Below are 72,089 nucleotides of genomic sequence, written 5' to 3'. Positions count from 1 at the left end.
TCGGAAAATCGGGAAAATTTGAGTCAACTCGCCGAGTTGTCTCACCAGCTCGTCAAGTTATATAGTGTCCAGAATATCAAGGAAAATCCTAACTAACTCGTCGAGTTGGCTAACCAACTCTTTGAGTTCCTTCAGCCCTTTCTCTCATTCAAACACTTGTAAGCGAGACTAAGGCCCCAAACTCTAGATATAGCCTTCTAGGGCTGAGATACCACATAAAGCTGCAAGATTTACGTCTATGCATGGCATTTAGGGGATAACTTTTCCAAAACAAGGATCAACAAGGGGTTTAAGGCATGTAGATTGACCAAAGCTTGAGTCCTTAGGCCTAAAAGGCTAGTAGTGTCCAGATCAGAAGTCTTAGATTCATGGCATGCTCAAAACCAATACTGATTCAAGAAGAAGCTAGAAATGGCTATAAAGTCTCTAATGGAGAGATCTAACAAACAAGTGTTCAAGGTAATGGCTTTTTACCTTCAAATGGATGCTACAACTGAATGGATACCGGATCTGTAGACTCATTCTTGTTCCAAGCTCTTTACTCTTCATGGAATGCACCAAAACACACACTCTTAGCCTTTCACACTCTCAAAATGGAAGGAAACTCTATTAGGGTTTGTCTCTGGGTGATAAGCTGATGAGGGAGGCGAGGTAAAAGACTTAAGGTCCTTTAAATAGGGTGTAAACCCGAAAATTTAGAGTTTTCACACTCAGCTCTAACTCGTCGAGTTGAGTCAACCAACTCGTCGAGTTGATTCTAAAATCACGCGGCCAATCTCAGTCTCTAGTCAACGAGTTGGGGCCTCCAACTCGTCGAGTTGCCCTATCAATATGAATATGAAACAATTTAAATTTATACCTGGGAGTCGGGATGTTACAGTGGTGGTCGTGCATGAAGTGGGAGATATTCAGGTATGTTGAGAGGTGTTTAACCTTTCGGATGGTCAAGACCGAGAACCAGAGATAACTCGACAAGCTTCAACCTTTGGAGGTTCCCATATGGAAATGGGGACAAATCACCATGGATTTTATCACCAAGTTACCTCGGACGGATAAGGGGTTTGATGCGATATGGGTTATTATGGATCGTCTTACCAAGCGTGCCCACTTTGTAGCTATTCGGGAAAGCTCCTCGACCGAGAAATTGGCCGATATGTATGTGCATGAGATTGTCTCTTGACATGGTGTTCTAGTTTCCATTTTGTCTGATCGATATGTTCAATTCACTTCTCGATTTTGGCAGAGGTTCCATGAGGAACTGGGTACGAAGTTGCACTTTAGCACGACCTATCATCTGAAGACTAACGGCCAAAGCATGCAGACCATCCATACGCTCGAGGATATGTTTAGAGCCCGTGTTATCGATTCCGTTGGGAGTTAGGACTCCTACCTTCCTCTGGTTGATTTTCTAACAACAACAGCTATCACTCCAGTATCGGTGCACTGCCTTTTGAGCTTCTTTATGGGAGGAAGTGTCATACCCCAACTTATTTGGGGGAGGTTGGTCACATGTTTATGGGAAGAACTGAGGTGGTCCTTCAGATAATAGAGGTTATCCAACAGATTAGAAAAAGGTTGCAGACAGCTCAGAGTCGGCAACAGAGTTATGCCGACAGACATTGATCCAAGTCGGAGTTCCAGGTCGGCAACATGGTTTTACTGAAGGTATCACCCTGGAAGGGTGTAATACGCTTCAGGAAAAGGGACAAGTTGGGGCCCCGATTCATCTGGTCGTTTCGATTAGTTACCAATGCAGGCAAGGTGGTCTATCGACTAGATCTTCCTGAGGAGCTCAGTCATATTTACAACACCTTCCACATTTCTCAGCTTTGAAAGTGCGTGGATGATGATTCAACAGTGGTTCCTTTGGATGATATTCAAGTTGATGACCGTCTGACTTATGTTGAGAGGCCAATGTCAATTTGGATAGGAAGACGAAGGTCGTACGCAACAAGATGGTATCACTGGTCAAAGTTCAGTAGCAACATTGGAAGGGTTCTGAATGGACTTGGTAACTCGAGGCAGAGATGCGAGAGCACTACCTAGAGTTATTCGCAACATCGGACTACGAGGATGGAGTCTGATTCATGTAGGGGGGATTGTAACACACAGATCCAAGTAATTTCTTCTTTGACCCAATATACAAAATATGTTGCAAATTGGTCCTTACGCTAAGCATACTTGGGGCGTACGCTTAACGTAGCTCATTTAAATCAAGTTGTGTGTTCGGGTCAGTACGTTAGGCGTACTCATGTATATGCTAAGCATACATTACAAAGGAGCAGAACCCTAATTTTGGGATTTGAGCACTATTTAAACATCCTTATCCCCTCAACCCCTACTCGTTCATCTGCCTCCACCTTCCAAAACATCCCTTGCTAAGCCTACTCCTTTGGTGTGCTATTTTGAGCTATAAAAGAGTGTGTTCTTGTGCTTCTAAAGGAGGAAGAAGGTGATAGATCATCTTGGAAGCTTAAAGAAACTTAGATCCAGTGATATCTCACCCTCAAGCATCCTTTGAAGGTATAAAGCTTGCATCTTGATGAATGTTTTCCTTGGATCTTGCTAGTTCTTAAGTTTTTATGCATTTTAGTCTCATAAGCTTGGTGTTCATGAATATGGCTTACTCTACACCATAAGAGTTTTCCTTTCAGACGTTTGAGGTATTAAGAATCATATAAATGTGGTTTTGGTCCCTTTTTTCCCTCCATGCAAGAGTTACGATGCTTGGGTTGTGTTTTCAAGTTAAGGTTTTGATTTTTGGACCATTACTAGTCATGGAAAACCATAAAGTGGGAAACATTATGACTTAATGATATTTGGGGCCGGATCTGAACTTTAGGTGTGGTATCTTAATGGAATAAGCTCTTAATAGATAAAAAGTGAACCAGTTGAGTACTTTAAGCGTACATAGTGGTACGTTGTGTGTACCTGGTTGATGCCTCGTATCTTGGCCAAGGGTTCACTATGATAGGCGTAGTTACTAAGTACGTTGAGCGTACTCAGTCTATGGCGACCTTCTTTGACTTTTTGACTTTTTGAATTTTGACCTTTGACGAAGTTTGACTTTGGGGTATTTTGGGTATTTTGAGTAGTAGATTGAGTTTAAGTCCTTGTTTATTGTGTAGGTGACCGGTATTGACAGCAGTTGGAGCAGTGATATGTTCAGTACATTTCAAACTTTGAGGTGAGTTTTCCTCACTGTACTCGTGGGTCGAAGGCACCAATGTCGACCCACTAAGTTATGTATCCGGGTATATAGGATGTTGCTATGTGGTAGTGATTTTTCAGATTTGCATGATTATATGTTGATGGTTATATGTTATTTGGTACATATGTCGACATGGTGTGGTTGGGTTGAGGCAATACTACTTTTTGTAGAAGCCAACAAAGCAAGGAGCATGCCAGGCATAAGTTGTGGGCCAGAAAGGCAAGCCATACTTATGATGTGGGCTCAGGAGTAATCCAGACATGAGTTGTGGGCCAGGAGGGAAAACCAGACTCATATTATGGGCTTAGTGGTAATCCAACCCAATAGTTGTGGACCCAGTATGCATGTTGTTATATGTTTTATGGTTATACTTTGGAGAAACTCACTAAGCTTTCGCTTATAGTTTAACTGTTATGTTTCAGGTACTTCTGATGATCGGGGCAAGAATAAGGCGTGATCGTACACATCCTTCAGTGATATGTTTTGGAGATTTTATGATACTTTGATTTCAGGATATTTATATTTTTGGATATTTGGTTTTTATGAATCGGGTTTTGATTAAAACAATGATTTTTACTAGATTGAAAAATGAAAATTCTATCTTGCTTTTTGGGACATTACATGAACCTTAGCATTGAAATCGAAATTCAAACTTCTCTTCGTACTCCTGCTTTAGGGGTCGATTCTCATACACTTAGGTTCGACCCATTGTCTGTTGCTGCTCGTCATTCATGGAAGTCTAAGCTATTTCTGCCTATGCTATTTGTAGCTCTTTTGATGTTGAAGAAACTCATGTTTTTCATACTCAATGACCTTCGTTATTCTCATCGTAGTACTACTACTCGTGCTTATCACAAGGGATATTATCACATTACATACCAAAAATGAATAATTTGTATAGGGCGTAATAACACATACATATGAGAAATTGGTACAAGAGGATTTTTATTAATGTATTAGGAATTTCAAGCAACAACAAAGTTGCTAGAATACATACTAATACACTTGAACGTAAATTGGGTTTACTAACATAATTGAAATCCTATATGAAACTTCTATGAGTGTTGTACATTCTTTTCTGATAGTAAGGGAATCAACTACCATTTCGATTATCCTCAAAGTTGTAGGTGCTAGAACCTGCATTGCTCCTATAGGTTTTAGAATATGGCATTCGGACTTGATATGGCCCCTTTGATTATAGTGGAAACAAATGCACATCCCCTGCGTTTCTTGCTTACAGTCTCATTGGAAATGTCCCTTGTCGCTGCACTTATAGTATAACAATGCACGACAAGACCCCTCGTGTGATCTTATACATTTGTTACACCGAGGACCTACATTTGTTACACCGAGGACCTCTCTGTCCTCTGAACCTCGAACTGGTGTACTTAACTCTTTTGGTTTTCATTGGCATAGTTGGGTCTTGAGTCTACTTCCTCTTTCCCAATTGTGTCTCTAAACCAAGCTCTCCTTTTTGACCATTCCTTACAACCTCACCAACAGTTTTATTAGCCATAATATGTTCCCTGATGATCAACCTATTGGTGACTCGTTTAATGATATCGGACAATTCTTTATAGTAAAGGCTTTGAGATCTCAATGATAATCCAATTACGTAGGGATATGTTTTCAGTTCCATTCCTAAAGCTTTGTTCTTCATGATGTGTAGTCGACATTCTGTTAGTATAAATATAATTCGTTACTACTTATTCTGACAACCTTTTGCTGCAAAGCGGTCCTAAAGAACTAAAGTTTTCGCCATGAGACTAACACAGAAGACAACCTTTATCTTTCTTATCCTAACAATTTGATCCTTCTTCCATGATTACTACATTAGGTAGTAACCATATCCATTTGTTTTTTAGCCTCAACGAATATGACAATTATCCCGTCGATCACCTTGATCTTTCCTAAAGTCGGTACTATGTCACACATGCTTAACCAGCTCACCTATGAAAATCTAGTTTATCCATACTCGATCCTTTATGACCACTGGGACCTACACTTTTAGCCGCACTCCTAGACATCACCATACGATCAATAATGAAAGAACCAACACAAGAAAAGTTTATAGTGTTAGCCACACTGTCTAATAAACCACTGGTATCATAGTAACCTTCAAACTCTTCCTGATCCAAGTGTGAGTCCTACGATTTAGGTAGTATAGGAGGCATCTACTACCTTTCACACCTACTCATACTTGTCCTAAAAACTCTCTCGTAGTTTCCAAGTCGCTTTTCAATACTACACATGACGATCACTAAAGATATATACATGCGTCCCGACGAGCACATACAAAAGATCTTCCTAGAATCCACTAGGATTTTTAGCTTTAACGACACCCTACCATATAAATATATGTCGTATTTGTAACATCCCAAAATACAACCCAAAAATTTTTATTTAATCGTTACTAAAATCATTAGATCAATATCATAAAATAAAAACCCATACGTCAATATCTCAAAACCATAACAAAGTATCACGAGAAAACTGTATCAGAACTGTATCAATCATATCTACAAAAAAACTAAATCAACTCCCAGTACAGAAACTGAAGCTGTGGTGTGTGCGATGCCATCATCCCGAGCTCTTCCCTTTACTTGCGGAAGTACCTAAAACCAAAACTGAAACTGTAAGTATGAAGCTTAGTGAGCTCCCCCAAACTACCACATACCATACAATATCATAAAAACACATACTGGGCCTTGCCCACTACATCGGACCGAAGTCTGGAAACTGCATCGGACCGAAGCCCGGAACTAACCAGGGCCTTGCCCTCTGCATCAGACCGAAGCTCGGAAACTGCATCGGACTGAAGTCCGAAACTAACTGGGACCTTGTCCCCTACATCGGACCAATGTCCGGAACTAACTGCATCGGACCGAAATCCAGAACTGATTGGGACCTTGTCCCCTGCATCGAACCGATGTCCAGAAACTGACTGAGCATAACATGGCATAGTATAAACATATCAACTAGCATAAGCACATATACTGTATACTGCATCGGACCGAAGTCCAGAACACATAACACAAAACATGCTTGAATCACAAAGACATCAAGCAAATCTAACTACTACATCGGACCAAGGTCCGGAACTACTACTAACTAAACGGGCCGGCATTGTGGCCGTAGACCCGTTCCTACTCGAAGGAAGACGCACCTCGTAGTCTAGCTGCTGAATGAACTGCTTTGGAATCTGTCTGATGCGGCTCCGGTTTCACCCCGGCTATAATTTTCATAAGTACACTCAATCAAATACTGATAACTATACTGAGGGTAAAATGACTATTTTACCCCTGTTCCAAGTCAACCTCTTGGTCAAAGTCAACATGCAGTTGACCTGACTCGTCGAGTTGGGCCGCCAACTCGTCGAGTCCCTACTCTCATTTCTCATTTCTACGCGCTACTACTCGTCAAGTTTGGCATAGACTCGATGAGTTCCTCATTGATACTAACACTTAGCCAATCTACATCCGACTCGCCGAAGTGTATGAACAACTCATCGAGTTCTCCTTCAACATATGAACACTACGACTGTGACTCGCCGAGTTGTATGAACAACTCTCCGAGTATGTTCTTGGAATATGAAGATTGCCTTGGACTCGCCGAGTCAGGGCATTGACTCGCCGAGTCCCTCCATGCATGATTCCGATCTTTGACTCACTGAGTCTACCTACAACTTATTGGTTCCACTCGGCATAATACACAAAAAGGGAAAAACTTGAGGACTCGCGACCCGACTCGTCGAGTCTGAAGAACGACTCGCTGAGTCGATTGAATGTAATAACCATACAATTGATTCTGCTCAAAACCACTGCATACAACTTATAGATCTGGGTTCTTAAGTCTTGTTTAGCACATAAAGTTTCCAACTTTACATTTACATATGCATGAAAAGGGATTTAAAGGCTCAAAAGACTCTTAAAAGAGTAGATCTAGGGCTTTCATGCAAAATGGCTCCATAAAGGTGTTAGATCTACGTTTTTGGAACTAAAACATGGCCAGATCCGAAGGCTAATCAACCCAATGTGATCTCTCTACTATAAACAAGCTAAGAAATGGATAAAATGGCCTAAATGTGCTCATAATGGCGAATCAATCATAGAAACAGAAGGAATCCGATTATTACCTCAATAAACTCTATAGTGGGTGCAAGATCTTGCCTCCTTCTTTTCTTCAAAACTGCAAGATTCACACAAGAAATGTTCAAATGCTCAATGAATGGCTAGGGTTTTCTAAATGACGTTCTGAGGGTGAAGGAGGCGAGTTTGGGGCTCATAACTGATGGGTTTTAGCCATAAGAACTTTCCTATGTGCGCATGCAAAACCCTAATGCTTGGATCTAGGCTTTCTAATAAACATGCTTTGAATCCAAGACTTCTAATTACTAATTAGGCTAAATAACAACATTGAAACAGATCTAGAATCATACCTTTGAGTTCCTTGTTGATCTTGAGGTCTTGGAGCTTCTAGAGTCACAAATGTCACTCCTCTAATGGCTTACAAACACCAAAGCAAGGAGGATGATTTGGGAGAGAGGAGAGGGGAGGAATTTCGACCAGAGGTTCCTTACTTTAGGTCAAGTGTCGAATTCCATCAGCCATGGGGTCTATTTATACTTGTAGACTCCTTAAGGATTACAGATAAGTCCCTATCAGATAATCTTCTCTTAAGGCTATCCAAATCCATTCCTAGATAACTCTAATGGACGATTTTAGCTATCCTAATCCTCTTAGAATTCGTCCATAGTATATCCAAATGGATTTACAGTCTAAAGCTTAACTATCAAACAATTGACAGTTTATACCCCTTTATTTAATTAATCTTTTTAAGTCACCAAATTAATTCTAATTAATTCTATGACTTATATTAATCAAATAACAAATATATTATTCATTATATTATTCTCATAATATATTAATAATATTTATTCTCTCTTAATAAATCATCCTATCAAATTGCTATGGTGAAGGCAACCCAAAAGGACCATGCACAACCGGATATAGTTACAGCCTTAGACACTATTCCAACAGTCTCCCACTTGGATAAGTCTAGTAACTATACAAGTACAATTCGGTTTGCAATCGTAGCTCTCAAAGACGCTGTCAACTCTGATCTAATCAATCTTGTCCTTTAGATAAGGGAACGTACAGTCCTCTGTTAGATATCATGCTGACAATCCTATGGAATGGTTAGTCAAGCATTTAGGTTTCTCGATCTCTGATTTATTTGACATAGAACTTAATCGAACACATCAATTCAGTTCTGACCGGGCCCGGCACATAAGTCAAATCAAATCATCGAGCGGCCGAGATATCGCTTTTACCTTCTTAGATAAAAGTTACAGATAAACTTCGACTTATATGCATTTACTTATTCATTTACCAACTATACACAACAATACGTTTTATAACATCAAGTTACTGATGCGTTTTCGTATTATCAATGTACAATCAATTAACAAATAATAAACCATATATCTAGGTTTTAAGACTATATGATATTATCGTCTTGCGATCACCTTTTATATCTTATTCCATAAGGTGATTCCAGCAAGCGCGGGTTTATTCCAATGCTCAAAACTAGTTCATAAGCACTCATGAACGTTGCAGCAATCCTTTGCTATGTCTAACACCATTTAGACATTCTACACACCAATTCACGACAATCTTCTTTCATATCTACTTCCAACATATGAACGATTGTGGACCATTTGAACAATTCTATTATATCTAATAATCTCAATTATTCTGGAAGTCAAAACATGCAAAGTGAAACAATAGCTAAACAATTAACATAAGATAGTAACATTACTCATAAATAAAACTTCTTTATTTAATCATCAAATGTCAATTACATTTATCTATTACACGTTTCTAATACTATCTAATCTATGCTAATATCATCCTTCAGCCCAATACTCCTAGCATGCTGCAAGTGCTTAACCCTACTCAGTCCCTTCGTAAGCGGATCTGCTGGGTTATCTTCTGATGATATCCTCTTAACTACGAGTTGTCCTTCTTCTACACGATGTCTAATGAAGTGATACTTTCTGTCGATATGTCTTGATCTACCATGATCCCTCGGTTCCTTGGTTAAAGCAACCGCACCTTCGTTATCACAGAAAATCTCCATTGGCTCCTTTATGGCAGGTACGACTCCAAGATCACCGATGAAGTTCTTTAGCCGTATTGCCTCCTTCGACGCTTCGCTCGCTGCAATGTACTCTGATTCGCACGTTGAATCAGCTACGGTTTCATGCTTGGAACTTTTCCATGTCACTGCTCCTCCATTTAGGGTAAAGACCCAGCCCGACTGCGAACGGTAGTTGTCCCTGTCGGTTTGAAAACTGGCGTCACTATACCCTCGCACCTTCAAGTCATCACTTCCTCCGAGGACTAAGAACCATTCCTTCGTCCTCCGAAGGTACTTAAGGATATTCTTCACCGCAATCCAATGTGCTTTGCCAGGATTCCCTTGATATCTGCTAACCATGCTCAAAGCGAAGGCTACATCAGGTCGAGTACAAGTCATAGCGTACATGATTGAGCCAACTGCGGAAGCGTATGGTACTCGGCTCATTTCTGCTATCTCAGCTTCGGTACTCGGACTTTGAGTCTTACTCAACTTGGCATTACTTTGTATCGGTAGTTCTCCCTTCTTTGAGTTTTCCATACTAAAACGTTTTAGTACCTTCTCTAAGTAAGTATTCTGACTAAGTCCAATTAGTCTCTTACTTCTTTCTCTTACTATCCTTATTCCCAAAATGTAAGAAGCCTCTCCGAGGTCCTTCATAGCGAAACACTTCCCGAGCCAGGACTTTACCTCCTGCAGAGTCGGGATGTCGTTTCCTATGAGTAATATGTCATCGACATATAGAACAAGGAAGCTTACTATACTCCCACTGGCTTTGACATATACACAAGATTCGTCTTCGCTTCGTACAAATCCAAACTCTTTGACTTTCTCATCGAAACAAAGATTCCATCTGCGAGATGCTTGCTTAAGTCCATAAATGGACTTCTCAAGCTTACACACTCTATCCGGATGCTTCGGATCCACAAACCCCTCTGGCTGAGCCATGTAAACATCCTCATCCAACTTTTCGTTAAGGAAAGCGGTCTTGACATCCATTTGCCAAATCTCATAATCATGAAATGCGGAAATTGCTAACATCACTCTAATAGATTTAATCTTCGCAACTGGTGAGAAGGTCTCATCATAGTCAACTCCGGGAGTTTAAGTAAAGCCCTTCGCGACCAATCGCGCTTTATATGTGTGTACGTTCCCATCCACGTCGGTCTTCTTCTTGAAGATCCATTTGCACCCAACGGTCTTACGTCCGGGCACGTAATCAACCAAATTCCAAACTTGGTTATCATACATGGATTGGATCTCGCTATCCATTGCCTCTTTCCACTTTACAGACTCCGGGCCTGCCATGGCTTCCTTGTAGCCATTAGGTTCATCAAGATTTACTAGTGTACCATCACTAATATACGTGTCCCCTTTGGTAGTAATATGAAAGCCATAAAACTGGGGATGAACTCTAACTCTATCGGAACGTCTAAGAGGTAAGGATTCGTCAATTGGTTCAATCGGAGTTTCCTCCTCGGGTTGAGTGCAAGCGGTAGAGGTTCCTTCATCCATCGACTCTTGAATCTCTTCAAGTTCGATTTGCCTCCCACTGTCTCCTTGGCTCATGAGTTCTCGCTCTCAGAAAACTCCTCTTCTCGCAACGAAGACAACATTGTCCTTCGGTCTATAGAAGAGATATCCAAAGGATGTCTGCGGGTAGCCGATGAAAATACATCGCTCACTTCGAGGTTCAAGCTTGTCGTGAGTATCTCGTCTTACGAAAGCCTCGCAACCCCAAACCTTGATATGTGCCAACGAGGGAGCTTTCCCTGTCCACATCTCGTGAGGTGTTTTGGCAACCTTCTTAGTAGGGACTCGGTTAAGGATATGGGCGGCAGTCTCTAAGGCATACCCCCAAAAAGAGATTGGTAGTGAAGCACGACTCATCATAGAGCGAACCATATCCAATAAGGTTCGATTACGCCTTTCTGCCACACCATTCAACTGCGGTGTCCTAGGAGGCGTCAATTGCGAAACTATTCCACACTCCTTGAGATAATCGTGGAATTCAAGACTTAGGTACTCTCCTCCTCGATCGGATCGAAGCATCTTGATTTTCCTGCCCAATTGATTCTCCACTTCATTCTTGAACTCTTTGAACTTTTCAAAGGTGTCTGACTTTTGCTTGATTAAGTAGATATACCCATATCTACTATAGTCATCGGTAAAAGTCACATAGAAGCGGTTCCCATCCTTCGTGGTTGATCTAAACGGTCCACATACATCGGTATGTATTAGGTCCAATAGACCCTCGCCCCTTTCACAAGTACTCGTGAAGGGCGACTTAGTCATCTTTCCAAGCAAACAGGACTCGCATGTGTCATCTTCCCTAAGGTCGAATGACTCCAACACTCCATCCTTTTGGAGTTGGGCTATGCGTTTCTTGTTGACATGTCCAAGACGACAATGCCACAAGGATGCTTTATCCATACTAGTGGAAGAATCAATATTCAAAACATCATTTCCAAAGTCATCAACAATCATAACAGTTTCATATATTCCATTACATGGTATAACTTCAAAGTAAAAGACACCATTTAGATAAGCCAAAATAGAACCATTCTCATTATTAAAAGAAAATCTAAATCCTTGTCTATATAAACCATGAAATGAAATGATGTTTCTTTCCATTTCTGGCGAATAGCAACAATTGTTCAAATCTAAAACTAAACTATTCCTAAGCACTAAGGAATACACTCCAATCTTAATCACAGGCGACGATCTTCTGTTCCCCATGATTAGATTGATCCTTCCTTGCTCCACATCCCTACTTCTTCTTAGTCCCTGCACATTAGAACAAATGTGATAACCACAACCGGTATCAAGAACCCAAGAAATAGCATGATTAGAATCGTTAGATTTGATTGTATATATACCTGCGAAAGATGGCTTGATCTTTCCTTCTTTGATTTCTTGCAGGTAATCCGGGCAGCTTCTCTTCCAATGTCCTATCTTGTGGCAGTGGTGGCACTCTGCCTCTTTCGGGTTAGAGCAGGGCTTGGCAGGATCAACTTTGGTCCCACTAGAAGAGGCACCATCTCGGGCTTTCACCTTGCGATAGTTCTTCGATGAAGCTTTCCTCTTCTTTCCCTTCCCTTGTCCAATAGCCAAGACAGGAGCAGCGGGCGGATTGGGAGTAGGTGCAACAGACTTGTCTTTGAAGTTGCTCTCAGCAACCCTCAAGAGACCTTGGAGCTTGCTTAGGGTGACCTCTTCTTTGTTCATGTGGTAGGTCATCCTAAATTGATTGTACATCGGAGGCAAAGAGTGAAGCACCATGTCGATCGCCAAATCCTCACCGAAGTCAACATTTAACTTGCGAAGGCGGTCGACATACCTTTGCATCTTTTGCAAGTGCACGGTAAGAGATTCTCCATGACCCATCTTCGCGGAAATCATGTTAGTGAAAATCTCGTACCTCTCTTGTCTCGCGTTTTGGTGGTACCTTTCCAATAAGTCTTGGTGCATCTCGTACGGGTACATGTCCTCGTAGGACTTTTGGAATTCGGAGTTCATGGTGGCGATCATGATGCAATGTACCTTCGTTGCATCTCGCTCATGAGTTTCAAAGGCGGTGATTTCGGCTGGAGTAGCGATTTCGGTGTTGATTTTCTCGAGCTTCTCATCGAGGACATACTCCTTATCCTCATAGCGAGCAATGGTGCGAATGTATCTTATCCATTCGCTAAAGTTCGTTCCATCGAAGGTGACCTTTTGGCAAAGGCTCATCAATGTGAAAGAACTAGCAGCAGCGTTGTTTGCGTTCGACATCTACAATTAGAAAAGGACAAAGATAGATTAGAATAAGAATCCCTAATTATCACCCAATAAGAAAATTAGGGCTAGGATCCAACAACAACATTTACATACTAGAAAAGGGATGCCGTAATCTAACATGCAAATAAATTGAAGGTAAGTGAATGACGATTCACTAATTCTCCATTACGAAACTTAAACTATTAGTCCTAAGTGTTTTTTGAGAATTCCTAGGTTCGGATGAGATTCATTGAAACTATTCAATGGCATGTTTAAATCTCGATATGCCCCTCTTGTTTGTGACTGGGATACCGAGGATCACAAAGCGGGTGTGAATTACCATGCAAATTCACATGGCGCCTTCATTGTAACAATCACCTATTCGATGTGCCGGTAAACCACACACGCTCCATCGAACTATGATAAACAACGAATCACCCTTTGCCACCTTCGCTTAGAACCAATTAGTGTGCCGGTAAACCACACGCGCTCCACTAACATCTTAGCAAGGTGCAAAGTGTAATTTCATGGGATTGCATCAATTCACTTTTCCTAAAGTAACTAGGATTGGGAAATTTTTAAAAATGTGTAGTTACTTTATATTTCTTATTATACTTTTAATGAGAGGATGAGGTTGCCCTATCCTACCCGTTCGGCTAACGACCCTCCACCAATCAAGCAAGCGGTAGGTGTGAGTGTACACCTATTAAGCGCCATTTTATAGGCCGCAACCTTATACCCACCTTATAGATCGGCTTCGTGAATGAGGCCTACTAACGGTAAGACTAGCATTTAGTTATACATATATATATTATTCTAGTAATATCATATTAGTATAGGGTTGTATTTTTAAAACTTTTAAAATCTATGGTTTTTGAAATTTAAGTTGTCTAAATTAAAACTTTTAATCACAAAAGTAAATTTCAAAACAAAAGGGTAGGTTTTAAACATTTAAAACATGGAGGATCAAATAACAAATAATTCCAATTAACAATTAATATCCCAATTATCTATATTTGATTTATTCAAGATTTCTTTTTAAGATAATTACCAAAATAATCAAAATAATCAATTAATTATTATATAAGGAAATTAAATATTTAATTAGTTGAGAATTACCTTTAACTAGATCAAGATAATAGTTATATTTATCAGAAAAACGAATTAATATTGATCTAATTAGTTTATGGTAAGTTAAGATAAGATAAACACAAAGAAATCCCGAATCTGGCCATTCCTGACGCCTGGACTCGCCGAGTGCACAAAGGGACTCGCCGAGTCAGGCCCACTCGCCGAGTCCACTTTAAGACTCGCCGAGTCCATGACTCAGAAACCAAAAATTCGAATTTTGCAGGTTCGTTTCAGTTAATCAAGCAACAATTTACAGAAAACCAAGCTAGGCTCTGATACCACTAATGGGTTTTAGCCATAAGAACTTTCCTATGTGCGCATGCAAAACCCTAATGCTTGGATCTAGGCTTTCTAATAAACATGCTTTGAATCCAAGACTTCTAATTACTAATTAGGCTAAATAACAACATTGAAACAGATCTAGAATCATACCTTTGAGTTCCTTGTTGATCTTGAGGTCTTGGAGCTTCTAGAGTCACAAATGTCACTCCTCTAATGGCTTACAAACACCAAAGCAAGGAGGATGATTTGGGAGAGAGGAGAGGGGAGGAATTTCGACCAGAGGTTCCTTACTTTAGGTCAAGTGTCGAATTCCATCAGCCATGGGGTCTATTTATACTTGTAGACTCCTTAAGGATTACAGATAAGTCCCTATCAGATAATCTTCTCTTAAGGTTATCCAAATCCATTCCAAGATAACTCTAATGGACGATTTTAGCTATCCTAATCCTCTTAGAATTCGTCCATAGTATATCCAAATGGATTTACAGTCTAAAGCTTAACTATCAAACAATTGACAGTTTATACCCCTTTATTTAATTAATCTCTTTAAGTCACCAAATTAATTCTAATTAATTCTATGACTTATATTAATCAAATAACAAATATATTATTCATTATATTATTCTCATAATATATTAATAATATTTATTCTCTCTTAATAAATCATCCTATCAAATTGCTATGGTGAAGGCAACCCAAAAGGACCATGCACAACCGGATATAGTTACAGCCTTAGACACTATTCCAACAATAACATGGTTTAAATAGGGTGCAAAACCCGTGGATCTAGGGTTTCTTCCAGACCGGCGGACTCGCCGAGTTGCCAACTTAAACGTGCTCAAAATCTCACCTCTACTCGGCGAGTCGGGCCTACAACTCGCCGAGTCCCAGTTAAAAATGCAAAGATACTTAGATTAAAATACATACCAGGAACCAGGTGTTACAACTCTCCCCCACTTATTTTAGACTTCGTTCTCGAAGTCTGTAGCTGCAACATCAGGAAACAACTTTGGGTAGAGCTCCCTCATCTCCTCCTCAGCCTCCCACTTCCACTCAGACCCCTTCTGGTGCTGCCACTACACCTTTACCAGCTGAACCACCTTGTTCCTCATGGTCTTCGTCTTACGATCCAAAATTGCAACCGGTCTCTCAATATAATTCAGGTTGCTATCAACTTGAATATCATCCAAGGGTACAACTGCTAACTCATCTACCAAACACTTCCTCAACTGGGAAACATGGAAAGTGTTGTGGATCTGGCTAAGCTCTATCGGAAGATCCAACCGATAAGCAACCCGACCCACCCGAGCCAAAACCCTGAATGGACCGATGAACCTGGGGCCCAGCTTGCCCCTCTTCCGGAACCTAATGACACCCTTCCAAGGTAATACCTTCAGGAGGACCATGTCGCCTACCAAAAAATCCAAGTCTGATCGCCTCCTAATGGTGTAACTCTTCTGCCGACTCTGCGCAGTCTGCAATCTACTACGAACCTGCTGGAACAACTCTGTCATCTTGAGCACCACTTCGGTGCTCCCAATGACATGCTGACCGACCTCGCCCCAACAAATCGGGGTCCTGTACTTCCTCCCGTAGAGCATCTCGAAGGGAGGGCGGTCAATACTCGCATGATAACTGTTGTTATACGAAAATTCTGCTAACGGAAGATACATATCCCAACTGCCACCGAAATCTAGGACACATGCCCAGAGCATGTCCTCAAGAGTCTGAATCGTCCTCTCGCTCTGCCCGTCCGTCTAAGGGTGGAAAGCGGTGCTGAAATGGAGACGAATACCCATCTCGTTATGAAACCGCTTCCAGAAACTGGAAGTAAAACGGACATCTCGATCTGACACCACTGAAACAGGCACTCCATGCTGTGCCACAACCTCTTGCACATAAATATCGAATAGCTTCTCAGCCGATATGCTCTCCTGGATTGGTATAAAATGAGCACTCTTCGTCAACTGATCCACTATAACCCAAATCGAATCCACTCCACGTGCGGTCCTGGGGAGCTTAGTGACAAAATCCATGGTGATATCTTCCCATTTCCACATTGGAATGTCTAACGGATGCATCTTGTCGTGAGGCCTCTAGTGTTCTACCTTAACCTTCCTGCAGGTCAGGCACCTCTCCACATACCAGGCGACATCCCGCTTCATGCAGGGCCACCAATAGTCGGGTCAAAGATCCCTATACATCTTCGTTGCCCCTGGGTGGATGGAAAATCGAGACTTATGAGCCTCGTCCATCAACACTTCCCGTACTCCGCCCCAGTACGGTACCCAAACTCTCCCATGAAGGGTCAACAATCCTCGACTATCATAGTCGAAGGAAGCTACTCGGCCCATAATCCTCTCACACTTCTGCCTCTCCTCCTTGAGGCCCTCGACCTGAGCCTCTCTGATCTGCTCTAACAATGGAGTAATTACTATCATCCTCAAACATATGTCCCTGATCGGGGCCGCTGCCACCTTGCGGCTCAAGGCGCTGACCACTACGTTGCCCTTCCCTGGGTGGTAAAGGATCTCATAATCATAATCCTTTACCACGTCTAACCACCGCTGGTGCTTCATGTTAAGATTCGGCTGATCCATGAGATACCTCAGACTCTTATGATCCGTGTAGATGGTACAACGGACCCCATAAAGGTAATGCCTCCAAATCTTGAGAGCAAACACCACTGCCCCCAGCTCTAAATCCTGCGTAGGATAGTTAGCCTCGTGAGGCTTCAACTGTCTAGAGGCGTAAGCTATCACACGGCCTCGTCGCATCAACACTGCTCCCATACCTGTGATCGAAGCATCACAATAGACTACGAAATCCTCCACTCCCTCTGGTAGGGTAAGGATCGGTGCCTCGCATAATATCTGCCTAAGCGTCTCAAATGCTACCTGATGGTCAGGCCCCCAGCGAAACACCACCGACTTCTTAGTCAGTCAGGTGAGCGGTATAGCTATCTTGGAGAAATCCTGGATGAATCTCCTGTAGTACCCTACCAATCCTAGGAAGCTCCGAATCTCAGATGGAGATCTCGGGACCTCCCACTGCATCACGACCTCTATCTTGGCCGGATCAACCAAAATACCCTTCTGATTGACGAGGTGCCCAAGGAACTGCACCTCGCATAACCAGAACTCGCACTTGGAGAACTTTGCGAAAAGTCTCTCCCTCCTCAGAATCTCTAGCACCTCCCTCAGGTGCTCTTCATGCTGCCCTTGAGTCTTGGAATAAACCAATATGTCATCAATGAATACTATCACCGACCGATCCAACAACAGCCGACAAACGCGGTTCATGAGGTCCATGAACGTGGCTGGAGCGTTGGTGAGCCCAAACGGCATCACCACGAACTCATAATGACCATACCGGGTCCTGAAAGCAGTCTTCTACACATCCTCATTCCTAACTCGCATCTGATGATACCCAGAGCGTAGATCGATCTTGGAGAACCAAGACGCTTCCTGCAGCTGATCGAACAAATCATCTATCCTCGGGAGTAGGTAACGGTTCTTCACCGTTACCTTATTCAACTCCCGGTAATCTATACACATACGGTGTGACCCGTCCTTCTTCTTCACAAACAAAATCGGTGCTCCCCAGGGCAAACTGCTCGGCATGATAAAACCCTTGTCTAGTAGCTCATGCAGCTGCGTAGACAACTCCTGCATCTCTGGGGGAGCCAACCGATACAATGCTTTGGCTATCGGAGCCGCACCAGGGACTAGGTCAATCTTGAACTCGACCTGTCTCTCGGGAGGTATTCCAGGCAAATCCTCTGGAAATACATTCGGGTAGTCTTGCACTAACAGAACATCATCAACCATCATCTTGCCCTTCTCCCGGGCATCTAAAACATATGCAATATAACCGGCGCAACCCTGCTGGAAATAGCGCCTCGCTCTCGCTGCTGAACACAGAACTGGTCCGCGATGTGGCCTTTTGCCGTGAATCACTAACTCTCCCCTACTGGGGGTGCGAACCCTCACTAACTGCAGCTCACAATCTATCACCGCCCCATTGGGGCTCAGCCAATCCATGCCTACTATAACCTTATTCCCTCGCAGAGGAATAGGGACCAAGTCCACTGGAAACTGCTCATCGAATAACTATAGAGAACATCCTCTGTGTACTCTCGCCACCCTAACTGTCCTGTCAGCTGCTATCTCAACCTCAAGTGGACAGTCTAGCTCCCCTGGAGCTCTGCTAAACCGTTTGCTAAGCGCAAGAGAGACGAATGATCGGGTAGCCCCCGAATCAAACAATATTGTGGCTGAAATGCCGTTCACTGAGAACTACACTATACAAAACATATAGCCATAAGAAACAACCAATAATAAAAGCAGAGATAAGGGAAAAATACATACCCGTCACCATGTCGGGAGTCGCTCGCGCCTCCTCTGCTGTCAGCTAAAAAGCCCTACTCTTCGCCACCGACACCTCAACTCGGCCCTGACGGCCATTTGAAATCCTCAAAGTAGCAGGAGCAGGTGCAGACACCTTTCCTGCAGCAGCTAAACTCGGACACTGGGACTTTTTATGTCCCCTCTGATTGCACTGGAAGCAAATCAGATCTGTTGCCGCAATGGCGGTAGTAGTGGTTGTACAATCTCTGCTCATATGTCCAGTCCGACCGCACTTGTAGCAGCCGGAACTCCCTGCCTTGCACGCCCCGTCGTGCAATCTCCCACACTTGCCACACCGACCGTGGCTCTGCTGACTCCTGGATCTGTGATTTGAAACCTTGGGCTTTTTTCCCGCACTCCCTGTACCCGAAGCCGCCTCCGGCTTCCTTTTCCTCTCCATCTCCAAGTCAATCTCTCTCTCCCAAGCCCTAGCAATCATATCATCCAACGTTTTATAGCTGGACCGGCTCACAAACTGGCGGATATCACTCCGTAGCATCTCATGATAACGGGCCTTCTTTATTTCCTCATCAGCTGCATACTGCGGAACGAGAAGCGCCCTCTCCCTGAACTTGGCGGTAATTTCCGCCACTATCTCTATAGTCTGGGTGAGATCCTGAAACTCCCTGGCTAACTATTGCACCTCAATAACCGTGCGAACTCAGCTTTGAACCTGGCAGTAAAGTCAGCCCAGGTCATAGCATCCAAAGTTGCGTCATCTCCAATGACATGTCCAACCTCCTCCCACCAATCTCATTCCCTGTCCTTCAGAAGACAGGACACTAATCTGACCTTGTCCCCCTTGGGACACCTGCTAGTGTGGAATGCGTTGGCCACATCCGCCAACCATCTAGTACTCGCTATGGGATCCCACGCCCCGTGATAATCTGGAGCTCCACATGCCCAGAACTCCCTGAAAGTAAGTGTGCGCGACCCCATTATGACCACAACCTCAGCACGAAATGTGCCTAGCTTCTCCCCCATCAACTCTAGTATACCCTCCTTGATCGAACCAAACATCACTGGAGTATGCTCAAGAATGATACGGGTCACCTCTGAAGTGAAAAACTCTCTAGTCTGTTCATCTAGATGCCCGGCTCCCGAGCCTGATCCTGATCCCTCTCCGGCACCTAAACTGCCGACTGCTGGTCTAGGGCGTAAAACCACCATGCTGAAAACACAATACGATAAACGTCAGAGCGATGATATATCTCGAGGGATCAATACAACTGCAGGCTTTCCGGTCTCATCTCAGCCTTCCTCGATTTAAGTACGGATCCTCTGCTTCTAGTAGTATGGGCCCCTACTACCTTCCACATCTATCTGTACCCTCCTCAAGGACCGCCTCGACTCCACCAAGCCACTACTACTACTGTTGATCTCTACTACTCTCATCCTAGGCTTGCCCTAGGGAAATCTCTGACTCAACCAAAACCAGTCCTCAGCCGCTGAAGGCCTCCTTGAAATGACAATTAGTCATCACCTGAATACCATCACATATAATGAGGCTCGTATAATCCTTCGAGTAAAAGACTCGTCCCTACAACGGTTAGGCTCAAGCGAGAGCTGCGCAGTAGGGCCAAATCCAGCACTCTGAGATTATTCAACCTTGATCACATGTGATGTGACGTATTCACCTAATGGCTAACTCCCATTACTCGGAGTCCCACAAAGCACATAGCAAGTAGCATTTGGACATAGGAAACTACTCAAGCAATTCTATCCTCATAACGAGAAACTGCACTAGCATACAATGCTAAGCTCATACTACCAGGCATAACCTAAACAGGCTATCCTACTACTGTCTACTCGATACTAGCTTGCAATTCTCAATAAGATGGAACACATATAGCAGGCACATAAGGCATCCTCCTAGATCCTCAGTCATATACTAGCATGCTGTTCTACTCAAACTGAAACAGATAATCATAATATAAACTTGTATGGGTAATTTGGGAGTACTTACTTGAGCTCGGCTGATCGCATGCACCACACCTTTTTCTTGTTTTCAAAATTCTTTTACTTCTAAGTTCTTTTTCAAAAATCCCTTTTTGAAAATGTTTTTCTTTTGAAATTCTTTTACCGTGTCCTTAGTTTGAGTTCAGACACACCCGAAAGTGTTTCCGAATCCTTCAAACCAAGGCTCTGATACCAACTTGTAACATCCCAAAATACAACCCAAAAAATTTTATTTAATCGTTACTAAAATCATTAGATCAATATCATAAAATAAAAACCCATACGTAAATATCTCAAAACCATAACAAAGTATCATGAGAAAATTGTATCAATCATATCTACAAAAAAAAAAATAAAAAAAAAAAAAATAAACTAAATCAACTCCCAGGACATAAAGTGAAGTTATGGTGTGTGTGATGCCATCATCCCGAGCTCTTCCCTTTACTTGCGGAAGTACCTAAAACCAAAACTGAAACTATAAGCATGAAGCTTAGTGAGCTCCCCCGAACTACCACATACCATACAATATCATAAAAACACATATTGGGCCTTGCCCACTGCATCGGACCGAAGTTCGGAAACTGTATTGGACCGAAGCCCGGAACTAACCAGGGCCTTGCCCTCTGCATCGGACCGAAGCCCGGAAACTACATCGGACCGAAGTCCGAAACTAACTCGGACTTTGTCCCCTGCAGCGGATCGAAGTCCGGAACTAACTGCATCGGACCGAAATCTGGAACTGACTGGGACCTTGTCCCCTGCATCGGACCGAAGTCCGGAAACCGACTGAGCATAACATGGCATAGTATAAACATATCAACTAGCATAAGCACATATATTGTATACTGCATCGGACCGAAGTCCGGAACACATAACACAAAACATGCTTGAATCACAAAGACATCAAGCAAATCTAACTACTGCATCGGACCGAGGTCCGGAACTACTACTAACTAAACGGGCCAACATTGTGGCCGTAGACCCGTTCCTACTGGAAGGAAGACCCACCTCGTAGTCTAGCTGCTGAATGAACTGCTCTGGAATCTGTCTGCTGCGGCTCTGGTTTCACCCCGACTACAATTTCCATAAGTACACACAATCAAATACTGATAACTATACTGAGGGTAAAATGACTATTTTACCCCTGTTCCAAGTCAACCTCTTGGTCAAAGTCAACATGCAGTTGACCTGACTCGTCGAGTTGGGCCGCCAACTCGTCAAGTCCCTACTCTCATTTCTCATTTCTGCACGCTACACCTCGTCGAGTTTGGCATAGACTCGACGAGTTCCTCATTGATACTAACACTTAGCCAATCTACATCCGACTCGCCGAGTTGTATGAACAACTCGTCGAGTTCTCCTTCAACATATGAACACTCCGACTGTAACTTGCCGAGTTATATGAACAACTCGCCGAGTCTGTTCTTGGAATATGAAGATTGCCTTGGACTCGCCAATTCAGGGCATTGACTCGCCGAGTCCCTCCATTAATGAGTCTGATCTTCGACTCACTGAGTCCACCTACAACTCACTGGTTCCACTCAGCATAATACACAGAAGGGGAAAATTTTGAGGACTCGCGACCCGACTCGCCAAGTCTGAAGAACGACTCATCGAGTCGGTTGCATGCAACTTCCATACAATTGATGCTGCTCAAAACCACTGCATACAACTTATAGATCTGGGTTCTTAAGGCTTTTTTACCACATAAAGTTTCCAACTTTACGTGTACATATGCATGAAAATGGATTTAAAGGCTCAAAACACTCTTAAAAGAGTAGATCTAGGGCTTTCATTCAAAATGGCTCCATAAAGTTGTTAGATCTACGTTTTTGGAACTGAAACATGGCTAGATTCGAAGGCTAATCAACCCAATGTGATCTCTTTACTATAAACAAGCTAAGAAATGGATAAAATGGCCTAAATGTGCTCATAATGGTGAATCAATCATAGAAACAGAAGGAATCCGGTTATTACCTCAATAAACTCTATAGTGGGTGCAAGATCTTGGATCTTCTTCTACTCCTTTGTATCTAGCCTCCTTCTTCTCTTCAAAACTTCAAGATTCACACAAGAAATGCTCAAATGCTCAATGAATGGCTAGGGTTTGCTAAATAACGTTCTGAGGGTGAAGGAGGTGTGTTTGGGGCTCATAACATGGTTTAAATAGGGTGCAAAACCTGTGGATCTAGGGTTTCTTCCAGACTGGCGGACTCGCCGAGTCCAGGACATGGACTCGCGGAGTTGCCAACTTGAACGTGCTCAAAATCTCGCCTCTACTTGGCGAGTCGGGCCTACAACTTGCTGAGTCCCAGCTAAAAATGCAAAAATAATTAGATTAAAATGCATACCAGGAACCAGGTGTTACAGTATTAAGCATATAATAAATTCCCTAGACTCTTTTTCTAGGATTACTTATACTTTACCCTACTACTTTTTGATGAAGAACTTCTACTAATACTAACTAACTATTTTGATGAATACAATCACAGTCAAATGATCTGACACTACAAATGCTAGATGCAGAATGAATACAATCATAATCAAACGATCCAACACTACAAATGCTAGATGCAGACGAGAGTTGTGCAATAGCGTCAAATCAGGCAATCTAAAACTATTTAATTCTGAGAGCATGCAACCTAACGTACTTATTAAATAACTAAATAATATCAACAGAGGTTCTAAGTAGGGGTGTGCAAAAAAACCGCAAAACCAAAAAAAAAACTGACCCGGTCCGGTCAATCCGAAACCGAAAAAACTGGAAACGAAATAAACCGAAACCGAATAAAAAACTGAAACCGAAAAAACTGACTATCAAGGGGTCTGTTTCGGTTTGGATATTTCGATATCTAACATGGTAGATATTGATTTTCAGTTCTATTCTACAATATAATTCATAGCATTATGGGATCACTAATAACTTAAGTCAATAGACATGTTTGATCCCATGTATGCCTCATACCTCTATTACTTAGGTGACCTTTATCACAACAGATGTGATAAACTGGATGAGTTGATTGAAATCTGTTGTGATAAAGGTCACCTAAGTAATAGAGGTATCGACCATCAAGAGATAACACTAGTGGTTAGGTGACCTAAATCCTACTAGCTTATGCAAGTGACGTGCGAGTGTTTTCAAAGTGGACGACATTTACGTTTAATAATGGGTCTTTTAATGTTTTTATAAGTCTAGTTTTAAAAAAAAAAAAAAAAAAAAAAAAAAAAAAAAAAAAAAAACAAAAAAAAAACAAACAAACATATGATATCATGGTTATTGAATGCATCCAATAAGCCATGATACCCTTTTATTTAAAGTCACATTTTAGCAATTTTTTTTATAAAGTCCAATTTTATAGTATTGACACGATCAAATTTTAAATTTAATATCTAGTACTAAGGAATGACATTTGAACGCTAAAAAATATTTATAAATCTTTTAATAATACTTTCTTTTATTATATAAGGTTTGAAGTTTGATAAGTCTCTAAAATCTTAATTTTAAATTTATATAATTTTAATCATTGAAATGTGACATTTGCTAGTTTTAAACGATAAAGCCCATTTTATTTGTAAAACCTTTTTACCATCTTATATTAAAAGAACATTTTTATTAAAACCAAACTCTTTGTAATCATTTTATGTTTAAAATATTATCTAGCATTTTAAAATCTAATTTTACAAAATACAAAATATAAGATAAAATCAGGCATTAAAATGCATAAAACATATGTGCATAAATCAACTATAAACTACTGACATTTTGTGAGTCATCAAAAAAATGGCATTCCTAAAGTACTTCAATAAAATTAAGTACATGAACTTTTGATCTTTAAAAATGGTGTTACATTTCATAAAAAGAACTATTCTAACTAATCTATTAGTTACAAAAATAAACAAAATAAAAAAAAACTATTTATTTAATTAGTACATATTATATAAAAAAAATATTACAACCGTTTTAACAAATAACATCACAAATGGTACATGGTTGGTTTATGCACAACATATATATATATATATATATATATATATATATATATATATATATATATATATATATATATATATATATATATATAATTTACTTTGTTTTTTTAAGACAACTTTTATGACTAAAAATATGCATATAAACTTCTAGTTATAAAAAAATTATAAACATTTTAAAGTTGTCATAGAAAATATATATGATATTTTCTTAAAAAAAAAAACAATGTATGTTTTCCAAAACAAAGATTATACCAAAAAAATATAATAATCTAACCAAGCTTGTAAAAATGGCTTTGATATCAATTTTTTGAGTTTAATTCAAAAATAGTCTATAATAAACTACGAGTTAGCAATGGAATGATTTTAAAATGGATAAACGTAAACCCATTTTAACCCACCAATGATTATTTTGCAAAGCATCGAAATATTAAATCAACCATAGAAGGAAAAATAACTATAAGATTTGAATACGTTGATTCTAATGGGAGATTGGAAGTTGATGAAGTGAAGCAAAAACTCCAAAGTAGAAGCTCTCAATAATGTATCAATCAATCAAGAGTAAACCACCCAAAGATACTAGTCTTCACTTGTATAATATATTTATTAAGCCTTAAAAAATTAAACCAAATAATTCTTAAAAGGATAAACATATTAACCACCCAAAACTATACTACACAATGAAAAAGTTGGAGAGGGAAAGAACACTTGTTGTTCTCGTCTTTTAGAGAGGAAAAAGAAAAGAATATCAAGTTCTAACAAGTAGTATATGTCTTATTTATATACTTACACAAGTGTATCTTAAGACCATACTTTCATCAAGTCAAAGCTTGGGTCTTTCGGAAAAAAAAACCGCCACAATTTACTTCAGTTTTTCTGTATCTATCTTAAGTCTCTAATATTTATCTCTCTTCTCTATATTTCTTCTCGTCCAAAAATATAACCTAAGATCCCACCACCACTATCGGACCACACCACCACCTGACCACTACCACCACTAAGACCTCAACATCCTTTATCTCTTCTTTATATCTCTCACTTCTATGTATATGTTGTTTACTAAATGACAAGACTTCACCACCACCATCTAATGCTTATGTACAACAAGAAAGAGGAAGAGTGAAAATGAAACAAGACTCATAATCCTTTCTAATGTCGTTGGAACAACTGGGTCGCTGCCCTGAAATCGCACCTCAACCTCTCTTATTTCGCCAAAAACGCCTCTCCTGAAACCACCACTTTCCCTCTGCCACCGAGACCTATAAAATCAACATATCTAGAGATTTCTTGAAACCCATAGAACTGAAATATCGAAAAGAAGCGACAAATGCATTTTGTGTTTGATTTATGGAATATTTTCAGGAAAGATTTCTGGAACATATTTTGATTTCAAGTTTTATACATGGCTTTTGATTCTGATTCTAGTTTGGTTATGATTTTTTTAAAGAGTGGTAGGGGTGGTGGGTGATGGTAATGACCAAAGATAAACGATGGAGGGTTGAATGAAGGTGTTGTTGGAGGTAGACCGTGGTGGTTGAACGAGGATTGACGGAGGTGATGGTTTTCCAACATTATGGTTTTGTAGGAGTTGATTGTTTTTCGGGTTTGGAAAAGGAAGGAGGTTATCCGACTGTGGGTGGTGGCTATTGAGATATAGAGATGTAGGGTTATTTTTTAGATAAAGAATACAATATACAAAATAGAAATAGGTGTAGGAGAGATTTATAGAAATTAGAAGTAAATTATTGGGTTTTTTTTAATTTACAAATAATTATAAAATAATGAAAAAGGAAATTTATAAGAGCATTATTATCTTTTTATATTTTGTTAGGGACAAAAACCAAAAGAAAATAAAACGTTAGGGACTGTCTGAGTGCAAAAAAATGTTAGGGACCAAACATGAAACTTTTGCAAACCACAGGGACCATTTCAGTAATTTGTTCTAGAAAATATTATTTCTATAAATAATAATTTCCCAATTAAATAAAAGTATTGATTATATTTATTAATAATCAAATTACTTTAATAAATAATCAATAAGTAGTAACTTGCTATAAAATGTAACCATATATGATTATATGTTATTAGCAAATATCACTTCATAATGACTCTTGAGCATAAAGTTCTTTCACTTCTCACCACCATTCATACACTTAATCTTTATTTGGATTTAATAACAAAATCGTGGTTTGGTTGCTCACTGATTCTCGCAACAATAGGTATTAGACTTTGATGACACATTCATTCGTGATGTCAAACATGCCATTCATATTGCTCTTAGCATTGTCATACCTCGACAATGGCTTATCCACTAATTGGAAGTTAAAAAAAGTTTCCTTCATGGTGACCTTTCTAAAGAAGTTTACATGAAAGAATTACCTACCCATTTTCATTCCACATACCCCAATAGTGTGTGTTTCTTGCAAAAGGCACTATATTGTCTTAAACAAGAACCACAAGCATGGTACTGGTATTTTTCTTTCTTCATCACTTACATTTTTTCACCAAGTGCGCACATGTTGACATGTCAAAAAAGTTGATTTTGAATTTTTAGTCATTTTTATGTCTTAAAGGTTAAATTCTTCATATTTCATCTTTATGTTTATTTTTGTTAAAAATTTGTATCGTTCATCTTCATTCATCACACTTTTATCATTTCCCCTATAAAAACTCGAAGATCATCTTCAACCTCCACCATATCTTCTTCATCATTTAGATCAACGTCAACATCCATATAGTCTCCATCCTTCATGTCGTCGTCATCTTTCATACTTTTATCATTTCCCTAAAAAAACACCCACTCTCGAAATGATTTACCATTCAATCCACACACGCCAAACCCTGTTCACCTAAACTATCCTTACAAATTGTATGCAATCCTTAATTCTTCGAAGAACTACCTTAAAAGCTTTAAGAAATTACAAAAGTATTATGATCCATAGAAGACCTAAAATCTAAATACAAACAACTCTTATTCTATGACAAAAACCTTAAACCTCTTGATGCCTGATTCAAAATTGATGATAATAAAGTCAAATTTCGTGTTTCTTAGGTCTGGTTAAGTGCTTATTTTGATGATCATCATAAAAAGAGTGTCATCTTTGAAGACCATTTCATTCTTTAAAATCAACAAATTGTTAACTGCTTTATTGGTTTAAGATCAATATGGTTCCACTATTAAAAAAAATATCATTCGTATTTTTCCAAAATTTATTATGCTTTCGGGTTTGCAACAAAGTTTGTCACTTTGTCTCCTTCAATGGGTTCATAGAGAAGTTTGAGTTAATGCAAAAAGATGTTGTATGTTAAAGTTGAAAAAGGAATTGAATCAAGAACATAGATTGTTGAAAACTCCAAAACGATATATAATTTTACTAAGTTGTTTTCATCGGTTTATTGTAGTTAAAACCATCGATTACATTTTGGTTGGTGTTGGATAAGCAACATGTGGCAGCGGTGGTCAATACTTAATGATTGAATGTTCTTCCAAGACATATAATTTATTTGGACTTCATCTTCGTATTTTTGTTGATGTAAAATAATAATAATAATAATAATAATAATAATAATAATAATAAATTTAGATTTGAAATGACCCACATGGACGTCATGTCAACGCCATGTGAACCACTTCAGTTGACGGAAATGTCATGTCATGACTTTTCTTTTTGGGGATATTCTCATGTTTAATCAACAAAACTTTAAAGTTTAAGAAGCCACACCAAATGAATATTATATTACCAAATGAATATTATATTTATCTATACTAAAAAGGAAAGTCAATGGACTAATTTTGTTGGTCAATAGGACCTTATTCTTTAAATTCCTCCAAAACTCCTCATTTTTTCTTCTCTTCTTAAAAGAAATTTTTTTCTTTAATATTTTTTTACACTTTTGTTTATCATGTTTACCCTTTATCACTACTCCACCCTCTCTTTCTCATGTTTTTCTTGCCTTCACATCTTCCTATTTATATCGTTCATTATTTGGATAAAATTAAATTGTCCAATTTCACAATTTGGTTTGGATATTTGACTTTTTTATTGGTTTTAAACAAAATTGAATTATTATTTCGGATTGGTTTTAGTTTATAAAATAAGAACCGAATAGTAAAAAAATAGAATAACTATTTATTATTTATTTATTTTTAATATATATCGGTAATTATCTATTAATTTATTTTTTCAAATAGATTCAAATAGTTTCACCTAATAAAAAACTTTAATATGTATTTTCTCTTAAAAGATTTTATCTATAAAATATTAAATGATATATATATATATATATATATATATATATATATATATATATATATATATATATATATAGTTTTTTTATAAATTTTAAACCACTACTAAATAATTTGTTTTTTTTTCTTCTATAAAATTGACTAATATTCTAATTATATGTGGATTTAAAATGTTCGATTTTTTAAAAACTGAATTATAAATATTGATCCAACTGAATTGTAATCTGGTTGGATTGGATTTTAATTTAATTTGAACTATTCGAATCTATGTTTCAAAAATTGAAATCAATTTGAATTCATTTGATTGGATCGGATCGGATCGAACCGATCACTTCAAATGAACACCCATATTCCCGCTTGCAAATTTGGTTTAACACTTAATTTTACAGCTTGGCTTAACTAAAATATATAACACAACAACAATTGAAAATCTCTTAAATGCAGCAGCACCAATTGAAAATCACCCACGAATTATCACCCCAAGTATACTTGAGTACTTTAATGTATATGAATCGTGTATTATTTGAACGACTCATATTAAATTTTATTAAAATTCGACGACTAGAATTATATTAACTGCATCATATTGTCTCTAACCTCAATTTAAAATTGTAAATTTATGATTTATACCTTTCTAACGTTAACTTCAAATTTAATGTACACTAGATGCCTAGAAAAGATATAACCTAAGCCCAATGCTAATATTGTTACAATAAATTGTAAAGATCAATAATTCCAAATACGGCCATAGATGCTGTCCTAGAATTTCAGTTGGAATTCGATTAAGTTTATGCAGTTTAATAAATATTAAATTTATTATAAAATATGATATTTCCTATGAAAATATGATTTTTGGCGGACTATGTAAATGAATAGATATAGATATTTGTAATCTATTTATGTAATATTTAATGTGCATGCATTCCACTTGAAGGAAACTTAGGACACGTTCAACATTGCGAGAAAATAACTTACCAATCGTAATCATGATTTACGCATTTTTTTCCCCAACATTTCGATAGATTAATCACATCAAAAGTTTATAAACATACAAACCTATCATTATCTATATTATTTTTATTTATTAATTGTATATGATATGATATTGTTTATTTGTTTTATAAAATAGTTATTTATATAAATTAAAGAATTCATTAATATCATATTCATATTCTACGAAAATGAAAATAAATAATCAATCAAGTGGGTTGGCTGAAGCAGATAATAATAACCATGAAATAAATAAGTTGGATTGTTTCCTTCATTCATTTTATCATGGGCTTTAGGTCCATGGTGGAATAAGATGACAAAAACAGTACCTCTTGGCTTTTTTCTTAAACTTAATAAATTAAGAGTATACTGGTAAAAAGGCTTGCGTTAGATGCGGATTTTAATGATGTTTGGTTCGTTATAAATAATAGCATTGTGTTTTCATTAAGAATTTTAATCAAAACATTTAGGAATAAGAAATGGAAGATATCATAATAGACAAACACAAACAAAAATATATTGCTATTTTTGTAGTTATTTCCTGGTTAGGATAAATGCAAGAAATAGGATTGTAGTTATAGGCAGTTGAACATCAAAGTATGTTGTTATTTTTGGAATACAGACAATTATGTAAACTATTAAATGCACTTTCTTGAAAGCTATTACTTGAAATTTGTGAATAAATTAGAAATATTCTGCCTTAGTTTTTCTATTTCCTCGACTTCGAAAACAACGTGTCTCTTGTCATGTAGTAACCTTTGAAGCTAATTAAGTTGTTTCCCATGTGAGTCTTCATGTTGTTCATACTTCACCATCTCCTTTTTTTCAGATTATATATTCCCTCTTTCTTTCTTTGTATCTCTAATTCAAGAGTTTTGATAACATCTTCATTCTCGACTTCAGATTCTGAATGCTTCCATTGAAAATCTTGATGCATGCTTAACAATACATACTGATTTAAGAAAATGTTAATGATTATGAGCTATAAAAAAATAAAATGGTATACATAAAAATTAAAGCTCCAAAATAAGCCACTCAAATTGTATGCTTTCTGATGATCTATTCGATGATACCAAAAAAATAGCAAACCAATAAAAAATGACAACAAAATTACCTGATGTATTTAACAAAAATACGTTGCTATTAAACCGACAAAAACAACATGATGTTTTAATAACAATCAAAAAATATTTTTTCTAAAGTAAATAATCGAGTAAATTTCCTCCTTTCATGGACCCGTATTGTTCCAAATCAATTGGGCCACAATAGGACACGTCTAACAATCATGTCTTCTCCTTGCAATTTTCCATATAACGTAAGAATGGAAAAGGGAGGTGATATTTACACTTGTTAATTTGATGCTTCCACTTAAATTAAAATTATTTTTACATTTTTACCCTTAATTAAAATTTACAAAAATAAAATGAGATATAAATGAGAGTTTATACGTTTGCCTCTTATCTGTACCAAATTTAAACGTTTTCTTCCAAAAATTAGTGTGTTTTTTAATTTCCCTTTCTTTTTCCCCTTTATTTACTTACAAATAAATTAATTTTTGTTTTTTCTCCTCGTTTATTCCTTGCAAAAAATAGCCTGTTTTCTTATTTATTTTTCAAACTAACCTGGTAAATGATAAGTGATATCTCTTATTAAACTAGTCCACTTAAAATTTTAATAATTTATCTTTTTGTTCATCCACTAAATGATATATATTATGTAATGGAAATTATTTTATTTCAAAGTTATGTACATCACAACAATAAAATGTTCAAATTAATACATAATAAAATGTTCAAATTAATACATATTAAGTCATAGTAAATTGTTACCAACGAAATTGTCAAATCATTATAATGTTAAAAAAAAGTATGACTATAAAAAAACATTCACCCTACATCAATTATATATTATCATTTATATAGTTACATATACATTTTAATCAAATAAGTTGCTCTTAAACATTTTATTATTCTTTTGGAAAGATATGAGTAAATGAAAGATTATGTGTTTATGGTGATTCCACAAACTCAAATCTTGAAGGGTTTCGTACAGTAAAATTTATGTTATTTTTCTTTTTTAATTCAGGAAATATATCCACTGACTAACGAATCATTGGTTAAAAGAACATATCAGGTTTAGTCAAAAGTTTAGTAATATTTCGTTTATTCGTGTCTTCTAAATGAGTTATAAAGTATCTAAGAACAACTTATTTGATTTAAATGCATATTTATTTTTTAAAAGTGATAGTATGTAATTGGAGTACGGTGAATGTTGTTTTTTATCCTCAACTTTTTTTTAAAATTATTGTGATTTATAAATTTTTGTTCGGCAACATTTTAGTGGGTAATATAAATATTTTTATTTGATATGTATTAATTTAAATATTGTGTTGTGATATGTATTGGTATGGAATGAATTATTTTTCACTATATATTATTGTGATATGTATAGATAAAGAAGAAAAAAAATTAACATTTATTAGATTTTATAATTAAATGATAAATAAGAAAAATAAAACTCATGTTTAAGAAAATAAATTAGTGGGTTTGTTTGATTAATAAATAAAGAAAATTTATTTTTTGTTAGATTTTATATTCAAATGGAGAAGTTTAAAGGATTGATCGAGTAACATGGAATCCTTTGATGGGTTTGTTTGATGAATAAATAAAAAAACAAACTAATTTTTTTTGTTAGAAATAAATAAAGAGAAAAACATAAATTAATTAATTTGTGTAAGTGATAAACAGGGACGGGGACGTTTAAATTTGTTATGGTAAGAGGCCAATCGTATAAACCCCTATATATATCATCATAATTTTGTAGATTTTAAATAAGGGTAAAAATGTAAATGCAAATTTATATTAAGTGGAAGAATCAAATTGATAAGTGGAAATATCATTACCCAATGGAAAACTCATGTCCTCATTTATGGTTTGTATCAGACACTTAGGCGTTCTGGTATACCGGCAACGAAGGGGCTCGTGGTCTACGTGGCCACGAGCGTTGTCCGTGCACACCATCCCGGACCATCGTGGTCGTGGTGATTCGTGGTGGGGAAGACGGAGGACCACGGAGTGGCCTCTCTCAGCCGGCCCTCTTCTTCTTCCTCTCTTTCCGTTCGTGCTTGTCACTGGTACACCACCACCAGTTCGGGCTTCGTGTTGGTCTCCGTGGTTGCGTTGCTCGTGACAAGTATTGCAGATGGCCTTATAAGTAAACTCTCTATCACCCTTGGTTTTCTTGATATATTTTATTTTTGTTATGTCTTTTTAAATTATCCCTTTTAACTATTAAAAGTAAAAATATAAAATCAACCACGTGGGTCAATACTGTCTTTTTCTATTATTTCTTTTAAATGAATTGGATTGATACATTTAACATACCCAGTTGCTAGGACATGGACACTTATCTAGATTGGAAGATAGTTTTGTCAAAGCTTGAGATGATTTATTGAAAGATTCATTTATCTCATTTGATAACTCTATGTCCTGAATCAATGAAATCAAGAAAATTATTTTTTTTAACAATAACTGAGTACCAGGGAAAAAAATTTAGTACTACGTCATAATATATTATAGAAAATGAACTTAAACAAATATAATGCTAACCAAAAGATCCCAAGTAGAGTAGATAACAACAACAATAGAAACACCTTATAATTAAAACATGTATGAAATATAAACCCTGTTTAGAAGTACAGATGTCACTGTCATTCTTAAACCTGTAAAATAAACAATAGCAACACAAGTTGATTAAAACATGTAGTGTATAGAAAGTGCAGAAATACTAATAACACCAATAACCTAAGATTAAAGAAATTACATATACACACACCCTTTGACAGTAGGACATTTACAAAAGGCTTGTGGCAATTATCCTTGGCCATAGATGGGGTAAATCAATGGTCTATTCCTTTCCCACTAAAATAGTCTTTTACAGCTACTTAATCTGAAAATCAAAATCAATAATAGACTGTGGAGGAGATAATCGATAGAGTTTTTATGAAAGAAAAACTAAATATTTCAGGGACAGAGGCAAGTGACGTGGAAAGAAGAAGGACGATAGGAAGTGGACCAACCTGAGGAAAAACAAGGAAAGCATAATCCAAATATTTAAAGTTAGGAATAGGAAAAGAAACAGACGACCTCAAACATAGCATTAATGCAAAGATAAAGCCTTCAAAAAGTAGAGAGACTTGCCTGAGACTACTAGCAGTAGTGAGACGGAGAGATTCCACCAGAAGCGGTGCTCAACAGAGAGGTTCAGGAGAGGGAGGCAATAACTGAAATAGAGAAACTGCTTGCCAAACGACATCCTCCGCACACCATAGTCCATACCTCCAATCTCGCAGTCAATCCTTCTCTCTGGCTACGATGTTCGTAAGAGTGATAGTCGACGGTGAGTAGATGTTGTGGAAGAAGGATCCTGAAGGGACACTGCAGAGAAGGATCTGGAAAATAGAAAGAAAAACACAATTTTTGTGTTTAAAAGAAATTGAGGCGGTGGACAACTAGAGGAAAACACGTGTGCTGGGAGGGACTAGAATTGTCAATCTTTAAAAGTTTTGCGGCCAAAATCTGATGTTTAGAAAGTATATTGCTCTTAACTCTTTATATATATATATATATATATATATATATATATATATATATATATATATATATATATATATATATATATATATATCAGGGCCGGCCCCGAGATATTGGTGACCCTGTGCGATTTAACAAAAAATAGGCCCTAAAATTTGAAAGATCTTAAAATTTAAGCAAAAAAAAAATAATTTAATTTTCTATTGCAAATACATAAAATTAAAATTCCATTCAAAATAATACAAAAAAAATAACTTCTACTTGAAAATAGACATCCTCCTAATATTCGATGAAATAAAATTTTCAATAACATCTTCATAAGTAACTTTATCCAACATGTTACGCTCAATCGCCATCAAAGCCAATCCATTAAGTCGTTCTTGAGTCATTGTAGATCTTAAGTAGGACTTCAAAATCTTCAATTTTGAAAAACTCCGTTCTGCAGATGCAACAGTAACAGGAATAGTCAACATAATTCTATATGCAATAGATGTAATAGGAAAACAATCAACGCGTTTTAAAAAATTTAGGATATCAATTGCTGTCAATTTTTCCTTAGGCAAGAGATGTAAAAGTAATTTTAATTCAACATATAAGTCATTCCCATCAATATCCGATTGTTCATCTTTCTTGAGTGAAGTTTCAAGAGACATACAACAAGACTTTAAGGTTATATCATCTAATGAAAGTAATTTTTCTGAATTAAACAAAAAGCCAAATATTTTATCATATTGTTGATATTGTTCAAACCTTGTAGTTAAAGAAGTAATTGCTTGATCAACAATATAAATAAAATATTTAACCCTAAATTTCTCTTGGGCGGATTGTGAAAAACTATAAGAAGTATCGTTTGAAATCTCATCAAAATGTTTTTTTATTTTAGGTTCACGTTTTTTAGGAAATATTGGATCAATGCCCATTTCTAAGGCAATATCTTTTGCAGTTTGTAAGGCATTTAAAAACCCATTTTCTCTATATTCCTTAAAATACGAAATCAACCCCTTTATTTTTTCCATAGCAACATCAATAAGCATATCTTTTGATTGCAATTGTTTGCTAATTAAATTAACAGTGTTTAACATTTCATACCAAATTACTAATGCCAATATAAACTCAAAGTTGCCAAGTTCATTTTTTGCTAAGGATTTAGCTTCACTTGTTATTTTTGGATCATTATCGTTTTTTGCTACTTGAAGTAAAGCTTTTTGTATATCGAAAATTTGAAATCTTATAGCTTTAACACTATCAACACGACTCTCCCAACGAGTGGATGACAACGATTTAGGAGTTAACCCTTTCACATTATCTTTTAAAATTTGCCATCTCTTAGTGGAATTTGCAAAAATTGTATAGATACGTTGTATTGTTCCAAAAAAACTTTTAGCTTTACCACAAGTATTAGCCATATCACACAAAGTTAAGTTCAAACTATGACAACCACAAGGAGTATAAAAAGCCCTTGAATTTATATCTAAAAGCTTTTTTTGCACTCCTTGATGTTTTCCTTTCATATTTGATCCATTATCATAACCTTGGCCACGTACATTATTAATGTCAAGATCAAGCAAATTCAATTCATTTTGTAAAACATCAAAGAGTCCTTGGCCGGTTGTATCATTTACATCTAAAAACCCTAAAAAAGATTCTTCAATGCAAACAACATTTGACGAGACATCTACATATCTTAAAATAATAGTCATTTGCTCTTGATGACTTATATCGGGAGTACAATCAAGAATTATTGAAAAATATTTTGCATTTTTTATCTTTTTAATAATCATAGACTTTATTTCTGAAGAAAGCAAAAGTATTAATTCATTTTGTATCCTATGCCCAAGATAATGTTTATGGATACCAATTTCATTTGTAATACGTTGTATATGGTCATAAGAAACCATGTCAAACTCAGCCAACATTTCAAATAATCCTAAAAAATTTCCATTGTTATCTTCATACAATTTCTCATTAGTACCACGAAAAGCTAGATTATGTTTAGCAAGAAATTTCACAATAGAAATAATTCTCAACAAAACTTGTCTCCAATGAACTTTTTCTTTTTCTAATTGTTTTTGAGCCGCATTATCAATAGTTTTATTTTTTTGTAATCTTAAACGCAAATCATACCAAGTATTTATATTTTTAACATGTTCCATACTAGTTTCATGCTCTTTAATTCTAGTGTTAAGATGTATCCAATCTCTAAAACCCTCATTTGCTAATTGACCCTTCCCACACCCTTTTCGAAATATTTTACAACAAAAACAAAAAATTTTATCAATTTCTTTAGAATAAACAAGCCAATCTCTATCACATTTTTCCCCATTTGGTAAAGTTTTAGTATAATATGTTGCAGAAAATCTTCTTAAATATTTATCTTTAGGACCTTTTGTAATAGATAAATCTCTTTTAGGACCTTTCAATACTAAAATATTTATCATATTAGAATCAAGAGCATCCCAATTTCTTGGATCAAATATATCAAAAGTGTGAAAATCAACATTATCATCAACAACATTAGGATTATCATTAACATCAACATTATCACTAGCATTCAAATTAACATCAACATTAACATTATCATTATCATTATTATCAAGATTAGCTTCATTAACGTTTTGTGTTTCATTTTCCATAAAGTTTTGTGTTTTTTTTGTTATAAACTTATCCATATATCCTGCTTGAATTTTATTATCTTCTTCAATTTTTTGTTTCTTTTTACGTTTTTCATATCCAGATGCATATTTTTTTATTCTAGGAGGCATCATAAGTTATAGAAAAGAAAGAAACGACCTTATTTATGACTTCCAATTTATAGATTCCTTCTTGATTCAGATTTTCCACACTTCTAATCCCCAAGAGAAGTATCAAAACTGGACTGCAAAGAAAAAAAAATCAAAATATGCTTTTAAGAAATCACAAAATCTGCAATGATATCATAGCATAAATCCAAAAATACCTTATTATTTTTGACACTTCAAATCAAAAAAACAAGAATGTGCTTCTAAGGAAAACAGAAAATCTGCAATCTGAGATGGTGAGATCATAATTACTTCTTAGTTCTTACAAATTAGAAATTATCATAAACAAAAAATCAGAAAAAATAGAAATTTGAAATTAGAATTTACCTCAATTCCTTGTTCCTTGTAAGTTTAAAGCTTTGAAAACTGATATTGTTGATTGTTCCTCCTGATTCAGTAATTTGGACTTAAAGAAAATGAATAAAGAAGAACCGATAAGAAATCTGAAATTATGAAATTACTCAATTAGAAAAAACAAACCCATGAAAAACAAAACTAAAGTTTCAGTTTGGTATTATACCTTTGATTTCGAAACCTTAAGCTATAAGATTTTGATTTTTGAACCTTCTTATTTCGAATTTCAGAATTGTGATTTTGAACCTTCTGATTTCGAAATTTGATGATTCCGAATTCTGATTTTGAAGCTTCTAAAATTGTTGGTAATCTTTGTAAAAACTGATCAGTGAAGAAGAAGATAAAGAAGGAAGAACTAAGAAGTGAATGTAAATTGATAGAATAGAATTGAAAGATAAATGAATGTAAATTGAAGTTACCGTTCCAGTAATGATGATTCCTATTATCCATGCGTGCGTTATCAATGAAGAAACCGAAGAGTTTTTTTTTTCCCGAAAATTCAGTTCCCGCTCCCGCTGCTTTTGTTGCTTCCTGTGTCCACAGCTTTTGTTGCTTCCTGCGTTCGTCGGCTATGGTTATGACCTAATTTTTTTGGGCCTAATTAACATACCTATTACAGAATGCAAAAAAAAAAATGGGCCCTCTAATTTTTTGGGCCCTGTTCAATAGCACTGGATGAACCTGCATTGGGCCGGCTCTGATATATATATATATATATATATATATACTAGGTTACAATCCATGGAATCCATAGGTAACAAAACAAACAAAAAAATTAAAAATTAAAAAACATAATCATTAATCATAGATTTATAAACAAAAGATTTATTTACAAAGTTCCATATTTACAATGATTAATTCATTTAATTTGTAAAATCGCTTGAAGATATATACGATCTTGTTTATGTCTAGATTAATGATAAAAGGATGATGTTGTACATTGAAATATATAATTAAATAGTACGTTGCTATTTTGAGTATAAAATGAAATGCAGTATCTGTATTCTATAGTAGTAGCGAGAAATAAAAGTAAGATGCTATTATCTTTAAACAGATATAAGTAAGTTTCTTTTGGATAAAAAAAACATGAAATTTAAGATATAACAATACTTCAATTTTCCTCTAATGGTTAAATCGTTGATTAATATCGTAATTTGGAATAAAATTAAAAAGAGTACGATATTGGCGTTATCGATTTTTGAGTTTTTATTGGTATGAAAACCAAAAGTAACGTAAAATATTAGATGTTTTTTAAAATCAAACAATTGTTTTTAAAACAGTTTAATCGGGAATATTAGATGTTTGGTTTAATTTCTTATAACATACGTTTTTTTTCCTATATATCATTCTATTTTCAATTTTTTAATTCTTGAAAGCATTGTGTATTAAAAAATCTTGCCAATTACATGCAACTCATCTTTAGAATGGTTCCGATAAAATTTTGGTTTACTATTACCACCTCCAACTTATTATATTGGTTACCTATTTCTCATCCAACGTAGCATCATGCATCGCATAATTGATGAATATGCACCTCTTGATTAACATATTTTCATTTTGCTAACATTTAAATATTATTTGTATTTCGTGTAATTTAGATATCTTACGCAAATGAAATGATCATATTTATCAAACAACTACATCCTATATGTAAATTTTGGAAGTAATGTCAACAAAATATATGTACTACCAAAATATATCAATGAAGAAAGGGAGGTGATTCTTTCATGGCTCCTTTTAATCCATCCACGGAAAATATAATCTAATGACAATTATGCCCCTCATTTAAATAAAGAGATATTGCACCATCTGTTTAGAAAGATCGCAAGGATTTGTTTCCAAATTACACTACGCTCGTTCCTCCTCGACGCTGCAATCTGCAATCGTTGCTACTTCCTCCTTGGATGTATCTTCAAAACAGAAGTAAAACTCGGTAAAAAAACAAGAGGGTTAAATAAAAGACATAAGAAAACTTGTCAATGAGACTAATGTTGTTATTCAATCGTGCATGAAGCTTAGTCAAACTATAACCGACTTTCCGTGCCTTTGACTTTCGATTAGGTACCCTTCAGCTTGAAGGGTCCTTTGGTATCTTTCATAGTAGATCATATAAAAGGTTTGAATTGCTCCCCTAAACCTATAAAATGATCATGATTTTGATACCTAAAATCATCGAGAACCATGTTTGGATAGCGTAATGGTGAATCCCAATAAGGGGTTGGGGATGGGATTTGTAGAGTTGGTGGAGCCGAAAAGGGTCTTTGTGAATGCAATATTGGCCTAATGGGTTGAATTGAAATGAAGGTGACATGGGAGGTGAAGGAGGTGGTTTTGTGATTAATTTTAGTTCGATTTTGGCTTTTTGAACTAGGTTTTGGATTAAATTGTCAGGACAATATGCCAAGCGAATCATTTCTTTGTCAGCATGATCAAGTAAGTATATGTACGTAACCGATATTTTTCAAGTGATGGTCTTTGATTCTTTTTCTATAATTTTCTATCGTACACAATTTTTGGAGCTTCGAAAGCTTCCATTTTCACATGGTAGCAGTAGCGGATTCATCAAACAAAATGAGTTTGACATAATTTTCAATATATAAATTTGGAAGCTTGACGAGTAATTTTTGAAACAAAGATTAAGATTTCTCCATAGGGGTATAGTTGTCAACCTATAATATTTCCGGTGGAAGCATCAAAATGTTTCGTGGTTATATCATCTCCCATGAAGAAAATGCAGCACCAAGTGATTTAGCCACAACAAAGCTAAATGGATAAATCCCCAAAAGTTGCATACAACTTCACTATCACCATCATATCATAGCAAAAAACTTTGAACAGACATACTGTAAGCAACCATCAAATACTATTAAAATTAGCATGAAATTGAGGACCAAAATTATTGCAATTTCAGCAATATAGTATTACCACTCCGAACAAAATCTGCTCTATTTTCAGCAATGACATCAAACAAAAGCTTTAGTTGTTGATACTGCAACATACTTTGATTAAAATTGGATAAAATTGAAAATCTTCCTCATCAATCACCAATGCAGTTCCACTTCCATTATGCATTTCCATCCATCAATTGAGGAGGAATTGATACCTCAACAAACTTTTGACATTAAACAGATGATTTTTTGGTCAACTGCACTCAATAAACACAGAAATTTGTCCCCCCAAGATCTAAAACATAAAACACACCTTGCTCTTGACTGAAGTGAAAAAAGGAAAAAAATGATTTGATAAATTTTAACATAGATACAATTAACTAAACACAAGATTAAAAGAAACATTTGAATATACCTATCCCATATTGGAGCAGTGTTGAGAATAAAACCAAGATTCTGTTGAAAAAATTATTGTATTTCCTTTTTATCATTAAGTAAAGCATCCTTAATCCAGCCATATATACTCTTTTTTTCTGGTTTTATGACCATTGTTCATATGTTACAAATTTAGGTGGAAAGTAATATGGATACTGTAACAATTGGTAAAAATAGGAACGATCGTACGATGCTATGTTTTGATTATTAAACAATATGAGTATTTTATCAAGAATGGTTGAAAGAATTTAACCTCTTTTATTTAAATAAGTTCTTGTGAAATATAAAATAACTAACTAATGATAATTTTGTTATGATGTATGACTACGAACCATCACCGGTTTGTGAAATTAGCATATAACATCATTTAAACGCAACAAACTTAATTTTTGTATCAACATGTCTCTAGTTGATAAGTAAGTTAGGTTCTATGTAAAACGTTTGCTTAATAGATGTGAAGGATCTAAATTTGACAAATATACGAACCAAAGTGACAAAACGTGTTTAACGATATGGTTAACCGGTTAAATGTCACGAAATTATACATTGCTCAATAAATTTTATATTTAAATAAATTAAAATATAAAATGAATTATTATAAGGTATAATTAAAATGTATTTAAGTGTTTTTGAATAAAAAGAATAAAACATAAACATTAAAGTTCAAATACACAAAAACTACATTGTTATTTTATACTAAGTATACATGTATGTATTTGTATATATGTATTATTATCTAGTGAATGACTAGTTATGAGTCATGAATTAAAGTGATTTCATGTAAGTTTTATGATTTCTAAATCAATTAAGATAAGAGAATTGGTGGAGATAAGTACCAACTTAACTAATAAGTGCTTAATCACTTAAGACATTTTACTAAGAATGCTTATTAATCCCTCTTCTAATTTTCGAGATTAAGACCTTCCCTCTCCTTAACTAGAACTCCTAACTAACTAAATAACTAGTAGTTAGTTAGTTAACTAACTCTATCTCTAAACAACCACCCAAGCAAGTGGCTAGACAAGATCACATCACTTAAACTCACATCCCATCACAAGCTAGTCTAGGTTTTGTCCCCTTATCCTCTTCCACTCTTTTCTCCTTCATAATCACGAAATTTCATCTTCATTTTACCCTCATTTGACCAGCAAATACTCCAGGGAATTACTCTCAACCTTCATCTCATTTTCAAGCACAAGAACTTCCCTCCAAAGCCATCAAAACCATGAACTAAAGGGTTGCTGTCCCTTTTGTGTTTCAGCCACCATTTCACCCATCTACACCTTCCTTTTTGCTTGATATTTTTACCAACAAATACCCCTGGAAGTTACTTGTTTTGATACTCAAAATTATTGATTCAAAACAGTGAGTAAACTACCCTTTTTCTTGCTCTTTTGCTGTGAAATTTTCGTGACAGCAACATAGCCAAAAGAGTGGCTGTTTTGGAGCATCAAACCAACAACCAAAAGTTCATCTTCAACATTCCATTCTTCAAGTATTCACATAAGGTGAGTTCATACCCCTACATTTTCATGTTTTATTCAAGTTTTAAGGGGGGGAATACAAGTTAGAACACTAAACATAACTTAAATTTAAATGACAGCTTTCTACAGAAAAGTTGAGTCCTGTTCACGGACTGTTTTGACCATCTTAAACTTAATATCTTTCAAAACTATACAATATGAAAATAGTTCAAGTTTATACCTTTCTAATTACTACTCACACGCGTTCATACGATTTTTCTACAATTTATGGCGATTTTTATAGAACTGCCTGTCATTTCAGAAGTGATTTCGGACCAGTCTGTGAAGATGTTCATTTTCACACTAGTTTGAGAGCACTAAAAATCATAATAAAAATTAGGAACAAAGTAGACTCATTTTATAAACTCTCAGAGGTGACGGATTCAGTTTTTGACTTACGAGGATTTTTCTATGAGTTTTCTAAAAACAGGGACAGTAAAGGGTAAAACTGTCAAAAGTGGTTTATAGATTTATTAACACCTTCTAACATTTTTGAGCAATGTTTATACATTAAGGAAGTTAAAACACAATCATTTAAATATGTTTAATTACCATTTTTACAAAAGTGATAAGTACAACAAGGTCTTTAGTATCAAACTTAAGGATTATTTCATGCAAAGTTTCTAATAAAAACGTAAGAATATGAACAACAATTACGAAACATACCAAATCATCTTTTAAAATTGATACATATATATAACCATATACATACATATATATATATATATATATATATATATATATATATATATATATATATATATATATGTTTTGTTTACAAACTTGTCTTCTACATCAAAAATATACATATATATGTTTTGTTTACAACTTGTCTTCTACATCAAAAATATACATATATAGTTTACGAAACTCTACTCCATTTGTATCTTGTTGAGCAAAGGGTAAAATATTGTCAAATGCATATCTAAAGATTTCACGTCGTTTTTCATAGCTATCCCAGTCTTAGGGGATGATCATTTATACAAACATTTTCACACGTAAATCTGTTTGTTTTATACTAAGTTTTGTGAGACATCAACTTCACGTACGTTCGAGTACGCATTTCAAGTCCTATATTATATACCAGAATCCCTTGGAGGGGGAGCATGGTGTTTGTGCATAGATCTATACGGGCTTGACAACCCGCGCCCTGACTGTTAGCTACAGTCCACCATTTGGGGTGACAAACGTCAGAACATTCCAACGCCTGAAGAACATTGTGTATAGGCATTTCTAGTCAATAGCATGGTTATAAAACTCACATGGAGTATTGAAAACACATTGATTTACGGGGGTTTTCAGACGTATTGGAAATTTTATACTTACATACATTTTCTAGAAACAAACATTGGTCTTGAGAGAAGGCTACATTTATACTAGTAGAAAATATAGGATTTTCTAGAAGCAAACAAACAAGAACAAAACATTTCATTTCATACAAACATTGTCATTTAATACTTATGAAACTCACCAGCTTAAATGCTGATCTACTCTTTCAAAATTACTTGTATGTCCCAGGGATTCAGTAATTTCAGGTACTAATATGCTTTTGAAGAAGGGATGCTGCGGCGCCAGTTTAATCTCATATTTTGACATCATATTGTAATTGGTTTTGAACATGTAACTTTTGACAAATGTAAACTTTCAATTATATATATGATGGTTGTATTGCTTTCTTTACTATTTATTCATGTGTTACGTTACCACATGAAGTCATCCGCCCCCGAACGTTTCCGCCGTTCAGGTTTATGGGTGTGACAGATACGTTGTGCTGCAAGGAGAAACAATTGTTGAACATAAATTATTTTAAAATGTATCAATGTAAAAACTAAAAAACAATATTTACAAATATAAAAAGAGATTGAAGTTTTAGTTTATACCAAAAGTTTGGATTAGGGCACAATAATTATTTCGTCGAGAAGAATTATGGGTTTGGAAGATGACCTCCAACATAAGCTTTACCACCATACAGAGCTTGAAGCCTACAAGTACAATATGTATACATTAGTAAAATTTAGAAGGATCAAGACACAAAACTATGATATTCCAAAAACAGGTGAATGGCAAGAAAGGAACGCATGTAAAATAATGGAGCTAGGGTTCAAATCGATGGGAGAATAGGGGTCTGATAGTGGTTACATATAATACCTATTGGTGATGGCTAAGAGAGCATTGGAACCGCCGCAACCAAACTCAATGGGGTCTTGGTCATTGAAGAAGAAATGTTGTACCAAGAAGTAGATCACCCGACCAAAGATAATTTCCCCCCACATCATTGATCACTGTAATACCCTTTGTCGCTCTCTTGTAGAAATTTAGCAAGGATGATTGGTGTGTAGCAACTTGGGAGGGTGCGAATGAGTAAAGTTAAGGAAACTTAAAAATATTTGATTTATATTTTAGGCTGAAGTAGAGATAGAGATGAAGACTTCTCAACCATTGCCAAAGAAATATAACTCCATACTCAGTAGCTCTGAGTAAAAAGCTCAAGGACGACACTACAATATAATAACCCTCAACCAAATCCAATCGAATATCAAATCAAAATAGAATGAACAAATATATTCCCAAAATCCTAAATCCAACAATTTTACAAATCAACTTCAAAAATTCGTAAATACAATGGTAAAGTACAATATTGTTTTAAGAACATAGAAAAAAGATGATTATGCCGACGAATTCTTATAAAGCATAAACCATATTCGATGCTTCTGCCATGCTACCAAAACATCCCATTATAAATTTATAATCCAATGATACCGACAGATTCTCGTCGTTTTGTAGATCATTACTTAAATTAGGCCTTGAATTTGGGAGGATTTGAATTTTGATTATGATTTTAAGGAGAGACGAATGAGTTTCCTGAAAAAGAAGAAGAATGGAGCGGGTTAAGGACAGATTATAAATTGGGGTAAAAAAGTAATTTAACTTGAAGAAGGAGAAGGCATTAAGGACATGCCACGTCATTAAAAAGGATTCTTTTATATATATATATATATATATATATATATATATATATATATATATATATATATATATATATATATACCTATTTTATGACAAGAAGGTCTTAATTTTAAGTAGTATAAATGTTAAATGAATTGTCAACAATTGACCTAGCCAACCCATATCTCTTCCCCATTCATCGACACCTTCTCCTTATTTCTTAACAAATTTTAATCCGTCATTTTCAAGATTCTTTGAAACCCTAAGCCTCTTCGCGTCTCACCTCCCTCATAATCCCCCATTCTCTAAAAACCTTACACTCAACTGCCACCATCACTTAATATCTTGTGTCTTTCTATTGAACACTTGAACTTCATTTCCTTCGTCTCCACACACTTTCACTGCCTTCCTCCATCTTTCTTCCTCCCTCTAAGAGAAACCCGAAATGGCGACTTCAACCATTTATCCCCTTCAACTACATGATTCACTCTATTCATTCTCTCTACCCTTAAACAATACTAGATTTAAATACTTATCACCACTACCTTCACACTACCTTAATCTTTTTCCTAAATTTGAAATAAGGGTTTATGTTATCTAGTTTTAGTTGTTCAAGTTTTAGGCAAGTAAAATAACAAATAAGGAAATTAGGAAACCCTAGTAAATTTTGAAAAAGGCAAGAGGCAAGACAATTTTCGAAACACCCTAGAGGGCTAGGATTTTAGATTTTCATATTTCTTTTAGGGTTTTCACAAATATGCATGGTATAGTCAAAACTCTAGGCTTTGATATTACTGATGGGTTTTCCATATTACTTTTATGTACTTGCGGAATTTCACATAACAATTATGGGTACATGCAACCTAAAATCTATGGCTTTTCTTATAATAGCAACATATATTGAAAACTTAAATAAACCTATGTATAATCGAATACATAAAGTTTAGGTAACAAACTTTTTGTTATAATCGAATATAGCAACCAACTTTAAAGAACCCTTCTTTAAGAATGCAAACTATAATAATGTGGCAGCCTCTAATGTGTCATACCTAAACCCTAGGATCGAAAATTAGAAAGAGAGGGGATAAGAGATTTTCAAAAATTTCTTATTATTTATGCAGGGTTTTCAAGTCTTCTAAAGGTTCCTATTTATTGTTGTAGGAAAACCTGATTTGAAATTAACAAATGAAGGCTTCACAAAACCCTAGAAGTAGCTTCCCAAACAGTTCCCATATGGAGGTTCTAAAATGTCTTTCTTGTTTAACTATTAAACAATTACATTTTAACCCTTATACTTTTAATTAATTCTAATTAATCCATAACCATTAATTAAATTAATTCAGATTAATTCTTAATTGTTATTTAATATTTCTAATTAATATATTAATCATATTAATAAATTATTTATCTCTCTTTTAATATCAATCTAAGCTATTTCTTGGTTATAAGGGCAACCCAAAAATGACATTACTATTATTCACTCAATTATATCAATTTAGTTAAAACCTTAGACATTTTAAACCAACACTAGTTTTATACAAAATCTAGATTGATAAATTTCTTATGATAATTATATTAGGTCGAAGGATGTTTGAATCAGTTGTCGTGTTGTTATCTAAAGCGAAGTGAAGTGGTAAATGGTGTAGTTGTGATCGGAAATAATGATAATGGTGTGATGTTGGTGGCGATTGGTGATTGGTAGTGGTGGTCGTTGGAAATAGTGGTGGTGGTGGTGGTGATTAGTGATGATGGTGGTGTATTCCCTCTGTTATCAAAATTGATAGGGACGATCATTTTATTTCTTGGTAAGAAAATGAAAAGGTGTATATGATTGTTTGGTTTACCACAATGGAAAAAAATGAAAAAGAAATAAAAATAGAATCTCTTATGAAATGGTGTTTATAAGTGGTGATGGGGATGATGGTGACAGGTGAATGGTGGTGGTAGTGTGTAAGTAGCGGCGGAAGAAGGGTATTTTTGTCTTTTTTTTTTTTTTTTTTTTTTTTTTATATTTAACAACCCTTTTGTTAGGCTTCTCAGAGAGGAGGACCACGTATAGACCAATGGTGATACTTTTCCAAGACCAAAACTGTTATTTTGAGCAAACCATAAGGACCGCTACTTAAATTTGCTCTCAATAGTTTAAAGCCCTATATATAATCCCTTTAAAAGGTGAATAACGTGGAAATCTATTTATATTATTTATATTCAAATAATTGTAGTCCACCCACATTGACCAAGTGAAAGACTATTGTACCCTTTGTCTTCTTGTCGTCCAAATCATTGAGACAACAAGGGCATTTTAGTCTACTAAAATCTAATAAAACCATAGGCCTTCCGCCGCGTATCAAATCCATTTTTTGATAAATGGAGTTGGTGACAGCATGTGTGACCCGCCATCTCTTTCATTCAACGGTTCGGATCACGTCTTACTCATCACTCCAGACTGTCAAGTGGGACCCCGGAGTTCCATGAGCGGAGGTTCGCTGCACACGATAAACAGCAAACGACAGATGGAATACGATAAAATACGGTCCTCCAAACTCACAATAAGTTACACAAATAGCACCTATACTATTTTACAACATTCATTATTAGTCATTTTATATGAGTTTTACATTTTTAGCCCAAGTACCAGAAACTTAATATACATATATTTCATTGGAACCCGTCAGTTGGGTACTTTGAAATTTACTCTAGACAATAGATGAATATAAAAAATTAGGTTAAACAAGTCAAGCATGAGCTCTACTAAATGATGTTACACGATAATCATATTCGATTAGATAAATCATGGAATTAAGGCTTGAAAGTTGATAGAAATACAAGTCAAGAATCTTTTTGATAGAAATTAGAAAAAGAAATAACGTTTTAGTAACTTTATATGTTTCATGCTCATTTTTGTGTTTGAACTCGAACTCGAACCCAAACTCTAGAAGATCAATATGTTTAGACTTGAAAAAATTGAAAGTTAGAGAGTGAGTATTGAATGAGTAACGCCATAAATTAGTTGTTACTTGTTTTTAAAACTTATAAGACTCACAAGGATTTTATCAATTTCCTACATAGAAATATATATTGATATATTGATAAAAAAGTGAATCCATAAGTACTAGCATATAATTTATCCACGACATGCTCCGGAGTAAATTTCGGTATAATACTTCTAGGGATTTTATAATTTACTATGAAAATATCTATATCCTTGAATACAACAACCTACAAATTTAACAATGTATAAAGTGGTATATGTTGGTAAATAACTTATGAATTACTAAATACTCCGTATTATGTAAAGTTCAAGGGTTTTTCTGTAAATAAATAGAAACAAATTTTTGAATATCTTGAAGTATATCTCTTTGTACCACTTGACTCAAACTTACGTGGATCCAACCCATCCTTGACCGTAGAGATTAACATCATCCAATACTAACATGCCACGTGACACTCATAACCCTATATATAATAACCCTTTTCATTATTAATTTCACTGCAACAAAAACACTCTTTTTATTTATAATAAAAAAACGTGTGAGGTTGGTGATTGGTCTATGGGTAGAGCCACCACCAGAATTCCGATGAGCCACCGTGTCCTGTCACCAAACCACAATTACAACACCGGTGATAACCCACATGATCAACCGACGATGCAATTGTCTGGTTCAATCTTTGGGTTTCTCGAGGAAGAAGCCACCATATTATCGTCACCGGAAAATGACACGTATAGCGACAATATCCAACATGAAATCGAAGATGATAACGAGACCGAAAACCCTGAAGATATCGAAGACAAGATCAAATTTTGGGATACCCAACATAAGAATTTACATGTAAGTCTTTAGTCTTACTTATCTGAATGATATTTTGTGGGTATCGTTTATTATAACATCTTGAAGTGAAATGACAAATTTTTATACAATTTCAACAGTCGACGTTATTTAGGACAACAATGTTCGAGTCAAAGATCCGAAATATAGCAAAAGAAGTACTTTTGGAAGTTGAGATGGCTGAGAATGAATGTTCTTGTTCGAGACCAGTCCCCCGTGGTTGCCGGAGCTGTAGGATGAGAGAAATTTGTAGCCGGTTGCAGAATTCCGGTTATGATTCTGCTATTTGCAAGTCCAAATGGAAAAGCTCCTTAGATATTCCATCAGGTATTTTCATTTTCATCAAATTTTCTTGTGACAAAAAGCCAAAATCACGTAGTAGTTACTAACATGTTGTCTTGTATATGTATGAAACAGGAGAGCACACGTTTGTGGATGTGATCGACAACTCTAATCATAAAAAGGGTGAAGTGAGGGTGATAATCGAGTTGGAGTTACGAGGTCAATTTGAAATGAAGAAAGGAAGTGAAGAGTATAATGGTCTCGTATCCAAACTTCCCGATATATTCGTCGGAAAGATCGATAGACTGCAAACTGTGATTAAACTACTGAGTAATGCGGCTAAAAAATGCATGAAGGAAAAGAAAATGCATTTGGGGCCATGGAGAAAGCAACGATACATGCAAGCAAAATGGCTTAAAGTCATTGAACGGATTACACCCATCACATTAACACTGATTAAGCCATTAGAGGTAGATCATAGTTATTCTACCCGATCGCCTTATAAGGCTAAATCATCGATGTTAACGATGGATCTTCTTGACAACTTGTCAAATATGTCTTATGTTTATGTCCATACTGTTGAAGTTTTGTGAAAAATATTATACTTATTGACATGTCAGTACATTTTTATGAATAAGGTTACTTATTTTGTAGGTAGTTTTGTTTTTTATATACTTTTAGAGTTTTAGTGGAGTAAAAGAGTTCGTAATATATCATAAGTGCACTTTAGGCAGGAAGGTGTTATAGTATAAAAAAATAAACAACCAACTCAGCTTTGATAAATATTTATGATATAGACATAAAGACTTTGCAACGATCCCAATCATGAAAATAAAATACAAATAACAAGGTATAATAAGTAGGTCTGACAATTGGGTTGAGTTCGGGTTAGCAGGTCACGGGTTGGTGGGTTGGAAACCTCAATCCAACCCAACTCATATAACCCGTTTAAGTATATAGGTTCGCGGGTTCTCAAGTTAATGGGTCAAACCTAACTCATATAACTCGTATAATAAATAAGCAACACATTTTAAAAAATGAGGTTTTTTCAACATAAATTTATAAAGTGATTAATGTAATTAATATAAAAAAAAGGTTTTCAACAAAAATTCATAAAGTCGATAACAACCAAATAAAAATGAAAAATGAAAACATTCATAGAAAGTGGATGTATTTTTCATTCATGACTCGTGAAAGTAACGAAATGTATTTTTTCTTTTTCTGATTAATGAACCACAAATGTAGATTAGTCACATACGAATACGGAAGGAATATGACCCGCAAACCCAAACGGATAACCCAACCCAACCCATGAAATAAATGGGTTGGTGGGTTGACGGGTTGGCGGATCAAAAATCTCAACCCAAACTCGTCTATTTTCGGGTTGAGTCAGTGTCGGGTTACGGGTTGGGTCGAGAGTTGTCACCCCTAATAATAAGTGTAAAATAGTAAAGTAATGGGGATAGAGAATAAACTCGAACACCAACACCATATAGAATGGGTTAATAGTCACCACCAACCCATTAGAAAATATTGTCACCTATGGACCACATCATTTTCACTACCACTTCACTATCAAACTACCAGCCCATGGAAATGGTCACCACTCCACAAACATTTTCCTTTATTTATGTAACCAATAATTTTTTTTATTCTAACCTCACAAGAGAAATGGTCAAAAAAGTTTTAGTCAATCAATCGTAGCGCATTCGTCTCTCTCCATAGTCACTTCACATCCAACCCACCAGCCTCTAGCCTCTAGGGTGGTGTTCACTAGTGGGTTAGTGTGTCATATAGGCTTTCATGCATGACTTGAGGCTCCATTCCGGATAGCCTTAACTAGTTACAATGAATCAAAATAAGCCAATCTATATTAATCGGTAGCTTACAAATTAAATAACATAGATCCTTAAGTGCCAACTTATAAACCAAACAACATAGTACTTCAATTTATAGATAGACTTGTGGGTCACAAATTTGAAGTTAACTACATAGAATCAAAATAAATTAATCTATATTAATTGGTAGCTTACAAATTAAATAACATAGATCCACTAGAAATATAAGCTTTAACTGCTAACTTATAAACCAAACAACATAGTACTTCACTTCATAGATAGACTTGTGGATCACAAACTTGAAATTAACTACATAGAATCATAATAGATTAATCTATTTTTACTAACAATCTAAATAATATATTTCGGATGATATTGTTTGTTTGTATTTTAAATATTAAGCGAGAGTTGCGCAAACTATTTGGAATATTTCAAAAATGATTCGGACAAAAAAAACAACATTTTATATTATGCAAAAACATTTGTTTATTTGAACCACGAACATTCACCATACAAAAATATATACACTACAACTATAAAAGGACTTTTATATACAGATTTTAGCGATAGAATCCATCCATCTATATTTATGTAACATCCTAAAATTTAACACAGGGTTCTTAAATTAATAAAGTAAATAAATGAAATATGATTATATAGTTAAATCATCAACGAATAATCATATCATTATTTGATGTGAAGTTTAAAAGTTAGAAGTGAAAATAGTATCATTTTAAAAAGTTATAGGGCCAAAAGTACCAAATTGGCAAAGTGTGTTGACCAAAGGGTTGGCTCAGTTAATGAAAAGGACCATAAAAGTTATATAATAGATAGAGGAGGACCTGTTTTGTTAATCTTGTAGACAAATGTGAAAACAGATGGAGTAATGGTAGAAATCGAGAAAATGCATGAATTAGAGGGACTGAATGTGAAAATATGGAAAATAAGATTAACACTTTCATTATTTCTCTTCCGGATTGTTTTCTTCATCCTAGAGGTCATATAATTGTGATTTTGATCTAAATAACTCCTAGAGTTCAATCCAAGTGAGGAATTAAGCAAACAAACAAAGAAGAGAAAGAATCAAGGCTTACAAGGTATAATTTCTCTTCCATTCAACCTATAAATTCGAATTTATGAAGTAAGTTAACCTTAATGTCAAGTTTTGTGTGTTTGAATGATTAGGGTTTTCGTTTCTAACATCACTTGAGTGGTTTCCATGGTTCTAATCTCAATCCAATCACCTCATTGATGGATTTGATGATTTGGGTAAAAAACTCCATGAACCCTAGAAATCCAAATTGAGCATTTCTTGTTTATATGTTAAATTGGAGTAGATTCTATAACCTAGATGTTTTTTGATGACGATAAATCCAATTTGAATACTCAAACACATCAATGATGGTAGAATTATGTATAAGTTAGGGTTGAAATGGATTGGGGGACAATATGATGAAATTAATGGAATCCTTTGTATTTAAGCAATTGATGAGTAAACAAAGTTCATAGTCATGAATTACACTCTTGGAATGATTTGAATTCAAAATATAAGGTGTTACTTGATTCATTGATTGCTACATGGAATTTTGAGCTAGTAAGAGCTTGAAGCTCTTTCATCTTTTGAAGACATTACAAGCTTTTGCTAATTTCTTTGGGTCTTTCTTTTAGTGCTTAATTGTTTAAGCACTTAAGGCTTCAAGAAAAAAGTTGTACAAGAAGAAATCTAGCAATTTTGGTGCCTTATTCTTGTTGGTGGATTACTTGTAAAGAAGATCAAGCTCGTTGTTCTTGCCATTTACTTTAACACCCCAAATCCAAGATGGTCCGAAGGCTACAAAGATTATATTTTCTAAACACCCTATGGTTGTTATAATATCATTCTAATCTCTTTAAAAGGATCCTTGATGGTTTGTTTTGTTGCTAGACTCGCAATTTATAAGAAAATTTTAAAGCTTCCGTTGCCGGTTTTTATGAAAAACTATTTATTTTATGCAACAAAACCCTTCACCAAGGGCTCGAGGGAGAGCATTTCAGTTGACAGAAGAGGAGGACAGAGCAGCTCCAGACATCATGGATGGTATGCATTCTTTAGTTATTTCTACTGATTTATTTATGTTGTTTATGATATTATTCATGTTAGGCACTTTCCTTGTGAATTTTGTACCTGCACTTGTGATGTTTGACTCGGGTGTGAGTTGGTCTTTTGTGTCATCAACTTTTTGTCATGGTTTTAGTCTTGCACGGGAGGCCTTGAGCAGGACATTGAGAGTATCTATACCTGATGAGCATCTGGTCTCTGCGACTGACATCTATCGGGGTTGTGTGCTAGAGATGTTTGGCGTTGGGTATCCGATGGATCTTATCCCTATTGTGATGGCAAATGTTTGTGTTATCATGGGTATGGATTGGTTAGCCGATTTGGGGTTCTGATTGACTGTGAGCGACAGTTGGTAACGGTTCGAGATCCTAGTAGGGGACTGTTGACCATTTACGACGAGGGTACTAGGTCAGGATCAACTTTCTGTTCTGCCGCCACGGCGAGTCAGAGTTTACAACATGGGTGTATGGGTTATCTGGCATATGTAGTGGATACCCGGGTTGATGAGAAGAGATCGGTTTCTCTTTCTGATGTTCCTGTTGTGCGTGATTTCCATGATGTTTTTCCAGAGGAATTGACCGGTGTGCCTCCTAAGAGGCAAGTAGAGTTCTGGATTGATCTGATCCTTGGTGCGGCACCAATTGTCATATTTTTGTATCGTCTTGCACCTCCTAAAATGCAGAAGTTGTCCTCTCAGATTCAGGAGTTTTTAGGAAAGGAGTTTATTCGACCGAGTAGTTCTCCATAGGGAGCACCGTTCCTTTTTGTCAAGAATAACGATGGTTTACACCGGATGTGTATTCATTACCGGGAACTAAACAAGGTAATGGTGAAGAACCGTTATCCGTTACATAAGATCGATGATTTCTTCGATCGGTTACAAGGGGCATCTTGGTTTTCCGATATTGATCTGAGGTCTAGCTACCATTAGATGAAAGTGCGAGAGGAGGATATTCAGAATACGTCCTTCCGAACTCGTTACGAGCATTACGAGTTCATGATGATGCCTTTTGGACTCACCAACGCACCGGCAGCGTTCATGGGTCTCATGAACCGAGTGTGAGTTCTATCAGTCATCAGTGACAGGTGAGTTTCCTTATTTTTACTTGTATGGTTGAATAGTTTTTTGTATATACATATGATGACCAGCTGGGTCTAAATGTTATTACTGTGAATGTGTTGTTATAAGTGTTGAGATTTCGAGTGGTCTCCAGGGTTGCTGATAACCCACAGGGATTGCTGTTTTCCCATTGAGACTTCGAGTGGTCTCTAGGGTTGCTAATAACCCATAGCTTTTTTATGTGTTGTGTTGTGTATGATATCTTGGGGAACTCACCAAGCTTTGTTTTTACATTTGTTAATTAAATGTGTTTCAGGTACTTCTAAGGATCACGGGAAAGCGAATGATTGATTGTACACATTCGTTTGGAGATTTTGTTACCGAATATTTTGGGACACCCTGATAATTTGATATGGGAATTGTATTTAATATTATGATTTTTTATGAGATGGTTATTATGAAAACTATTTTTCTATTGGTTTAAAAATGAAAATTTTGGTTTATAAATATGGTCGATACAATTTGGGTTGGTGTTGTATGAGGTATTATTTGGATACATTAATAGAAGTTGTCAGATATGGGTACATTGTAGCGATATTTATAAGAGGCAAAATGGTATTTATTTGAAGGTTGTGTGTGTGTGTGTATATATATATATATATATATATATATATATATATATATATATATATATATATATATATATATAAAGTTACGTTCATATGAGACAATTATATTTTGTGAGATATATGGACGTAATCCTAGCCATTCATTTTGAATAAAAAAAACAAAATAAATATAAGTTTTTATATTTTTTTAAATATTATTTTCGTCATTTATATTATCCAAAAAAAATTAAAAATTAAAATAATACTACCGTTTTTTTTCAAAATATACGTGAAATATTCTAACATAATATTATACTGTAAATATTCAAATTGAATTTTTTCAATGTTAGAATATTCTACTAGGAATATTAAACTATAAATATTCAAAAATTCTAATAAAATATTAGATATTCTACAAATCTAACAATTCTAGTAGAATATTAGAATATTTTAACATATCTACCAATTTTAGTAGAATATTAAAATATTCTAACATTTTAAAATTTTCGATTTAGTTATTTACAATCTAATATTTTATTAGAACATTTCACTTATATTTCGAAAAAAACGGTAATTTCTTTTTTATTTTTATTTTTTTGGATATATTAAAAAATGAATTTTTGGATTTTTCTTTTTGTTTTGCATTTTATAGTTTACTTTTTTATCTTCAAGATGAATGGCTAGGATCGTGTCTTCATGCTTCACAAAATTAACATCGTCTCAAATAAATGTGTGTGTGTATGTATATATATATATATATATATATATATATATATATATATCAAACACAAAGATGGAAGGGGTGGCTAGCAACCCCTTCACTATGACGAGGACACCCACTAGCATCGCCGCCAAAGACTGCATGTTGGTCTTTGTGGAACTGAGTGTTTATCTCAGCTCACAACACTAAGTGTGGCACATACATAACATTTGGCCTAAGGCGGGACGGTATACCCCCATCGAACCATAAGGTGTGTTGATGTGACACTGCGGGGAGGTTGGGGAACACCACACCATTTGGTGTCGTGATCTTGGATGACCTTTACTACAAGACACAAAATTGTCACACTTCTTTTCTTATTCTCTTTTGATTTCATGCTTTGATGCTTGAAAGAGTATAATATGTTATTACATCATATTTATATTTATTAAAAGAGAATATAAGAAGTGTGGGGATTGAAGGTATTATAAAGTGGAGAAAAATAAAGTTGTGGAGTTGCAATTAACAAATTGTTTTTGACTAATAATAATGATAAAGTCTAAAGCAAAAGAAAAAAAATTGCTTAGTTTATTTTTGTTTTTTAATACATTTAAAATTTGAACTTATTTTTCAGAATTTATATCGAGTTGATTTAAATATATTCTAATAAATAAATAAAAATTATTATATCTTATATTTTTATTTATCTTGTCACGTATCATTTTATAAATATTTTAAATTAATTTTTTTATTTCATTTTATTAAATTTCACAAAGTATGTAAATATAATAATAAATAGCTATCAATTTAATTAATGCCAACTTTACGTTTACATTTGAAAATTTTAAATTGAACCTTAATTTTTTATTTATTTAAATTATTTGTTTAAACTTAAAAGACAACAACCACTTCAATTTTAAATTTTTAATATTTTTTTATTTTTTTATAAATTCAAACTTTCCATGTATTTAGACTTTTATATTTAATATTTTTTTAATAAATAATATAAGATAACAAGCATATAAAATAATATAAAGTGAAATTATACACTTAAACTCCTTAAAAAATGTTCATACAAACTTAATTAATATTTAATGTCACCGTCCATATACCAATCTTTTCACACATTTATGTTGTTAATTGTCAATCATAAATATCGAAGAAGGAACCATCTTATCAAATAGCTTTTACCCTAACAGTATTAGGTCAATCGATTTTTAACCTAACATTATTAAGTGGTGTCATTTTTTTCTAAGGTTAATAATATAAGTTAGACAAAACTTCAAAAATGGTCCCTGTGGTTTTTGAAAATATCAAGTTTAGTCCTTAAGTTCAAAAAATCTCACAGATGGTCCCTATGGTTTCAAAACTTTTAACAAATGGTCATTTTCGCTAACACCGTTAACATTTGACCGTTAAGTGAAGGACATTTCAGTCATTTCACAAAATAGGAACCATTTATGACGTTTTTTTGTTATTTAAAAAAGACAAAATATAATTATTTAATGTATAAAGGTCTCTCTCTCTCTCTCTCTCTCTCTTAGTTCCTCTCCTCCCCCTTTCTCTCTTCTTCCCCATTCTTCTTCTTCCTCTAGAAAAAAAACCCCCCACTTCCTTATTGTCTGCAAGCAAACAACTACAACGCTCATGCCTGTCTCAAAACAACCTTCAACAAATTCTCTTTCTCTACACACGCTTCCTTTGCTGCATTTTTTGATTCTCTTGCTTGTGTCTGAAGATGTCTTAGAGCTTCCACTAATATTCCCTTGTTTGATTCACTCACACAATTTGTTTTTGCAGACCTTTCGTTGAAGAATACGGAGCTTTATAGTTTGCTGAAGAACCAAATGATGGCGATTTTGGGGTTAATGACTCCATTTGATTCATGTAAGACTTGATATGATAACCATGAACAATAGCTGGTTGATCATCGAACCCAACAGAAGCTTGAGGGATTCGAAGACCATTAGAAGATGATTCAAGGCGAAGTCTATGGTATCGCTTTTCACCAGGGTCCATCACATTGAGGTTTGATCGATGTGCATACGATTCTAGTATTTTCTTTTGATTCGATAACAATGAAGACGAGCTTCCGCCCCAGTGAAACCCGTAAATCGAGTTGGTGGTCGTTTGCACACTCTGATATGTTGTTGCCTTCGAATTCATGTTCACCTTTGAATTTATTCCGAGTAATTTTCCAAGTTTTCTTGTTTTTGCTTCCTGTGTTGGTTCACCATGGTAATAAGATAGCAGATGAATGTTCATCTTTTTTGGATTTGATTTTGGAAGAAGATGATTCTCGTTACAATCATGTGAATTTGATAATTTTGAAACAGCTGAACCCAAATCATCTTTTCCGGCGATCTGCCACCATGGAATTGATACCTCACCGTTTTTCTCAATCTCGACCTAGCGTTGTTGCTAGCTGGTTTTGTTGGGAAAAAGGAATCTGTCATTCTAATCCTGTAGAAGTGTTATTAACTAGGGATGAGGTAGGCTACTCTTGTCGGCATCACAGATTCGACGGAAGAGGGTGGAGGAGGCTGGGAAAGGTGAGGCAACTCCGATGGTCGGCAACCTCTTCTTGGCCGGTGGTGAAGAATAACAGGAAGGGAAGAGAGAGAGAGAGAGAGAGAGAGAGAGAGAGAGGTGGGGCCCTTTAATATTAAATAATTATATTTTTTTTCTTTTTTAAGGCAAAACTTCATAAATGGTCCCTGTGTTGGTGAAATGACTGATATGCCCTTCACTTAACGGTCAAATGTTAACGGTGTTAGCGAAAATGACCATTTGTTAAAAGTTTTGAAACCACAGGGACCATCTGTGAGAGTTTTTGAACTTAAAGACTAAACTTGATATTTTCGAAAACCACATGGACCATTTTTGAAGTTTTGTCTATAAGTTAACATAGGTAAAATATAGGTAGAATTATGTGTTATTTTGAAAATATATTAAATTTGAAAAAGAACAAAACAAAACTGCTGCATTCCCTAGACCCCGTAAAACATTGAGGTTCAACTCTATGATTTCCATATCGAGCATTTAATTAATTACCAACTCCATAAACGTAAATTTACACTCAATTAGCGATTTAAATCAATGACCTTAAATACAAAACATATAACTAATATAATCACTTCTTACAAAACTTCAACAGCAGATGCATAAAAGTTGGGCACCATGGGCAACTTATGATCAAGATCCATAGTCAACATTGATGCCTTAGCCCGAGTCTTCACAGGGCATGAGATCAAATAACTATCAATCGTCTTCGCCAATGGTTTGGTCAAACTCATGCATGTTGTCCGGTCAACGACTCTAAGCCACTTAGCTTCAACATATCTTTGCTTCCTCCATGGACCCAAATGCATCTTCTTTTCCTTCATGCATCGTTTTGCTGCATTACTCAGTATTTTAATCACAGTTTGTAGTCTTTCGATTTTGCCAACGAATATATCTGGGAGTTTGGATACGAGTTCATTGTACTCTTCACTTCCTTTTTTCATCTCAAACTGACCACGAAATTCTAATTCGATAATCACTCTCACATCTCCTTTCTTGCTATTGGAGTTATCGATTACGTCTACAAACGTGTGTTCACCTATATCACATAAATAACACGAATATTTAGCAAACGTATCGTGTATAAATTGACATAAATGGCTCTTTCTTAGAAGATATTATAAACATCGAAAATGATTGATTCTGACGTTCTATGTTTAATTTTAGTCAATTAATTAATTAATCACCTGAAGGAATTTCTAAGGAGCTTTTCCATTTAGACTTGCAGATAGCCGAATTGTAGCCGGAATTCTGGAGCCGGCGGCAGACTTCTGTCATCCTGCAACTCCGGCAACTGCCGGAAATTGGTCTTGAGCAAGAACATACACTGTCAATCACCTCGAGTTCCCCTACTACTTCCTTCGTTATAATTCTTATTTTTGATTCTAAACTCGTCGTCCTGAATAATGTTGCCTGTAAAAAATGAAAATTATCAGAATTCAGAAAATTTAACCGTTGGGAATTAAATACAAAAATCTTGATAACTTACATGTAAATTTTGATGTTGGGTCTCCCAAAATTTAATCTTGTCTTCGGTTCTTTCAGGGTTTTGGGTCTCATCGTCGTCTTCGATTTCGTGCTGGATTCCGGTATACTCGTCAGTCTCCGGCGACGATAACATGGTGGTTTCTTGCTCGAGAAACCCAAAGATTGAACCGGACAATAGGACGGCGGGTTGATCGCCCGCCGGGTTATCTCCGGCACCGTACTTGTGACTTGGCGACAGGACACGGTGGCTCATTGGAAATCTGGTGGTGGCACCTCCCATGGACCTACTTTTCCTACGTTTAGTTTCTTTGTTTCTGAATAATGGTTTTTGTTGCGATGAATTTAATGGAGAAAAACGGTGGTTATATATTACAGGGGTGAAGGTAAGGGTGAATAAGTGCCACGTGATTTGTTGCTGTTTGTTCGTTCTCAATTTTGGATCCACGTCAATATTGAGTCAGTAATTATTATAGATATATTCGAATATTCCAGTATTCTTTTTTTATTTATAAATTTACTAAAGTCACCTTCGTCTTTGGAAAATTGTAACATACCCCCCTTGGCAGGAAAGATTGATTATTCGGGATTTATTTTTGCAGATCACCAATCCACCCGACACCCATGATACAAATGATTTGGATCTATTTGATGTGAATTACCTGACTTATATACGTGACATATTAATGACTTGGATTTGCGACAATTGCAACTGAATAGTAACATATTAATGATAAATTATCGACAGATTAAAAATGTGGGCTTATTCACAACGCGGGTTATGTGCAATCTTACACCTGATACCTTATCAGAGTCAGCCATGTATGTGATGCGGCGTGGATTAAAATACATACAGTCGTACACCCATACTAGAGTTGTTAAACTTTTCTAATTTATTTTCATCAAAAAAAACATAATTTAATAACTCCGATATCAAATGGATAAGACGGATTATTTGACAAAAAATGAGCAGAAACTTATATACTAGAGGTGTTAGAAATGGAAAACTAGTTTTGACTCAATAGAAAATCATTAATACGGATCAAGTTGAGTTGGTTGCTTTAACATTTTGTTAGCTTTTTATTAGTCTATTAAATATAACTACAAAGCTATAATATTAGAATAATAATAGTATTTTCATTAAAAATATTATTTTGGATCTTATAAATATTTTAATTGATCCTATTAGATCCATTTCAATAAAATTGATACTACATATTTGAATTTATCTTTTTGACCACTCAAGATAGAATATATCATAACTTTTGTCATGTTCTTGAGAAACTTTAACTGGTTTTTTGATATGTGTTTAAAATTATTTTATGTCTACAAATCTACAAGTTTGAATTCCAAAGTGAATTGCAAAACGATTATATTTTCCGGAATTTAATGACCACTTTTTAGAAGTAGAGGACTAATATGGGAAATAATACAAATTATAGGAGGCTCCATTAACTTTCCAAATTTACTTTCCCAAACATACTACCTCCAGATAATACTACTCACTACTACCAAACATACTACATCCATATAACAGTTTAGTAAAACTAGTAAACAAAGCATCACAACTTGTACTTTTTCCTGAGTTTAGTAAAAACCTTTCTGACAATAGTGTGTGTATAAGACAGTATACAGGTATATAAAAGTATATTCGAATTTTGTCGTATGATCCGGTGAGACTCCTCGTGCTGTGGGGCCCATGCGACAGCCTAGATGAGGAACGTCGGGTAATCTAGACCGTGGATTGGGGAAATAATTTGATGAGGTTGGGCCCATGGTAGTATGCATGTACCCTATCTAATTGCCTTGTCTAATACTTTCACGAAACCGGGAATGGATTTAATACGCGGCGTAAAGCCAATGGGTTGGAATTTGGAGATGATTAGGCAATAATGCCCTTGACATTGGTTGGTGACGAGGGTATATTTGTTATTTCAGTTTTAATATGATTTCTTTCAATAATTTTGAGCATAAAGGGCATGAAGACAAATATTATCATGTTCTTTGTATTGTTTAAGCGAAATAATGTTTTCGGAATGTGATTAATTTATGTAAAGGATTTGGATAAAGATAACCGCATATATAAAAACATGTTTTTTTTTTTTTTTTTTATTTTTTTTTATTTAGGTAAATATTAAAAAAACCAAATACAATTATAGTTTGTGAAGTTTTTTTTTTAATTAATGATTCTACTTTTTGTATTTTATGGTTTTTAATAAATACTCCAATATAATGATATAATAACTAATTTCATTAATCATTTTTCCAACAATGGTAATCATTATTTAAAATGGTAATATATATATTTTTTTATTTGTATATAGTGGGTTAATGAGTTTTATTTCGTCCATATCAATCCCTTCAACTTACCTAACTCTATGTATCCAGTCTTTATTATCGGTTACTTCAGGTAACTCGAAAAAAAAATGATTTAATAAGGTAATATATTTCTCAATTTGTACATATTTAATCCATAATATATTTTTTTGCACATTTAATCTTTAATATTTTTTTGTTGCAAAATAAATCTTTATTTTACTACACATTTAGTATTTATGACCCGTTTGTTTAGGTTTTTCTTATAGAATTCTGTGTGGTACAATCATCAGAGTGGTTGATGTTTTGGGTCCCTATGACTTCGACTGTTTGGATGTTTAGGTCTTGTGGTTTGGCTTAGGTCTTGTGTTGAACGTTGTAACTTCTTCATACGATTTCAGATTTTAACTATCTTTATATCCATGCATTCGTATTTGAGCCTACTACAACTTTCGATTAGATTATTCCCGTTAAAAAGTAATATTTTTTACTTACGATTTTTATATCCATGCGGTCTTTATGTATGTATGTATGAACGTTTTTTTCTAAACTTGTAAGTAAAAATGTATTACTTTTTAAAATGATTAATCTTAATGAAAATTGTAGTAGACTCAAATACGAACGCGTGGATATAAGGATCGTTAAAATCTGTAATTGTACGAAGAAGTTACCACGTTGAGAAGACAACATCTAAGCAAACTACAAGACCTAAGCAACCAAGCAGCCGAGGCTACGGTGGCCATAAGCATCAAGAGTTCCGAACATCTCACTAATGATTATACCATGTGGGATGTCATGAGAAAAACCTAAAGAAATCAGTTACAAGCTATGCCGTTATCACGGTCAAAATTTCAATAGCCGTCACAAGCCACTATTTGAAATTGCGATTATCAAGGTGGTATAGTGGTGGTATAGCGGTTTTGTAATATTACCTATAATTTATAATTTTATATTGTATATTTATATAGAATTTCTATATTAGAGTATTAATATTATATATTACATAAACATATATCATATATAGATACAAATTAAGAATTTAAAATCATAACTTCATAAATTCCCTAATTTATGTTCCTAAAGGCTAAATCACATATTCACAGTGAGTGATTGATTGTTTCTATGCTTCATAAATTCACAAATTGTATTGTTTGTTTTATAAATTATCAAATTAATGAGTTCATAAGTGTGAAGCATTGAAAGATAAACATTTTGCATTAAAGAATTAACGGAAACATCACATTTAACATTAAACATAGATTCACAGTGGGTGATTGAAGCATTTTACAGTCATGAGTTTATAAGTGTGAACTGTGAAGCATTGTATGTCGTAGTGTGTGTATAGAAAGGAAAGGAATAAAGGAAATGACACATACCTGGTACTAGGGATGTTATTCGGGTCAAAACCGGACCGAACCAACCCGAACCCGAATAACCCGAAAATCGAAAAAGGGTAATTGCATGAACCGAAAACCGAATCGATTAACTAATACGGGTTCAGTTCGGTTCGGGTATTAAGCATTTCGGTTCGGTGGTTACCCGAATAACATGTAAAAGATGTTAAGGACCTAATATAACCGAAAAAACCCAAATAAATCGTATTAGGATTCTATAACCCGAATAATATAATAAGAATGTACTTTTATACATCAATGTAAAACATTCAAAGACTAACATAACACAATAACACATTGAAAGAATAACATTTACATGGTAGATTAACATAATGAAAATTAATTTCTTACTTGAGTTTCTTGAGTTAACGCCTAGTTTTCCGTGACTAGACAAAGTAGAAATTCGTGAATCCTTAGAGACAACAACAATGGTTGACTTTTGAAAGTCTGAAATAAAAAGGAAGGATCGATATAAGTAATTTCGATTTTGGAGATAGTTGAGAAGATTGGTCTATTTTGAAACGACGAGAACGAGCATAGGGTTTTTTTCTGTTATGAACGACGATGACAGAAGTGTGAATCGTGATTTTGATTTCTGTCGATAAGAGAATGGGGACGAGGAATGCTTATTCGGGTCGGGTATTTAGAATCGAATAAGCTCTTATTTGGGTAACCCGAATTGAATAACCCGAAAACCGAATGAGCATAATATAGATACCCAAAACCCGAATCGAATTGCTTATTCAGACCTAATTCGGTTCGGGTTTCGGTTCAGTTCGGGTTTTTGGGCTAAATTTTCATCCATACCTCGTACAGTGGAGTAGCCAAATAGAAAAATGTGAAAGGAAGTGCAAAATCAGATATAACGTTGCTATAATGGGGATGTGTATCTCAGTAAATAGCACTGCTAATAGCGTCACTGTTATTCGTAAACGCTATTTTGAAATGCAGTTATGTACCTCTGATAAACGCTATAGCGCATTATTGATAGCATAGGTCACAGGTAGTGAATGTGTATAAAAAACAAAAGGACTAATTTTGCAACAAAAAAATATTAAGGACTAAATGTGAAAAAAAATATTAATGACTAAATGTGTATAAAATGAGAAATATATTACCCTATTAATTTATTTTTTTCAACTTACCTGGAGTAGTCAATCATAATGACTAAATTAGGGATGAAAGTGGGTCAAAACCCGGACCGGATGGACCCGGACCCGGAAAACCTGGAACCGGTTAACGAGATTTTATAGAACCGGAAACCGGACCGGTATATAGGAACCGGTTCCGGTTCGGTTCCGGGTATGGTTCCGGGTAAAGTGGGTCTAGAACCGGAAAACCCGAAAACATCAAAGTGGGTAGGTTGGAACCGGATAAAGTGGGTTTAGAACCGGAAAACCCGAAAAAACCGGAAATTTTTGGTAATTACTTACTACTTAGTGGGTTGAACTTTGAAAATTTTCATATTGATATCCCGACTTTGGGGGACTGTAACTCATTGAATACGAAACCAAAATTAACAAAATTATAGTCTAAAATCATGTACAAACTCTAAAGTACACTCTGGAAAAACTCGCATGTCAATCCGACTTTAAACGAATGAGATATGCTTGTATTAATATTTTTATATAATACAAAAACAAATAGCTGAAAAGTTGAAAATTTTCAGTTTTGATATCCCGACTTCGGAGGACTGTAAATCATTGAATGTTAAACCAAAAATGACAAAATTATAGTCTAAACTAATGTACAAACTGTAAATTAGAAGTTGGAAAAAACCACATGTCAATCCTATTTCAAACGAATTAGATATGCATGTTTTGAAACTTTCACCGAATACAAAAAAACTGAAAAACTAAAAACTTCCAGCTTTGATATCTCGACTTTGGAGGACTGTAAGTCAATGAATATAAAACTAAAAATGACAAATTTATAGTCTAAAATCATATACAAACTCTAAACTACATGTTGGAAAAACTCATATGTCAATTGGAGTTGAAACGAATAAGATATGCATCTTTTAAACGTTTCACAAAAACCGGTTCCGACCCTAAAGGTGGTTCCGGTTCCAAAAACTGGTTCCGGTTTTTAGATCCGGTTTACCCGGACCCGATGGACCCAAACCCGGATTACCCGAAACCCGGATAAAGCCAATTTTTAAACCCGGAACCGGATCCGGTTCTACATATTCCGGTTCTAACGGTTCCGGTTCCGGTTCGGTTTTCCCATTTCTAAATCTCATCCCTAGACTAAATATATACAGTTAAACAAGTTGAAGGGTAAATATAGATGAAAAATAACTCAATGATCAAATGTATACAAATTAAAAAATATATTATCCTTTTAAATCATTATCCATAAGAGTTTCTTTGACATATGAAAATAAAAAAAAAATCATAATATTTCAGCATTTCGCATATGGATGCGAGGATTTTGCGGACCTTATTTGCAAAATCTTTAGCTTCGTCTGAAATTTTTTTGTGAAAAATATTGATTTTGTTATTTTCATAGGTTAAAACTATCATGTTTATCTTTTGTTGTGGAAATGGTTTTTAATGATTTTTATAACACAAAAAACTTTGAAAAAAAGTTAAATCTCCACAGATAAAACTTGAATTTTTTGCATATAGAAACTATAATATTTTAGAAAGGACGTCGTTGTGGTTCACACATCACCATTTTTCATACAACGACATCATCATTTCGGAAATGGTTTGCAAATTTTATAAATATCATCTATGAAATTGATGACTATTTTGATGAATTGATTAATCTTTTATTATTTTTTTAAAAAAATAATTAATGAAATCACGCACATTTTTTTTCTAGATTAAAGGTGACCAATATAATTATATAAATACAAACTTGTTTTGTGTATTATGCCAAAAATATCCTATTTTTCGTACCTAACAAAATAAATATTTTATTTACATATTTATATAAATTTCTTTTTTCGATTTTCATGTAGGTACACCTCACATCAATATCTGTTTACTCTTTAGGTATATCCGGATAATCAATACGTGGAAAATCGTGTTGCCAATAATGTATTGGCCCACATTCAGTCAATCGATTCAAGATAAGGAAATTATTGTACATTTTTAAGTCCAATTTCATGTGAATAATAATGTTTCGAAAACGAAAATGTTAATAGTTAATCCGATAAATATATCATATAGCCATATAGGTACAAGTGGCTTTCGGCTATTAACTGGATATCATTGTTAAAAAAAAAATTGTTCAAACATATCCTTGTGTCTATCATATTGAAAGTAACATGATGCATTTAGAAATGATAATCTTATAAAATAATCAAGTTTCTTTTCTTTTCTTTTTTAACTTTAATAATGTTATTAAAAGCATCTATAATAAAAGATTTTTTCTTTTAGTTTTAAATGAAAAAGTTTCATCTATCATCTACAATAAAAGGCTTCCCATTTTTTATGTTTAGTTTGTATAATTGTTAATTTGTAATTTGTTGAAAAGCTACGGGACTCGTCACATCTTTGGAAGAGGTCAAAAGAAGAACTTATTCAAATGAGAAAATCAAAATATCTTCTTATTTTTTCTTTATATTTTATAATACTAGTAACATTTGTAACATATGATAAAATTAATAACTTTTTATTATATTTGTTATCACTTTTTATTATATTTGTTATCATCTAAAAATGATAAAAAGATAACAAAAAAATATAAGAATATTTAATTTTTCTATTAAAATACAGAGTTCATCCTTCCTAATCTATTTGTCACTTAAATCAGTTTTTCTAGATTCTCTCATTTCTACCTCTCTTATCTCACATCATATGGAAATTCATCCATTCCAAGTTCCTTGTCCACATATTTCACTACAAGTTTTATAGGTTATATAACCGCTAGTTTACCAATTCGATGGAAGTACATTTGCACGGAGCGGTGTGGTCGGGAGCACCACAAAGAAGCCGCTGCATTTTTTTGTTCAACGTGGTTCATCCTTACTTAACAAGATTGTTGAAAAAATTTATATTGATGTAAAAAACTTATCTAATAGATTTTTCATATGTCAAAAAGCTTTTTAAAACTCTTATTGTAGATGTTATTACATGTATTACTTTGCTCGAAAAAGAAAGTTACTTAACTCATTAAACATGTAAAATAATTTAATGTGATATCATAAATATAAAAAAACTCACCATTGTGATGGAATTCACATTCGATCCACAACAACTAACAAAATAGGGTGTTAAATTTCAAACTTTGAGATTTCATGTCACCAATTTCCTACAAACAAAAATCACCTACCTTTCTTTCTTCTCTCTCTCTCTCTCATATATATATATATATATATATATATATATATATATATATATATATATATATATATATATATATATATATATAGAGAGAGAGAGAGAGAGAGATAGATGTTCAATCGAAAACATTTCTTATTCTGAGAACATTTGAGAATAAATCTGGACCGTTAATTTTCAAATGTTAGAAAATCTACAATTTTGATTATAAAAATATTTTAGTTTTTACTAAAAAAATAATTATATCCTTATAATCTCTCTCTCTCTCTCTCTCTCTCTCTCTCTCTCTCTCTCTTAGCTTGAAGATATGTACAGACCACCATGAGTCGCCGGTGAAAGCATCATAATGTTCTCGAAACCATCGTGATGTGTCGGGACCACCGTTGTTGATTATATGTGTTTAGATACATATAATCACAAGTAATTAGATATATTTAATCAAATGTGATTAAAGTTAACAAAAAACAATTATTGAATCGAGAACGCGATAATGAAGTTTGTCCACATAAATTATATGTGATTGAATAGTTGTTCTTGTGTATTTAAATACATATAATCACATGTGATTATATGTATTTAATAACATATGATTTATATGGAAGATATTCAATTTTCCGTATTCGATTCAATAATTTTTCCGAAAATATTCAATTTTCTGTGAAACGTGTCTATACAAATCATATGTGATTAGATACATATAATCATATATGATTATATACAAGAGAATAACTATTGAATCAAAAATACGAAAGCAAATCTTTGTTCACATTAAGCATATGATATTAAATACATATAATCAGATATGATTAAATACATGAGAAAAATTATTGAATGGAAAACATGAAAATGAATAATGTTTATATAAATCATATATGATAAGATACATATAATTACATGCGATTTATGTGATTAGATCATATAAAACAATACATATAATAACAAATGATTTATGTTATTATATGTATTTAATCACATACAATGTTAGTGGTTGTAGGTAGTTAGTAGTAGCCATGCGGTGGAGATGCATTATGGTGTGTGGTGGTGGTGGAGTTAGGGCAGGGTGGTGATGGATGGTGTTTACGGGTGGTGGTGATGGGTGATGGGTGATGGGGGTCGTAGGTGATAGTAGGTTTGTGGTGGTTTTGGGTTGTTATAGGTGGTGGTGGTGAAGGGTGGTGGGGTTGATAGGTAGGTGAGTGGTAACGGGTGTTGGTGATTGATGATGGCGGCGTGTGGTGTTGTTTGGTGATGGTGGGTGGTGGTTTTAGTGGTAGGTGGTGATGATATTGGTGGGTGGCGATGTGTGGTAGTTTTAGTAGTGATGGTGCTAGGTATTGATGACGTTGGTGGGTGGTGGTGGGGATGGTGGTGGCGAGGTGGTAGGGGTGGTTTGGTGGGTGATAGGTAAGGTAGTGGTGATGGGTGATGGATGCGGTAGGTGGTGGTGGCTAGTGGTGGCAGGTTTTGGTAATCGTGATGGGTGGTAGTGGGGGTAATGGTGATGGGTGGTTGTAATATCCCAAAATTTTCAAAAAATTTAAACCTTCCAAAAGTGACCCATATATTAATAAAAGTGTTTACCAACTATTATTTCCAAAACATTATTTGAAATCAGAGTCTCCCAAGATCCAATTAGTTGTAAAACCAAGGATGTGTACGGTCACGTCTTCGTCTTGCCACAGTCCATTAACAAACCTGAAACCATAAACCAAAACTACAAACACGAAGCTTAGTGAGTTCCCCTAAAATACCACCACACAAACAGATAACATATAAAAATGTGACAACTCGAAATTTCCATTCTGTACAAACTATATCACTTCAATAGAAGTTATAGCAGTCACAGTTAATTTTCAGACTTTTTCGTGTAAGTTTGAGTAATTCAGGGTTTACACTTCAGGAAATATCAGGAGAGTGGATGCACTAGGGTTTAGTGCAACTCTATTATTCCATCACTCTATTATATTAGAGATCATTTCGGGAATAAAAACATTTTTTGCCAAAACTATCTCAGGACTATAAATAGAATTCTGAACCAAATTCATTCATTATTTGCATTTCCAACTAGAGAAAAGCCATTTTCTCTCTCACGGATCTTCGGGTTTTTATCCCAAATCGTGAGTACCTCTTTCTAGTAGTGTTAGAAAGCTTAATATGTGTTTATAACATGATTTAGATGGCTAAATCACTAGATTTAGGAGTTTACTCCCCAAGGTGTTCTTGGGCGGTAAACTCCCGAAACAAAGCCTAGACCTTCCCTCGTGTTATGCTACTACCTTGGACACATATAGAAGTGTATTAGGGACAAGAAAACAACCAAGAAACTCAAAAACATGGGAGTTCACAGCCCAAGATGATCTTGGACCGTGAACTCCAATAAATTAGATCAAAGGGTGCTTTTAAGGCACCTAAAGCCCTAGACATTTACATAGAATTGTTCCCACTTAATTGAAGGACTAAAACACATCAAAATCACCCCTTTAAGTGAGTTCACGACCCTAATAAGGTTCTTGGGCCGTGAACATCAAACAAAGGCACCAAAGTGTGCCTAAGGCCTTCATATGCTTGGAATAAAAGTCTAGAACCTATACCACTTGTGCAAGAGACTTGAAAGCATCAAAAACACCCATCCTTAAGAGTTTACGGCCGCAAACTCTAAGGGAAATGGCCTTAGGGCCGTAAACTCCTCAAAGGAGTGTTTCTATGCCTTAAACCCTTCCAAGGACTTAACCACCAAGTTGGAATAATTCTAGGGATTATTTAACACCTTAAAACAACCAAAGACATTGAGTCTTGGAGTTTACAGCCGTAAACTCAAGAGTTTACAACCGTAAACTCCATGCGTGATGCTATATGGAGAGTAAACTCATATATGGGGTCCTTTGGAACCCTAAACACAAGTGCCTTATCCCACAATAGCTTAGATGCAATCCTTAGGGCTTAAAACACTTATATAAAGTGTTTATTATGTCTAAGATGTCTTAACATTATCAATTAGTAATTTAAGACTAATTGAGTGCATATATGTGTGATTATATGCTCATTAGGATCGTAGTGTGTGTACAAGTCCTCACTTGACACCTAACAATCCTACACCGTCCAGTTCATCCAAATCACCATCTACAGGTGAGTTCATACCCCTAATCAATGTTTTAAATGATTTTAAATGCTTTAATGGGGGGGGGGGGAATACAAGTAGAAAACAGCATGTTATTAAATCATCTATATGTATTTTATAACTGTGTTTTCATTCAACAGATTTCACATACTACAAAATGTGATGCATGAAATGGTTTTCTATCTTTAAAATACTTTGTTATTAAATGTATTACTTTTGAAATGCTTATCAAAATGACATCAAGTCACTTTTATATTTGTTCAAAACCCTTAAATGTCTTACAAAACCATTTTTCATTCTTGAACTAAACTATGCATATACACTTATAATCTTATATATGTATTGTTGTTATAGTTTACATCTTTCATTTAGTTTCTCACACCCTTGAGTAGTAAGAGTGTATAAACCTACTTGAACAACCAATTACCTTTCAGTAAATTATCATATGGATAATTAGAAGATATCAAACATTATTCCTATTACAAGGAATCACACAAAGAGTCAGTTCATTCATGAGTCTTTACGAGTACATTACCTGATACATGAGTACCTTTACATATGCTTATATGATACATGAATACGCTTACATGAACACATTACATGAATAACTTTACGTGGATACATCTACCTGTGTATACTTACATGAATACTTGAAACTTGATTCGTAAAGATGATTTATTAGTACCTTCAGTAAATCATCCAGCCCATCCCAGTTCAACGGGAGTCAGTTACGGGACTAACCATTCCTGGAACCACTGTTCGCTACGGAGGTTAATGGACATCTACGGATGCCTAAGGTTATTACTTATATTAGGAGTCAATTACGGGATTAACCATTCCTGGAACCTACTGTTC

At 35.0% G+C, this 72,089-nt stretch overlaps 3 protein-coding genes and 1 long non-coding RNA gene across 4 annotated transcripts; 1 reads left to right on the top strand and 3 right to left on the bottom strand.

The window, feature by feature from the left end:
- Positions 1 to 33,668: 33,668 nt before the first annotated feature.
- On the bottom strand, positions 33,669 to 34,690 carry LOC145062541 (uncharacterized). Its single transcript, XR_013687598.1, has 2 exons — positions 34,318 to 34,690; positions 33,669 to 33,839 (listed from the first exon to the last, which is right to left on the bottom strand). It is a non-coding gene; the product is annotated as an uncharacterized LOC145062541 (long non-coding RNA).
- Positions 34,691 to 34,967: 277 nt separating this feature from the next.
- Positions 34,968 to 37,472, bottom strand: LOC145063824 (uncharacterized). The gene has a single exon (XM_079011403.1). It carries the CDS (start codon positions 37,470 to 37,472, stop codon positions 34,968 to 34,970), a length of 2,505 nt encoding a protein of 834 aa, XP_078867529.1.
- An 11,667-nt stretch (positions 37,473 to 49,139) lies between these two features.
- On the top strand, positions 49,140 to 50,420 carry LOC145062964 (uncharacterized). The gene is made up of 3 exons (XM_079010558.1): positions 49,140 to 49,484; positions 49,583 to 49,808; positions 49,899 to 50,420. The coding sequence occupies exons 1-3, from the start codon at positions 49,206 to 49,208 to the stop codon at positions 50,354 to 50,356; spliced, it is 963 nt and encodes a 320-aa protein (XP_078866684.1). The 5' UTR covers positions 49,140 to 49,205; the 3' UTR covers positions 50,357 to 50,420.
- An 8,673-nt stretch (positions 50,421 to 59,093) lies between these two features.
- LOC145062783 (uncharacterized) lies at positions 59,094 to 60,463 on the bottom strand. Its single transcript, XM_079010371.1, has 3 exons — positions 60,119 to 60,463; positions 59,817 to 60,042; positions 59,094 to 59,668 (listed from the first exon to the last, which is right to left on the bottom strand). Exons 1-3 carry the CDS (start codon positions 60,395 to 60,397, stop codon positions 59,208 to 59,210), a joined length of 966 nt encoding a protein of 321 aa, XP_078866497.1. The 5' UTR covers positions 60,398 to 60,463; the 3' UTR covers positions 59,094 to 59,207.
- Between the last annotated feature and the right edge of the window lie 11,626 nt (positions 60,464 to 72,089).

Source organism: Lactuca serriola, chromosome 7 (genome assembly GCF_051521515.1).
Source record: "Lactuca serriola cultivar US96UC23 chromosome 7, Lser_US96UC23_V15, whole genome shotgun sequence".
NCBI classification, from domain to species: domain Eukaryota; kingdom Viridiplantae; phylum Streptophyta; class Magnoliopsida; order Asterales; family Asteraceae; genus Lactuca; species Lactuca serriola.
The sequence above is the reverse complement of the archived record's forward strand: the minus strand, read 5'-3'. Positions and strand labels throughout refer to the sequence as shown.

Excerpts from the sequence above, each read along its gene's own strand:
- LOC145063824 (XM_079011403.1), bottom strand. The coding sequence starts at position 37,472 with ATGCCTCCTAGAATAAAAAAATATGCATCTGGATATGAAAAACGTAAA.
- LOC145062783 (XM_079010371.1), bottom strand. The coding sequence starts at position 60,397 with ATGGGAGGTGCCACCACCAGATTTCCAATGAGCCACCGTGTCCTGTCG. Across the intron at positions 60,043-60,118 it reads CCCAACATCAAAATTTACAT|GCAACATTATTCAGGACGAC; the intron begins GTAAGTTATCAA and ends CATTTTTTACAG. Across the intron at positions 59,669-59,816 it reads CTCCTTAGAAATTCCTTCAG|GTGAACACACGTTTGTAGAC; the intron begins GTGATTAATTAA and ends TATGTGATATAG.
- LOC145062964 (XM_079010558.1), top strand. The coding sequence starts at position 49,206 with ATGGGTAGAGCCACCACCAGAATTCCGATGAGCCACCGTGTCCTGTCA. Across the intron at positions 49,485-49,582 it reads CCCAACATAAGAATTTACAT|TCGACGTTATTTAGGACAAC; the intron begins GTAAGTCTTTAG and ends CAATTTCAACAG. Across the intron at positions 49,809-49,898 it reads CTCCTTAGATATTCCATCAG|GAGAGCACACGTTTGTGGAT; the intron begins GTATTTTCATTT and ends TGTATGAAACAG.